Source organism: Coffea eugenioides, chromosome 8 (assembly GCF_003713205.1).
Source record: "Coffea eugenioides isolate CCC68of chromosome 8, Ceug_1.0, whole genome shotgun sequence".
Lineage (NCBI taxonomy): Eukaryota > Viridiplantae > Streptophyta > Magnoliopsida > Gentianales > Rubiaceae > Coffea > Coffea eugenioides.
In genome coordinates, this window is record NC_040042.1 from 10,381,906 (window position 1) to 10,453,994 (window position 72,089).

General features: G+C 37.1%; 3 protein-coding genes across 3 annotated transcripts; all 3 read right to left on the reverse strand.

Moving 5' to 3' along the window:
* Positions 1-11,160: 11,160 nt before the first annotated feature.
* LOC113780222 (LRR receptor-like serine/threonine-protein kinase GSO1) lies at positions 11,161-12,728 on the reverse strand. The gene is made up of 4 exons (XM_027326035.1): positions 12,623-12,728; positions 11,876-12,013; positions 11,563-11,810; positions 11,161-11,436 (listed from the first exon to the last, which is right to left on the reverse strand). The coding sequence occupies exons 1-4, from the start codon at positions 12,726-12,728 to the stop codon at positions 11,161-11,163; spliced, it is 768 nt and encodes a 255-aa protein (XP_027181836.1).
* Positions 12,729-28,694: 15,966 nt separating this feature from the next.
* LOC113780223 (disease resistance protein RPM1-like) lies at positions 28,695-29,168 on the reverse strand. The gene has a single exon (XM_027326036.1). The coding sequence runs from the start codon at positions 29,166-29,168 to the stop codon at positions 28,695-28,697; it is 474 nt and encodes a 157-aa protein (XP_027181837.1).
* Positions 29,169-65,715: 36,547 nt separating this feature from the next.
* On the reverse strand, positions 65,716-66,498 carry LOC113780225. The gene has a single exon (XM_027326037.1). It carries the CDS (start codon positions 66,496-66,498, stop codon positions 65,716-65,718), a length of 783 nt encoding a protein of 260 aa, XP_027181838.1.
* Between the last annotated feature and the right edge of the window lie 5,591 nt (positions 66,499-72,089).

The following is a 72,089-nucleotide window of genomic DNA, read 5'->3' on the forward strand; positions in this document are numbered from 1 at the left end:
AAAATTAGCCTTTGTCCCCTGTTTGGTATTTGAATTTTTTGTCAAGTTTGTCTGCTACAAGTTTTTTGAAAACTTTAACTACAGTAATCTCAAAAAAATTCTCAAAATTTTTAAACTATACACTTCAAAATATTCAAAAATTTACACACTTCAAAAATTTTTTAAAAAACTTCTACAGTAAGTTACAGTAAAATTTTAGATAAACATCCAAAAATTCACTTGCCAAACGGGGTTGTAAGTTCTAGCCTACTAGTCCAAGTCGGATTCCTAAGGTTACATCGGCGGTGGTTTTAGTTGTCCAGATTCAAGTTTGTTTCCTGGATGAAGTATCAATATTAGGAAGTTTGTAACTCTATATAATTGAAGCTTTACCTGGTGCAATATAGCCAAATATTGCTAGAGACATTGGTGTATGCAGTGTTCTCCCCACCAGTCAATTTCAAAAATTTTAAAAATTGACAGGTTGTCGAGCCTGTGTAATAATAATTACCTACTCAAGAAAAATATAGATTTTGTATATAGCGGTGAGCAGGGTCGAATCCACAGAGACTGGAGATAATTCGTTTCTTCCAGAGTCCGAAGTATGGGGGGTTTTTTGGAGAATATAAAATAACTAATTAACTAATTAATGAAACAACTAATAGAAATAAACAGGAATTAATCAATAACCAATACGACTCTAGTCAAAGGTGCAATTTTTCAGACACGGTCCATTCAACTGATCATCGATGCAAAGATAGTTCAATTACTCATTAATAGATTGGTTATAGTTGTCATACACGCGATAAACAACCAGCCTTTCCTTACTTTTTTTATAGTCAAGGTACGAGCACTAACTATTTCCCTAATCAAGAAATAACCCTAAGTACGACCATAGGATTTAATTTCTCGATTGCAATAAGAATTAGAAAAACCCAACTCTAACTAACAAACACGCTACGAGGGTTCGTTTAAGTTAGATCATACGTTTCCCTAACATGAAACCAATCACGCTAGTCGCCACTGGTATTAATCAATTGAAAAATTACCGATTCAATCAATTAATCTGGCAGTAGATTATTAGGTTAATTCGAATATCACGCCCTTGACATTCAAATAACATAACAAGCATAAGAAGTTAAATCAGAAAACGTACAAATATCAATAAATAAAAGAAATAAGTAATATAATTCGATCTCACAAATACTTGGAACCGAGTCCTGAAATTGACTTTCGACTAGAAAACAGAGATTTAGCTACACATCCTCAAGGGAGATCTGCAGGAATCCATCGCTAACCATTGGTTTTTCTCTAAAGACTAACTAAAGAAGAGACCAGTGGCTGTCTCTTTTTTTTTTGTTCCCTCCAAGATAGTAATCATGCGAGATTCCGACCTTTTTTCTCTCTTTGTTACCTAACTGAAGTCTACTATTTCGGCCGTCCATTGGCCAACCAAAAATAGAATTCTAATTGCAAAAGGAAACTTCTCCAACTAATGTTAATTGTTCCCTAATAAGACATCTAATAAAAAGTGGTAGTTTTCTAATTTTCATCCAATACTCCACGTAGATTCCATCTTGAATTGAAAAACTCTTGAAAAATCACCTCTTTTATTACTTTTTGCTCCACCTTTCTACAATTGACATAAAATACCAAATATAAGTAGAATCAATCAATTAATATAATATTTGGTAATATAAACGAGGGAAACAATCATAAAATTAATGATAAAAATGTAATGTATCAATTTCCCCCACACCTAAACCATACTTGTCCTCAAGCAAGAGAAACAACAAATCAAGCAATCAAGTTCAAAAAATGGTTATTATTCAAATCTTCTATTGCCAAGATATAATTAAAACATATGTTAAGTATTAGTGACAATTTTCAAGAAATATCTCTCCAGTTAGGTTTCAAGATCAAGGACTCTTTCAATTTATGACTAACTAATCTAAGAATATAAAATATTCAACCAGCATCCATAAACAAATGGTTCGACTATTAAGTAAAATTTGAACATTAAAATTCATGGATCAGCAGGCTAACAATTCATTCAAACAGTTTCACATTTTTCACCATTAATACATTTTTTTTTAAAATATCCTCAAACTTCATTGATTTTTTTTTCAAGGGGAATGTTTAGTCTTTAGCCATTTAAGCGTTTTGACGTGAACTCCGACATTGGCCAAATAAAGGAGTCAGATTACTCAGTCATCATCGCTTAAAAATCACATACTCATAACTATCGTCGTTTTTTGACGTGAAAATCGACACTTGTGGTGAAAACCTCCAGTTACTAGACAACGATACTAGCTTGGTATAGCTAAATACTATTCATAAATAAGTACCAAATTAAAATTAACAATACAAAAATCTGCTTTATTTCTTAAATATGGAGAACTAAGATTAATAGTTGAACCAATTTGCATAAAAAAAATGCTAGACAAATATTATGTTATTTTGAATACCAATTGTGTTATTTTGAATTTTTGGTGTTATTTGGCTGTGAATAAGAGTTGACTGTACTCCACTAGTATTTACTACCGAGTAACCGGGGATCTTCACCAAAAGTATCGATTCTCGTGTCAAAAAGTAGTAATTGCTATGAGTGCGTGGTCACGTGGCGATAGGAGCTGAGTAACCGGGCTCTTTCATCTGACAAATGTCGGAGTTCACGTCAAAAGGCTCTGATGGCCAGAGACTAAGTCTTGTGTTACTATTTAAAAAAAATAGAAAAAGAGAAAAATATGGAAAAAAAAGTGAAGTTGTGTTAATGTATAATAAAAGTCAGCTTGCCGATTTATGGATTTAATGTTGAGATTTTGGTTAATAGTTGGACCATTTGCTGATAAATGTTGTGCGTCATTCCTTTTTCTTAGATTAGTTTACCTTAAATTGGAGGAGTTTGTGGTTTAAGAGCTAAACGGGGTGATGTTTCTTAGATCTTGGTCACTGATGCTTGATATATGTGTTTATTGGTATCTTGGCAATTTGGTAGATGGAGCAATAGCTATTGTCAAATATTGGTGTTTGTTTACTGTTCTTATGCTTGAGAACAAGCATGGTTTAGGTGTGGGGGGAATTGATAAATTACAATTTTATCATTTATTTTATTATTAATTTCCCCTATTACCTGACCCGATGTGGATTAATTGCTGGATTCTACTCATTTTTAGTATTGTGCATTTATTTCAGGGAGTAGAACGAAAATATGATAACAAGTGCCAATTTGACAGAAAAGGGATCCAAATAATAGATCTCATCCCAGGGACATTTTTGAAAAAGAAGACATTGTTCCCAATTTGGTAACTACTGCAAAGGAAGGACGGAGAGGGCTTCTTTTTCCTGGTGTGGGCCGCCGCACAAGAGCATAGGCGGAAGTATTAGATAACAATCAGAGATTGCAGAGGATGAGCACTATCTTCTTGTTCTTATTTAGTTTTTCGTCTTTTAGCGTAGCTTGGGGGGACTTGACTTCCCTTTTAGCTTTTAGTAATATCTTTTCCTCCTATGCCAGAGGAAGAAAAAACAATGAATTGCCTCCTGTAGCTTTCTTTCCCTATTGAATAGAACGAGTTGAATTCGCTCAATTTTCCAATTGATGGCCGCAGCTTTTGCTTCAATTTCCTGTGGGTTTTGTTCATCAAATATGAACTAATTTTTCTACTCTAGTCAAGAGACAACGGAGGCTCTGGGTCGCCTAAAAATTGTGAGATTGATTTAATTTAATCTTTTTTTTAATTTATTGGTATTCGCATATTCCTTGATTGCTATGCTTATGGTTATTTAATTAATTGATTGTTTTGGATCCGGATAATTAGTTAATTTAGTAATCTATTGTCAATTAGGGCATTTAAATCCGTAATTGTTTAATTGCCTTGAAATAGTGACAACTGGCACGATTAGATTTGTATCTGGAGGATACGCGGACTAATATGAAATAACCCTGGTAGTGCGTTATTTGGTTACAATAGGACTCTTCTAATACGTAAAGCAATTGGGGAATTAAATCTTATTGGCGTACCTAGGATTATTTCTCAATTAGAGCAGTGATTAAAGGGCGTACCTTAATCACCGACACAGTAAGGAGGGGTTGACTGCTATCGCTTGTTTGGTAGTTATAACATATTTATTGATAAATAATTGGAATTGCCTTTGTTTCGATGATCAATTAGGTGCACCATTGCTGAAGTTATTTCTTGGTTAGATATTTAATTATCACCCATTTGATTTTAGTAATTTGTTATTTAACTTTTAGTAGCTTCTTAAATTTTATTTGAATTTCTTAGATTGTCATCCCTGATATAAAAACACCCCCCTTGTCACTGTGAATTTGAAAAGAACCAATTACTCCCAGTTCCTGTGGATTCGACCTTACTCACCGCTATCTACAGAAATTACTTCCAGTTTGAGCAGATTTTTATTATTTCACAGGCTGACAACCTGTCAATTTTTGGCGCCGTTGCCGGGGACTGGTGCCAGATTAATTTGTTTCTTTTTTAGTTCATCTTGTTTTTATTTTTTAATTATTTTTCTCTTTTTTTTAAATAGTTTATGGCTGCTAACATTCTGTATTTTGATGATAGACTGGACTTTATTCCTGAATGGGGTTATGAGACTCGTGTTTTTCCTAATGATCAATGGACTGTTGCAAATTGTGGAATTTATTTTGCCTCAAGTTATTCAACCGACACATACCCTGCATTTCAAGATGGCCTAAGTGTGTCAATCGATAATTTTGGAGATTTTTCACCTCAATATCAAACGTGGTATGATTCTTACTCAAACAGGTATGATCAAAGATGGTGGGATAATTTCAATTTTAATTATGCGATCAAACCAATGGGTTCTCAACAGTAAGAGTCTCAACAACTATCATCCATATCAGGTATGTCTATTCAGGAAATGATTGAATTATTCGCTACTAATACATATCGATTTCATCAGGAGACACAAGCGAGCATTAGTGACCTGGCGGATCAAGTGCAACTATTGACATCTAGGATAACGCGATTAGCTTCTCACCTTGAAGAATTGCCCTCACAAATCAATATCAACCTTGAAGAAGATGAGAGTGTAATTATCCGGCCAAATGACATGGAACTGCAAGAGTTTCAAGAAAACGGATCTAAAGATGTAGTTGAAAAGGATGCTGAAGTGCAAGAAATGAGACCCCAGTATCAACTCGTCCAAGTGAACAATCTCCAAATGCGGTGACATCTCCTCCATTCCTTAATCAATATTCTCCTGACTCTTATTCTTCAATTCCTGTTAATGAAATTGATTTTATTTCACCAGAAAATCTTGAATTTCATAACAGGAATAAATTAAGAGTGGCGATGACAAGATATCTTGAACCAATAAATGCATGTGAGGGAGGAGTAAATGGAGAATTCAAATTATCACTGACTTGTTTGGCGCCATTTAGTAGTCCATGGAAGACTGTAGCTCGTGTGCTCAAGAATTACTCTATTTACGAGGGCTATCAGGACTATATAGAGGATGAAGTATTGAAATGAGCCACAAAATTTTATCCTCCATGAACAAAACATGATAATGTCTAGCCAAAGACATTAAAGAAAGGCACTCATTGGGAGGCAACCCAATTTCTTTTGGTTGTTTGTTCGATTTTGTTTTGATAGTTTAAATATGTTTTCCTTGAGTTTGACTAATTTTTGGTTTCAATTATCGTTTTTGATTATTCATAGGTATCTTTTTGGCATGACGCGCCCGCGTCATGTCATATAGAAAGCTCACGGTCAGAAGGGTTCTTGCCCTTTTGACGCGCCCACGTCACGTTCGCGGGAAAGGTAAGTATTCAAAAAATTCAAGAACGGTTATCGAATTTTTTATTAACCTCTAATTTTGAATTTTGAAAATAAATTTTATTCATATAGGAAAAAAAAATTTGTTATTATTAAGAAAAAAAGCAAAAATTAAAAAAAAAACAAAAAAATTTTTCTTTTTCCTTTTTCCGTTTGAACCGTGGCTTAGGCTTTCAATTTCAAACTTTAATTTAAAAAAAAATAGTTTTTCTTTTTCTTTCTTTTCTTTCTGGTTCTTTCTTCCTCTTTTCTTTCTTTCTTCTCCCCTGTTCTCCTCTATGTCGACCGAGGCTTCTTCGCACGCTACCATCTCCGCCATCTTGCTCGTCAGCCGCCATCCCTCTTCCCCACGCACTCTCACTCCATCTCCACCATCACAACTCGCCGTCTCTCTCTTTTCGCGACTGCTGCAGCCATCCGTCCCTGTCAAGCGCGCCGTTGTTGCGCGCCTCGCGGCCATCTTCCTCACAGCGCCAATGGCTTCACCAGTTCTCCGGTGCCATCACGCAAACCAGCTCGCCCACCAGCTGCAGCAACCTAGCTCGTCGCAGCACCCTCTCTTCCGCCAGCGCACGCCAACTCTCGCGCGTTCTCCCTTGTCCTCGCTCCCCCAAGACCGCGCGCTGCCGCCTTTGGCTTGACCCTGCCGCCGCTCTCGCGGCCGTCTAATTTTCCTTCGCAATCGACCACAGGTCACGGCCGCATCTCTCCTCACTCGCTCTCTCCTACCGACTATTTCAGCATGCCGTCTGCCAGCAAGCACCTCCACCCACAATCTCTCTACCCTCCAGCCACGCAACTCACACTCCACCTCTCACACACCTCCACCAGCAGCTCCGCTCCTGTCACCACCTGTCCATCTTTGACAGGTGGAGGTATTCAAATTTCTCCCTCGTTAATCTTTTTCTGGGTCTCAGATTGCTGGATTTTGTTACCGTTTTCTTGGGTTCCTTGGTGCATAATAGCAGAAGGTGACTAGTTTGTTTTTCACTTGTGCTTTGTTTAGGGCTTCTATAGCATTTTTGGGTTGGTCGTTGCAGTTGCATTTGGCAGTTCATTTGTTTGGGAGTATTTGGGGGTGATTTGAGAGTTGATTGTCAATTGATTCTCATTTTGATTTCTTCTAATTTTCAGTACTGATCGGTGTGTTTGGATTTATCAAGTTATTTGGGTTGATTGTTTGAATAGTTTCCTACTTGTGCGTGCACCAGTGGTACTGGTTGTGGTATTATGCCTAACATTTGTTATTTCTATTTGGTTGGCCTCCTGATTGAAAAGGAAAAACTTGTGATTGTGTGGTTATTGTCAAATTTCTAAATTACTATTGCTGGAACTGTCGATTTTGAGTTGAGATATTCACTGTCCAATTGGAGATTTTGTTGAGATTTTGGGTGGACAGTGTTTGCATTTGTTGGTTGAATTGAATTAAGATGTCTCAGTACTTGGGTGCATACCTCCGCCACATCGGTTTTCCTCCATCGTTCCCGCCTACCCCTTCGCCACTCGAGAGGGAAGTTTCATCGTTCTCTTCACTTTAATTACTTTATTTCCTCCATTGAGGACAATGTAGGATTTAGGTGTGGGGGGGAGCAGTTATGGTGCTAGTGTTTTTAGTTTTGAGTTTTTGGATTTTTTTCTTTCTTTTTAGTTGTTATTTGTCCATCTTTCGTTCATTTTATTTTTTTTTCTTTCTAGTTTGTTATTTGTCCATCTTTCGTTCATTTTCTCTTTTTTCTTTTTAGTGATTAGCTCGTATGTGATGCCAAGTTTGATGTTGGATTGTTGCCTCTATTTCTGCTATTGCCAAGTTTTAGTAATGGAAGTGTATCAAGTGGATGTGGTTGAATCTAAGAATATCTCTGTGGTGAATATCGACACTGTGTGACTTTTGTAATTTTTGGTTAACTTTCCTAGGCATAGAGAATGATTATTGGCATTTTCATGTGAATTGGTCCGGTTATTAATCTTAGTTCTCCATGTTTGAAAATGAGGCTAGCTGATGCAAATTTTCTTTTGATTTTTGTGTTATTTTGAATTTTTGGTATTGTTTGGCTGTGAATAAGAGTTGACTGTACTCCACTAGTATTTACTACCGAGTAATCGGGGATCTTCACCAAAAGTGTCGATTCTCGTATCAAAAAGTAGTAATTGCTATGAGTGCGTGGTCACGTGGCGATAGGAGTTGAGTAACCAGGCTCTTTCATCTAACAAATGTCGGAGTTCGCGTCAAAAGGCTCTGATGGCCAGAGACTAAGTCTTGTGTTACTATTGAAAAAAAAAACAGAAAAAGAGAGAAATATGGAAAAAAAAGTGAAGTTGTGTTAATGTATAATAAAAGTCAGCTTGCCGATTTATGGATTTAATGTTGAGATTTTGGTTAATAGTTAGACCATTTGCTGATAAATGTTGTGCGTCATTCCTTTTTCTTAGATTAGTTTACCTTAAATTGGAGGAGTTTGTGGTTTAAGAGCTAACCGGGATGATGTTTCTTAGATCTTGGTCACTGATGCTTGATATATGTGTTTATTGGTATCTTGGCAATTTGGTAGATGGAGCAATAGCTATTGTCAAATATTGGTGTTTGTTTACTGTTCTTATGCTTGAGAACAAGCATGGTTTAGGTGTGGGGGGAATTGATAAATTACAATTTTATCATTTATTTTATTATTAATTTCCCCTATTACCTGACCCGATGTGGATTAATTGCTGGATTCTACTCATTTTTAGTATTGTGCATTTATTTCAGGGAGTAGAACGAAAATATGATAACAAGTGCCAATTTGACAGAAAAGGGATCCAAATAATAGATCTCATCCCAGGGACATTTTTGAAAAAGAAGACATTGTTCCCAATTTGGTAACTACTGCAAAGGAAGGACGGAGAGGGCTTCTTTTTCCTGGTGTGGGCCGCCGCACAAGAGCATAGGCGGAAGTATTAGATAACAATCAGAGATTGCAGAGGATGAGCACTATCTTCTTGTTCTTATTTAGTTTTTCGTCTTTTAGCGTAGCTTGGGGGGACTTGACTTCCCTTTTAGCTTTTAGTAATATCTTTTCCTCCTATGCCAGAGGAAGAAAAAACAATGAATTGCCTCCTGTAGCTTTCTTTCCCTATTGAATAGAACGAGTTGAATTCGCTCAATTTTCCAATTGATGGCCGCAGCTTTTGCTTCAATTTCCTGTGGGTTTTGTTCATCAAATATGAACTAATTTTTCTACTCTAGTCAAGAGACAACGGAGGCTCTGGGTCGCCTAAAAATTGTGAGATTGATTTAATTTAATCTTTTTTTTAATTTATTGGTATTCGCATATTCCTTGATTGCTATGCTTATGGTTATTTAATTAATTGATTGTTTTGGATCCGGATAATTAGTTAATTTAGTAATCTATTGTCAATTAGGGCATTTAAATCCGTAATTGTTTAATTGCCTTGAAATAGTGACAACTGGCACGATTAGATTTGTGTCAGGAGGATACGTGGGTTAATCTGAAATAACCCTGGTAGTGCGTTATTTGGTTACAATAGGACTCTTCTAATACGTAAGGCAATTGGGGAATTAAATCTTATGGGCGTACCTGGGATTATTTCTCAATTAGAGCAGTGATTAACGGACGTACCTTAATCACCGACATAGTAAGGAGGGGTTGACTGCCATCACTTGTTTGGTAGTTATAACCTATTTATTGATAAATAATTGGAATTGCCTTTGTTTCGATGATCAATTAGGTGCACCAGTGCTGAAGTTATTTCTTGGTTAGATCTTTAATTATCACCCATTTGATTTTAGTAATTTGTTATTTAACTTTTAGTAGTTTCTTAGATTTTATTTGAATTTCTTAGATTGTCACCCTGATATAAAAACACCCCCCTTGTCACTGTGAATTTGAAAAGAACCAATTACTCCCAGTCCCTGTGGATTCGACCATGCTCACCGCTATCTACAGAAATTACTTCCAGTTTGAGCAGATTTTTATTATTGCACAGGCTGACAACCTATCACCCATTTGGCGTGAGCACGTCATAACGATAAGAAGCCTGCTAACCATCAACAACGAAAAATTAAGCCACCAAATATGAAAAGTCTAAGAGAAACATATTGAAACACATAATAAATGATAAAATAAAAAAATTAACAAACAACTAAAAAAATGGATTGAGTTGCCTCCCAATAAGCGTCTTTCTTTAATGTCTTTGGCTAGACATTGTCATGTTTATTCACGGAGGATAAAATCATGTAGCTCGTTTCAGTGTTTCATCTTTTATGTTATCCTGATATATCTCGTAAATAGAGTAATCATTGAGCACATGAGGTACAGTCTTCCATGGATTAGTAGATGGCGTCAAACAAACAAGTAATGATTTTAATTCTTCACTCACTCCTCTATCATGAGCATTTTCTGGTTCAAGATATTTTGCCATCGTAACTCTTAACTTATTCCTGTCATGAAACTCAAAATCTTCTAGTATAATAAAGTCAATCTCGCTAACAGGAATTAAAGAACAAAAGTCAGGAGAATATTGATTAAGGAATGGAGGAGATGTCACCGCATTTAGAGATTATTCACTGGATGCATTCACTTGAATAATTTGATATTGGGGTCCCATTTCTTCCACTTCAACTTCCTTTTCAATAGCATCTTTAGATCCGTTTTCTTGAGACTCTTGCAGTTCCATGTCACATGTTCGGATAATTACACTTTTATCTTCTTTAAGGTCGATGTTGGTCTGTGAAGCCAATTCTTCATAAATTGGAGAAATCAATTTGCTCATTATAGATGCCAATTCACGCCTTCCATCTTTCATCCTTTTAATTATCCTTTGTGTGTGCTGTTGAAATGATATGTGTTAGTAGCTAGTAATTCAATCATTTCTTCAAGAGACATACCTGATATGGATGATGGTTGTTGAGACTCTTGCTGTTGAAAACGTATTGGCCTTTGTTTATAATTAAGATTGGAATTATCCACCATCCTTGATCATACCCGTTTGAATAAGGGTCATACCACAATTGATATTGAGGTGAAAAATCTCCCAAAGTATTAATTGGAGCATGTAGGCCATCTTGAAATGCGGGGTATATGTCGGTTGAATGATCTGAGGCAAAATAACTTCCACAATTTGCAACAGCCAATTGATCATTAGAAAAAACATGAGTGTCATAACTCCTTCTAGAAATAAAATCCAGTCTATCATAAAAATACGGAAAGTTAGCAGCCATAAACTATATAAAAAAATAAGAGAAAAAAAAGAAAGAAAACAAGATGAACTAAAAATGAAACAAATTAATCAGGCACCAGCCTCCCATGCTTTCATCATAACCATTGGTTGCTTGTTGGAGTTCATAATACAAAATCCTTCATTTTGCTGTCAAGGAGAACAAATTAGTTCCATTAGGAACCTTCTCTTTGTTTACGTACCGAACAAACAAAAATGCCAAGGCTACACCAGCAATTATTGCCGAAGCTCCAAACACTATCAATTTAGTTTGAAGCACTTTCTTTGTCCTTGATCTGTGAATTGAAGAAGTTTGGCTTGCTGGAACATGAAACCTAGATGATCCACATAAAGCATCATTGGAGATAAAAGATTCACTAGTGAAATTCTTGAAAGGGCCGTTAGATGGAATTTGCCCCTGTAAATAATTGAAAGAGACATTGAAGTAGCTGAGAGATTGAGGTGTTCACGATAGGTCCAAATATTTCAAACTTAGCATGTTACTGATTGACTCAGGAATGGTACCTTCAAAGTTGTTATATGCCAAAGAAAGATGATTCAAGTTTTCTAAATCTCCAATTCTGCTGGGAATGTTATTTTTGAACTGATTCATCGAAAAATCTATCCATGTTGCAACCTTCAATAGTCCAATCTCTGAAGGTAGAGAGCCAGTCAAGAAATTCGATGACAGAATAAATCCCAAGAGATCTTTGAGGCTCCACAAACTGTCAGGCACATGAGAAGCTATTCTGTTGGAAGCTAGATAAAGATACCTGAGAGAAGTAAGATTACCTAAACATGCAGGAATTGATTTCCAATCAGATGTAATAAATTCAAGTACTATAAGCTACACAAACTATCAGGCAAGGGATTCTCTTGTAGACCTAGCACACTCAAATTGCTTAGATTGCCAACAGTTTTTGGAATTCTTTCCTTCATTTTACAGCCACCTGCATAAATCTCTTCTATAGAAGAAGAAAGGTTTCCTATAGAAACTGGAAGAACACCAGTTAACGGGTTATTAGCCACTGAAAATTCTCTCAGGTATCTACATTCTATTAAGGCAGTGACCAAACTTAACTCCACAAATGAAGATTCACTTGTTAAATTGTTATCAAACAGCACTAAGTATTCAAGAAATTGTAGGTTGCCAAAGACTGTATAAATTGGATGAGTGAGTCTGTTTCGAGCAAACTCTACATGAGTGAGTTTAGAGGAGTTTTAGATTGAGTCAAGCACAACAGTCAACTGAGGTTATTAGAGCTGAGGTAAAGTTCTTCTAAATTAGGCAGACCTAAACCCATATTGGATGGAAGATTACCTGAAGACTGTTGGAAACAAGTGAAAACACTCCTAAAGTTGAGATGTTGAAGATCCAGGTTGGTATGGAACATTTTAAACTGTTAAATCTTAGGTTCAACACCTCCAATGTTTGTAGGTTTCCAACCTCATAGGGGATTACACCTGCCAAATTAAAATAGATAGAACACCTGAAATGGAATGTTTCCCAATCCTGAAGAAACACTTCATTTGCAAACGGAAGCATGTTTATTTGATCAAGAAAGTTTCAGTTGTTTCATGATTGCTATTCTCAAGTGCCATACCTATTAAATTGTTTACACCAAGGTATAGTTCTTTAAGTGCAGTCAAATTTCCAATATCTCTTGGTATAGAGCCTTCAATCTTGTTATTCTCTAGACTAAACAACATTAGCTTTAAAATACCACCAAGCTTTTGCGTAACTATACCTGCCAAGTTCAAGATAAAGCAACGATATATATGTTGGACCAGAATAATCAACTCTTCGTAACAATAAAAGATGTTGGACTGTGAGATTGGCTTCATTAATTTTTTAACTTGACAAGAGAAGGAGCAAATAGAAATACATAGGAGTTCAAATTGTTACCATCTTCGTTAGCAAAGCAAAACTTATTAATATTTCTCTTGAAGTAGTAAGTAAATTGTCACACCTGTTAAGTTGTTATGCCCAAGGTAGGGCTCTGAAACTGAGTCAAATTCGAGATTTCTCTTGGGATAGATCCTATGATCTGGTTATAATCCATGGCTAATAGCTTCAGGTTATAAAGATTACCAATCTCTTGAGGGATTGTACCTGCCAAATAAAACATTAGTCTTGAGTTGATGCACGAAATTGGAATATGCAATTTAGAAGCCAATTATGAGTCAGAGTCTTCCGTAAGAAGAATTTATCAGGATTTAGTACTAAACAGTTTATTGACTTCTAACAACTTCAATTTATTCTCCATAACTAGACTGAGGCAGAGAAGATCTATCTGGGCGGATTATATGTTTTCTAAGTATATAGGGGAGCAGCATCCGCTGCAAGCAGTAGTAGCCAGACCAACAGGGACATGGAAGCGCCTAATCGGTATACGGGAGCTGGCTGAGGCTAATATTTCGTGGAGCCTAGGTCCGGGTATGGTTGACTTTTGGCTGGACACTTGGTGTGAGCTGGGACCTCTTCATTCATTGGTGGCGGCAGATAGTGCCCACCCTCATTTCTTAGTGGCAGAGTTTTTGGGACGAGAGGGGTGGAACAGGGATCGCCTCCTGCAATGGATACTGGAGCACCTCGTGGAGATGATAGTAGACGTCCCGTTTGACCTGGAGGGACAAGATCAAATCATGTGGTCATTATCATCATCGGCAGGGTTCTTGCTAAGTTCGGCTTGGGAGCGATGTCGGAAGCGCCGAGGTGGATCCTCGATGCAAGGGATGGTTTGGAATAGAGGCGTCCTGCTGAAGATGTCTATGTTCGCATGGCGTCTGTTAAGGCACTACGTACCAGTGGACTCGGTGCTCCGTCGGAGAGGGGTGCCTTTGGTGTCCAGATGCTCCTGTTGTCTCGAAGAAGCGGAATCGGTACTCCATCTCTTTATCAATGGCCCTGTGGCAAGGGAGGTTTGGGGTTACTTTGGGAACAGGTTTGGAGTCGGTCGCCAGCCAATTGAGGGGCTGGAGATTCTGTGGAAGAAATGGGCTGTGTCACTCCCACGCCTGCCGGTACATCATATCAGATGTATCCTCCCGATACGGATATGGTGGTTCATCTGGAAGGGTCGAAACAAGGCGAGATTCGAAGGACAGGCATTCTCAGCGGAGAGGGTTAGGTAGGAGGTGGTCAACTTCATACAAGATTTAGGAAGGGCGGGGAAGCTGATGAAGGAGCAGTTCTATGGTGACATGGAGGACGATTGGGCACGTTTGGCTCGTTCGGCCACCAGTCAACGGCGGGCGATAGCGGTTGCATGGACCAAACCCCCAGCTTATCAGTACAAATTGAACACAGATGCCAGTGTGGTCAATGGCAGGGCGAATGGAGGAGGAGTATTGCGAGACTCAGATGGTAGGCTCATCTTCGCGTTCTACAAGGAGTTTGGGGAGAAGGGGGTCCTGGAGGCCGAGGCAATGGCAGTACAGGAGGGGTTGCGGGAGTGTGTGGCAAGGGGGGTTCAGGCGGTGTTGGTGGAGGTGGAATCGGCAGTTCTTGTATCTCTTGTTAACTCGTCGGCTCTGGGAGGATGGGCGCATTGCAATCTGCTGTGACGGATTCGCCGTCTACTGCGGCAGGTGGCTGGGTCATTTATGCACATTTTCAAGGAAGCAAACATGGTGGCAGATAGGTTAGCGGCTCTGCAAGGATATCCGAATATGGTTTTTGAGTCTGTTCAGCAGCTGCCGAGGGAGGTTCGCGGGTGCCTGGTCATGGAAGCTAGGGAATTCCCGTCCCTTAGATTAGTACCCGGTTATAGCAACTGAGGCAATAACATATTTTTCTGACCTATTCACGCGTTCTTTAGAGTCATCTTCCGATTTGCGGTACCTAATTCCATCCATAATCTCGGAAGAGGACAATGAAAAATTGGAAGAGGTTCCTTCGATTGAAGAAGTCTATCGAGTCGTGAGATCAATGGATGGGGACAGTGCTACTGGCCCAGATGGTTTCACAGGCAAATTTTTTACATTTGCCTGGGAAGTTGTCGCCCAAGATGTATATAATGCAATACTCAGTTTTTTCTGTGGGGCAGAGTTGCCTCGATTCATCACATCTACCTCCATTGTGTTAATTCCGAAGATGCCAAATCCTCAGGATTTTTCTCAATATAGGCCCATCAGTCTGTGTAACTTCTTCAACAAATTATTATCCAGGATCTTAGCTGATAGAATTGCTTATGTTCTGTCCAAAATTATTTCACCCCAGCAGACAGGCTTTGTGAAGGGGCGCAATATAACAGATAACTTTCTGCTAGCTCAGGAGATAGTTTCGGGTATTGGGAAAAAGAATAGAGGAGGCAATGTGGTAATGAAGCTTGACATGTCTAAGGCTTATGACCGGGTGGCATGGGATCATATTATTGATGTTCTCAGGAGGTTTGGCTTCGGAGAAATATTTATTGATTTAGTATGGCGATTGATCTCTAATGTCTGGTTTTCGGTCATTTTAAATGGGGCATCTCATGGTTTTTTTAAATCTACGAGAAGCCTTCGTCAGGGTGATCCTTTATCGCCTGCTTTATTTATTATAGGGGCTGAGGTGTTATCTAGAGGACTGAATAACCTTGCCATGCAATCGGGTTTTGTGGGATTCAAAGTCCCGTATGCATGCCCTACTATAACTCATTTGGCGTTTGCGGATGATGTTCTCATATTTGCAAACGGATCCTCTTATTCTCTAAAGGTTATCATGCAGGTGCTAGAGGCTTATCAAAGGTGTTCGGGTCAGCTAATAAATGTGCTAAAAACTTGTTACCTGGTTCATCCATCTTTACCACCGGCAAGACGAAGGGTGATTGAACGTATCACCAAGTTTACCTGGCAACCATTTCCAATTCGGTATTTGGGTTGCCCCCTTTACTTTGGGAGATGCAAATCATCATATTTTGGAGAAGCGTGTCAGTCTATTCTAGGGAGAATTATATCATGGAAATCAAGGATGCTTTCCTTTGGAGGTAAGATAGTTCTAATCAAACATGTCTTGGCATCGATGCCAGTACATCTGATGTCGGCTGCGGTTATCCCGAGTAAGGTATTTAGAACTATTGAAAAGGCTTTCTCGACCTTCATATGGAGCTCTTCACCCGAGGAGTCGAAATTTCACTGGATACGTTGGTCCCATATGTGCTATCCGATAGATGAGGGAGGAGTTGGATTTCGGAAGCTACAAGACATCTATACAGCTTTCTCATTCAAACTTTGGTGGAATTTTAGAAAGGGTTTGTCATTGTGGGCTGAATTTATGAAAGCAAAATACTGTAGACACCTTCATCCTTGTCAGGTAGAAATCAAGGCAATTGACTCCGCACTCTGGCGCAGGATGGTCAATGTGAGTCGACAAGTGGAATTCTCTATGCTATGGATTGCAAAAGACGGCGCTTGTCATTTTTGGTACGACAATTGGTTGGGGGGTGGTGCTTTGTTCCACCAAGCGACCGTTGTCCCACATTTGTCTTTTGCTAATTTCATCATCAATGGACACTGGGATGTGAATTTGTTATATCAGATAATGCCGAGGGAAATGGTGCCCTCTATTTTAAAGCACCCGATTCCAGAAGAAGGGGGTGAATCTGAAGTCATTTGGACGCTCACAACATCTGGAAACTTCTCTATAGCTTCGGCATTTCGGGATATTAGGCAGGCCCGCAACAAGTCTATGGTCTTTAATACAATTTGGCATTCTCAGCTCCCTTTCAAAGTTTCATTCTTCATGTTACGATTGTTGCTGGGGAGACTGCCGGTTCCAGATCGGTTATGTAAACTTGGTTTACATTTACCCTCAAAGTGTTTTTGCTGTGCTTCGGCATCTGAGGAATCAATTGAACATTTATTTTCTAATGGCCATATAGCGTCGACAGTTTGGCACTATTTTGGAGCTTCATGTGGTTTGTCCTTTCCAGGGTCATCTTTGAGGCCCCGTATAGTGGGTTGGTGGCTCAGCTCATATGATTCTGAAATACAACGATTTATTGGGCACATTCTACCCAGCATTGTCTGTTGGCAGATTTGGAAAGCAAGGAATAAAGCAATGTTTGAGGATGTTCAGATGAGGCCGCTTGCCATTTGTCGTGCCATTTTCTCGGAAATCCAGACCATGGTGGGAATTCATTTCAAACAAGTGTTCAGAGTACAGTCATTTCATCATTTGTATGATTGGTCGTATTCTTCTCATACTGAGGTTACATACAAACTTGTTCGTTGGGAAGCAAAGGAATCCGATCGGTTCATATTAAATACGGATGGCTGTTCTAAGGGCAATCCAGGAGTGAGTGGAGGCGGTGGGGTTCTTCGGGATTCAAATGGCATACCTTTGATTGGCTTTTCGGCATATCTTGGGGAAACTACAAGTCTATGTGCAGAGGTTCGGGCACTCCTTATTGGTCTTCAAACTTGTGTACATAGGGGTTTTCAAAATCTCTATGTTCAATCGGATTCTTTATTATTAGTTGGAATTCTTCAGAATCGCATTCAATGCCCCTGGAAGATTCGACGAGAGATTAGGCAGATTTGGCAGTTGGTGAAAGATCCTGATCATTTTTCGCATTGCTATAGGGAAGCTAACAAAGTTGCTGATGCGCTGTCCAATGTGGGCGTATTTCATCCAGAGCATCAAGTCAAGCTTTACGAGGCCTTTAATTCGTTCCCAACTATGGCTCGTGGGGCCATTCGACTTGATAGATTAGGAATGCCTTCAATTCGGAAAAGTAAGCGTATGAAGGGCTGAGAACAAAGGACTACTGGAGCTAATATGCGGTTGAATGAGACATGGAGGTTTTGTGTTTGATTTATTACCTTTTCAGTCGATTGCTGTACTTCGAATTGGTCTTTCTCAGTGTGTATCTCTTGATCTTGGAATAAATAAAATGATATTTTTATCTAAAAAAACAAAAAAATTTATTCTCCATAACTTCAGTTATTTTGCTACAAAGTGCATAGAGTGTTTATTCTCCATAATAGCTTTAGATTATCCATATAGTGAATTTAATCATCAATTTAACCTTTTGTTTTCTCATTAATTGTTTATAATCTTTTGTCTTCTTATTAATTGTGATTTTCTTCTAAACCAATATGTTTATAAAATATAGTTAGCTTTAATTATCACGCATAAGTGACAGGTTGTCGAACCTATACAATAATAAATACCTACTAGAGAAAAATACAATTTTTGTATATAGCGGTGAGCAAGGTCGAATCCACAAGGACTAGGGATAATTCGTTTCTTCTAGAGTTCAAAGCATGGGGGATTTGTGGAAAATATAAAATAATTAATTAACCAAATAATAAAACAACTAACGGAAATTCATAGGAATTAATCAATAATAAGTACGACTCTAGCCAAAGGTGCAACTTTTCAGACACGGTCCATTCAACTAATCATCGATGCAATGATAATTCAATTACTAATTAATAGATTGATTATAGTTGTCATACACGCGATAAACAACCAACCTTTTCTTACTTTTTCGATAGTCAAGGTACGACCGTTGACTAGTTTCCTAACTGAGAAATAATTCTAGACACGACCGTAAGATTCAATTCCTCAATTGCATTAAACCCAACCCTAACCAACAAACGCGCTATGAGAGTTTCTTTAAATTAGATCATACGTTTCCCTAACATGGGACCAATCACGCTAGTCACTATTGGTATTAACCAATCAATCAATTACATATTTAACCGATTTGACAATAGATTATTGGATTAATTCGAATATCGGGCCCTTGACATTCAAATAACAAAATAATCATAAAAAAATTAAACCAGAAAACGTATGAATACCAATAAATAAAAAGAAAATAAATAAAATTTCTATCTCGCAGATGTTTGGAACCACATCTTCGAGTTGGCCTTCAACTAGAAAATGGAAATTTAGCTACGCATCCTCAAGAGAAATCCGCAGGACTCCCTTGATAACAATTGTGTATGGTTTTCTCCCTAAAACTTCCGAAGATCAAGTCCCCAAAATTTCGAAAATAAGTGACGGCCCTCTAATACTTCAAAGAATTCCCCTCGCGAGATTGTTGCTGCCAAACTCTTAATCACGTGGGAATCCGGCTTTTCTTTATTCTTTGTTTCCTACTTAATGTCAACTATTAATAATAAAAATGTTTCCCAAAATATAAAAAAGAAACTACTAAAGATAATATTCCAAGTTTCCCAATCCAATACTAAGACTAATAATGAAAATTAAAGTCTTCAAAATCTTCCTCCAAAAACTATCTTGAATTTGACTCGAACTTGGAAATTGGCCCCAAACGTGCCACTATCAAATTAACTAAAAAATTGCCACTTTTAATCACGTTTTGCTCCATTTCCTACAATTAGCACCATTAACCAAATATAAGTATAATCCATCAATTAAAACAATATTTGGTAAAATAAAAGAGGAAAATAATCATAAAATTAATGAAAAAAATGTAACCTATCAATAAGAATATAATAATTGAAGATAATTTTAACACGTACAATAATTGGAGATGAAGAAAATGATTGGCGAATATAATTGTAAGTGGGCAATTCTTAATTTTAATTACCAATAATAGAAGAATTTTTTATTTAATTTCAGTGTAAAAATGTTTTTAAGAAACAGTGATGCACATTGTAGGTTTATTAGCACAAAGTAATTATACTACTCAATGATGAATGATCTCATATCATACGCAATGTGAATTGAAACATTGGCAAATTTCGGAAGGAAGAAACAGATTGAGAGATACCTATCACGTAACATGAGTCACATAATAAACTTGGTGCACATCTAATATTCGCTATATTTACTAGACAAACCATTGTTAATGTAGGTTATACAAGCAGAAGTGAGGACAAACCAAATTGGGTTTACGTATTATCTCTGACCAAAATTTAAAAGTTATTATTTGTAGTTTTTAATGAAATGGTAGTTATTAATACAATTATTGAGAAAAATAATAAGAGAAGTAAAGGATAAGAGTTTATTTTTTTTAAGGTTCATACACAACTGCTCTATTTATAGAGTTCAAAACAACTCTACTAACTATCTCACTAATTCCATTAACTATCCTACTAACTCCACTAACTTCACTAACTCCACTAGCTACTCCACTAACTCCACTAATTCCATTAACTAGGTAGAACAAAATAAACAAATATGATCAACTAAAACATAATTAAATATATTTCTAATAATTCTTCCAATAAACTGAAAGTTTTTCGAACATTCAGTTTAATAGGACTTATCAACTGCACAAACTCCAAGCAGTTTCCTTAGTTTTTGCAACGTGGATAACTTCAATGGATTGGTCATTATGTCAGCAATTTGATTTTCACTTTTGCAGTGGAGAAAATCAATTATTCTATCTCTTGTGAACTCCCTTAGAAAGTGAAATGTCACATCTATGTGCTTGGTTCTTCCATGTAGAATTGGATTTTTAATGAGTTTGATGGTAGAACTATTATCACAGTAAATTGTAATAACTCCTTCTTGCTGAAAATACAATTCTTCAAGAATATTCCTTAGCCAAATTGCTTGACAGGCACAGGCCGTTGCAGTTACGTACTCTGCTTCAGTTGTTGACAAAGTAATAATTGGTTTTTTTTTTAACACCATGAAATAGTTGTTGAACCCATTATGAATATATAGCCAGACATACTTTTTCTATCATTAGAATCGTCTGCATAGTCAATGTTAGTAAAACCAAATAAATCTAATTTTTCACCATTCTTGTAGAATAACCCATATTCAATGGTTCCCTACAAGTATCGAAGAATACTCTTGACCACTAGAAGATGTGTCTCCCTTGAACTTTCCATGTATCTACTAATATGACATAAAGCTTGCATAATATTAGGTCTAGTGGCTGTCAAATATATTAAGTTTCCCACAATTTGCTTGTAAAGGGTGCTATCAATTCTCTTTCCTTCAGGTTCTTTGATGAGTTTTAAACCTACTTCAATTGGTATACTAACAGAATTACAATTTTTCATTTGAAACCTGTTCAGAATTTCTTGCACATACTTCCTTTGAGAGACAAAAATTCCAATAGCAGATTGCACCACTTCAATGGCCAAAAAATAATGCATCTTTTCAAGATTAGACATATTAAATTCAGCCATCATAGATTTTTTAAATTTCTCATACATGGCACTATCATTTCTAGTAAAAATAAGGTTGTCAACATATAAGCAAACAATGAGCATTTTATCTCGATTTCCAATCTTTATAAAAAGTATATGCTCGTATGGATATTTTTTAAATCCCTCCTTAGAAAAATAAGCATCTATACGACTATACCAAACACGTGGGGTTTGTTTTAACCCGTATAATGCCATTTTGAGTTTGTATACCTTATGTTCACTTTCAACCTTCACATAACCAGGGGACTGATAAATAAATACTTTTTCTTTTAGATCACCATGTAAAAATGCTGATTTCACATCCAACTGGAAGATAGGTCATGAATGTTGTGCTGCTAATGCAATCACTATTCTGATCATGTCACGCCTTACGATTGGAGCAAAGACTTCTCCATAATCCACCCTAAACTCTTGCTTATAGCCTTTAACTACTAAACGTGTATTGTACTTGTCAACTTCTCCATTCTCCTTTAATTTCATCTTGTACATCCACTTGACACCTATTGATTTTTGTCCTTCTGAAAGATCGGTTAACTCCTATGTATTATTTCGTTCAATAGTTGCAATTTCTTCATCTATTGCCTTCTGCCACTTTAAATCTTTGATAGCATCTTCAAAACCTGTAGGTTCACAATCGAAAAATAGAACAAAGTATACAAATGGGTCCTCAGATTGATCAATTCCAGTTACCTCATAATCGATCATCCATGTGGGTCTTTTTCTAATACGTTGAGGCCGTCCTTCATCTTCTGCTACTGTTTGGAAACTTGGTACATCATCTAGACCATTTGGTAGAATTTGCTCTATCAACTGCTACTTGTTCTCTTTATCAATTCCATCAAAATCAACAAGTATTTGTTGTTTAATAACATTACTACTCCATAGACAAAAATTTCCTTCATCAAAAATGATATCCCGGCTGATGACAATTTACTTAGTGATAGGATTATAAAACTTATAGACTATTGATTGATTACTGACACCAAGAAAAATGCATTTCTCTCCCTTATTATTTAGTTTTGTCCTCTTTTGGTCTGGAATATGAGCATACTTAATGCATCCAAAAATTCTCCACTGTTGGTTTTCATCCGTTTCATGCTTCTTCAGGTGTCATATTTTTAACAACAAGTGTGGAAATTCTGTTCAGTATATGAATGCTCCCGTTGATAGCTTTAGGCCAAAAACTTTTTGGAACACCATTTCTTGTCAAAATGGTCCTTACCATGTTCAATATTGTGCGATTCTTCCTCTCTGAAACACCATTCTGTTGTGGCATATAGGCTGCTTAAGTTGCTTCTGAATTCCATACTCCCCACAAAAATTTATAAATTGTGAATTATATTCTTTACCACGATCACTGTGAAAAAATTTTATGGACTTTCCTGGTGATAAGAATATATTTTACATATTTTTAGTGTTCTTTATTAATTAGTTTTGGTGTGTTTTATTTAATTTTATAGCTAATAAACTGAGTTTCTAGTGAAAATATGCATTTTATGGTTTAAGTGGTAAAAATTGCATTTCTGTGGATTTTTACGGTAAAAATTTCATATATTGTAGGTTTAATAATTCAATCATCAAATGGAGTGCATTGAGAAGATATTTGGATGATTGATGATAGATTAAAGTGATAAAAATAGAATATGAAGTGTGAAAGAATAAATGCAATTAAAGTCACAAGAATGCAAGAAAAGTCAGCCTTGGCAGCTGTTGGTATTTTGGATATATCTTGAGCTACAAACATTGGATTGGGATGATTCTTATACCAATTCGAAGCTAAGAGACGTATCTATATTTGGTATGAAGATATTAGAGTCCAATTTAGCCGTTTTCTCAGTCAAAAGGTCGAAATACCAAAGTTCAACACTGCTGTCCAAAGTTGAAAACAGAGCTCTAACCAAGTTTTGGTATTTTGGTCATATCTCAGTTTACAAAGCTCTGATTTGGATGATTCTTGAAGCATTGGACAGCTATTTCAAAGGAATACAACTTATATGTTTTGTACAAGAGCCAATTTAGCCGTCATCATAGAGAAAATAGCAGTTGAAGTAGCCCGATACTGGTTAGAAATAGCTGCTCTCCACTGGTACAACCTGTTTTCTCCTTCAATAATTTACAGCTATGGATGAACGTATGACAACCAATTAGTAGCTGTAAAAGGGATGTTTCAGCCTCATTTCCTGATTTCATTCATCTATATATAGCCATGGACTTGCAAGATTCAAAATAACTTGGGAAGGCTAGAGAGAAACTCACCAGAAATGTAGCTTTCACTAGTTTTTCTTAGTTCATTAGTTAGGGTAGTGTTTCCTTCTTGTATTTATAGCTAAACTTAGATGAAGTTAAGGATGAAGATGGAGAGCATGGAGTTCAAGTGACATGGGTGACATTTCTCCTATCACTTTATTTCTTGTATTGTATCTTATGTTTAGTTATAATACAAGTATGGATCTTTCTTTTATTTTCTTCATGTTTAGTTAAAGTTTATGCCTAGAGTTATGGTTGAACTTACTATATCTTGTTAATGATTTTTACTTGGTTATTTGATGATATTATTTTGAGCAAGTTATTTATCACTTTTACTTTTCTAATCATGATTAACCGGCCATTAATTGTGATTATCTAAAGGTGTTAAGTTTGCAATGAGAATTGAAATTTAACACTAGTTCAAGGAAGTGATAAACCTAGGGAGTACACTCGCGAGAGTAGAGATACACCTATGTGGCTTAAGTGACTGTTTCATGTAATTTCATAGAATGAATGAACTTGTAGTTAATTCATAACCACGAGAGTAGGTATGGTTTAGCTACAAGTATAGCTGATTCACTACGAGAGTAGGTTTCACATACATTAGGAAATTACGTCATAACTAGTCAAGATAATAGCATTCATTTAACCGGTAATTTTATTTGCAAGAGTAGTAAGGAATTCCATTTCTCTAGGAGCATTCTAGTGTTAATTTTCATTACTTTTATATTTATGGTAGTCTAGATAATAAAGGAGTTTGAAAAACACCGGTAATTGCAATATTTCCTGTGGGATCGACCCTTAATACCCTATACTCGCTCATAATTCGTATACTTGCGATAAATCGCGTGTGGGGTATTTAGAAATTTATAAATGTAAAACTTGATTGGGATGAGCTTAATTATATATGTATATCTCGCGCACGTCACCTGGTTTTTTTTTGACAGAAGTCATGAAATTTTTGAGAGTTGAAAATGTTTTAGATTTTTTTTGCAAAAAAAGACCTAATTTTTTTTACTATAATCATCAATAAATATCATAAAATAACATTTTTCACCATTAGATAGCGGATTTATGGGTCCGCATAAATCGGAGTGAATCAGTTCTAATACGTTCTTTGCTCTCCACGATTTTCCTTTAGGAAAGTTATTCTGATGTTGTTTGCTAACGACATACTCTTCACAAACTTCTGAAAGAATTATAATTTGGGGTAGACAACTATCATATTTTTCTGCTGCAAAGTCTTTAATCCACCAAAGTTTATGTGTCCATAGCGAAAATGTTATAACCATGCCACATCTTCTGATTTGCTGAGAAACATGAATGAGTCAAGTTCTGCAAATAGAGTGGCAATATACGATTTGCTGTCATCTTAATTTGAGCAATTAAGCCCAACTTTGCATCTCAAACCCGATATACTCCATTTTTGATAGAAATCTCGTACTCTTTTCTAGCAACTAACCCACACTAAACAAATTTGTCTTTAAGTCTAGAACAAAAAGAACATCAGTGATAGTGTGAGTAGAATGTTCTTTAGTTTGGATAGTTACCTTTCCTTTTCCCATAACGAAAATTGTAGAGTTATTACCAAATTTGACAGTATTACGAAATGACTCGTCCAACCCAGAAAATGTCTTTTTATCTCCACACATATAGTTGCTGCAACCGGTGTCTAAATACCACATGTCTTGTTGAGTTTCTTCACTCATGTGATACACCATTAAAAGAGACATTTCTTCTTCTTTTTCTGCAAAGTTAGATATTTCTCCATTTTGTCTATTCAAATTAGTTTGACATTCTAACTGATAATGGCCATGCCTATGACATTTGTAACATTCAACATTAGACTTGTTTGCTAACTTTTGCCTTTGAATTGTTGATTGATGGCCTTCTCGCCCTCTTCTTCTTCCTTGAAATTGATTTTCTTGATGCTGGTATTGTTGTTGTTGATTGCCACGATCATTGCTTCCTCTATCTTTGCCTCTGCCTTAGTCTCCTCTCTATGTTGAGTGATTTTCTGTTGATTCCTTCAATGCTTGTTCCTCTTTCTCTTGCTGGTTAATTTTTGCTCATGAACCAATAAAGAGTTCTGCAACTCATCAATTGAAAGTGCATCAATATATTTCGATTCCTCTATAAAGCATACAACAAAATTAAATTTTGCTGTCATCGATTAAAGGATTTTCTCGATAATGGTAACGTCCTCCAAATTCTCTCCATGGATCGTCTTCTTGTTAGCGATTGTCATCATTCTTGCCAAATAATCTGTGACTGACTTGCTTGACTTCATGCATAAAGTCTCAAATTCGGTCCAAAGAGCTTGAAACTGCACCCGCTTTGTCTTCACATTTCCTTGATATTTCTTTTTCATGGAGTTCCAAATCTGTTTAAAGGTATCTTTGCTAAGAATTGTCTCCAAAGTGGCTCGATCAATAGTTTGAAAAAGGTAATTCTTGGATTTAAGATCTTTCATTTTCAATGCTTTCAACTCTATTTTCTGCACCTCTGACAATACTACTCCGACTTTTGACTCTGCTACTCCATATTCGATAACTTGCCAATACTCCTTGATTTTCAAGAAGTTCTCGATTAGTATGCTCCAATGATCATAGTGACCATTAAAGCGAGAAATTGCTAGTTGCACAAAGTTATCGATGACTATCATTATTTACCAACACAATTCTCACAATTCACTTTTGTTTTCACTCACGAACCTAACTCTGATGCCACTGTTACAATTATTGAGAAAAATAATAAGAGAAGCTAAGGACGAGAGTTTCTTTTTTCTTTTTAAGATTCATACACAACTGCTCTATTTATAGTGTTCAAAACAACTCCCCTAACTATAGAAATATATTCAATTATTTTTAACAGATATTATCAATACATTTCTAACCTGCCTACCTCTTGATTATTTGCTAAATCAATTAAAAAAACAAGAAACAAAAAAAAGGGTAATATACAGTACATCAAGTCGTTAACAACATCACGCAATATACAATAAATAAGGTAAGACACCGAAAAAAAAAGGAGAGCCAATGTTGTCCACATTCCACAACAGGGAGGGCAAGCAAACCAGAGAAAGGGAAGCCACCGTTGCTGTTGCTACTGCTACTGCTGCTTGCTAGGAAAGATTACATGTTTTCTTCTTCTCATCCCACGGGCTGCGGCGTCTCCATATCCTATCATCTGTATAGTAACCAATGAGAATTTCAGGAATATGTGCGATTCTTGTGTAATCTTCACTTTCTTCCCTCTGATTCTCAAATAGCTTCTCTCTCAATTGAGAACTCATCTCATACAAATTCAGCCGTTGAAGCTGGATCAAATGCTAAATACCCATAGGCAACTGCTCTAGCAATGGAATTTGTTGCAGGAATAGTTTTTGGAGGCGAGGCAATGCACCTTCCTCCACTCTCATCCATCTCAACCCTTCCATTCTCTTTAAGTGCAACCGCTTTAACTTTAGAAAGCCTCCAGTCTTGAAGCACAACCCTTCTCCCTGGTAAGATCCACAGAAGTTAATTTCACCCAAATTGGGCAAGTGTTGGAGGGATTCAAGTGGATCCTCCTTACCCCTTAACCTGCTCCAATTCAAATCTATTCTTACCAAGCCGTGAAGATGAGCTACCCATTGTGGCATCTTTTCTAAGCGGCCACACAAAATCAGCATACGAAGAGATTGAAGAAACGAACAAGAAGAAGAAGAAGAAAGAGAAGGATGATAATGATTTAGATCGATTATCTCATGATCATCACCATTTCCAATTGATTCAATGCTTAGTCTATGAAGACTGGCAAGGTTGGCAAGGGAGGAGCAGAGCACTTTTCCATTTTCTCTTCTGAACTCTGTAATAAATAACTCTCTTAATTGGGTCAACTTTCCTATCTCTTTAACTATTATAGATCCACTGCTTGCATCTATACGGTTTAATATTTCTAGGGCAAGAAGCCCTCCAATATTCGATGGAGCTTTAAATCCGTGACCTCCGTAGTCATCATCTGAAGAATCAACTGGTTGATATACTCTGAGAAATCGAAGTTTTTGCAGCTTTTGGATTTCCATGGGTAATTCCCTAACTCCAGTGTTTCCCAAATTCAGATACTCCAAATGTTGAAGTTTCCCAATGGCTTTCGGGACTTTCTCTACTCTTGTACCATATAGGTTCAGATGCCTGAGATGAAACATCTTGAAAATCTCATTTGGTATTTCCTCTTGGTTCTCTTGACCTGTCAAATCCAAAACCTTTAACAACTTGCTACTCCTTAAAACATCAGATAACAATGGTTTGGATATTAGTGGGTTCGTGGATCCAACTGTAATGAACGATCGAAGATGGTCAAAGCAATCATTGTGTCTTTGTTGGTGGTGCTGTTGTTGATGGTGCTGGGTGTTGTTACTTCTACTACTATGGAGTACTAGACGGCATACCTTCTCAGACGGCCACATCATTGGTTGTCCAGTAGTAAATGTGACAATGTTTTGTTCCCTTGACTTGAGAAGAATAACTTCTCTCAATAGTTCATGGATTCGTCAAGTGCCAAATATTCCTTCGTAAAACACACCAGTCACTTGAATGAGTTCACTGAGATCACCCAAGGCTACATCTTCAATAATCATTCCTTCTCTCCATTCTACAAACCTTTCAGCAATCCACAAATTAATTAGTCTATAGCATTTTATTTCATAATCCTCTGGGTAGATACTTGTGTACAACCATGGTTCAAAGTCGCGGTCGCGGTCGCGGCCTGGACCGTTCCACATCGATCTCGGTATATCGGTCGCGATCTCGACGAGACGCGAATTTTTGAAATATTTAATATTCTAAAAATTGTAAAAAATATGATAAACAAAAATAATTAAAAAATTAGTAAAAATAATAAAAATTCGAGTTGATCCGGAATGAGTCGGAGTGATTCGGTGTGACTCGGCCGTTTCAACCCTTCACGGTGATATCTCGGCGAGTCAAGTATTTCGGAATCGTTTCGTCTCGATATCGTATCGGGAGGGCCCGAGACGGTGATAACTCGGCCGAATCGTCTCGGACTCGACCTAGACTTTGAACCATGTGTACAACGGACATGCCTTGAGATGCCAAGGCAAATCACTGTAACTAAGGGAGAGTATCTTTTTAACGCTGTCCAGCTCACCAGTGCCTTCTAATTCACCCTTAAGACTGCATCGAACCATCTCCCATTCCTCTGTTCTGTTTACATCTTTCGAAGCCAAAAGCCCACTGATTGCAAGAATCGCAAGGGGCAAACCCTCACATTTATCCAATACACCTTTGGTAACATCCATCAAATGGCTAGGGCATTAAAGATCTTGTTGCAAAACAGGGTCCATGAATCCCCAATAGATAGTGGCTCCATTCTGTAGACAAGACCCCGAGATTCAATGTAAGAGGCAGAGGCTACATCAGCTTTTCGAGTTGTTAGCATGACACGGTTGCCGTGGCTACTCTCAGGCAGTGCAAATTTGATGGTATTCCAAAATTCCACGTCCCATACATCATCAAAAAAAATTGCATACCTTCCAGCTTGTTGAAAAAAATCTTTGACAAATTTTTTCAGCTCAGTAGTAGTCATAGATTCGATCGATTGTGGGACTAGTTTCTTCCCTTCCTCGTGTAACTGCCGAATCAAGTCTTTCAAGAGGTACTGAAAGTCACATGTTTGAGAGACAGTTACCCAAGTACGAACTGGGAAATGCTTTCTGACTTCAGGATCCTCATGGACTCTTTTCACTAGAGTAGTTTTGCCAAGTCCTCCCATACCAACCACTGAAACAACTTTTAGTTGCTGATCATCCCCTTCGAGGAGTTGAGAAATGTGACAGCCCCACCTTCCCCTAAGACGAACCAAAGAGGATAGCGGACTGCCTGCCCAACTCTCGCCAGGACTAATGGTGTAGTTAAACACGATCTAAACCGTTTCGGGAAAATAAAAGCGCGCTCAAACTATACAAAATTGCAAAATAGCAATACAAAATCAAAACCGCCAATGAATAGCGGGTGCCATGTCATATAACTCGGAAAAATATTTTCTATACATGAACAGGGTTAAACGGTGTTATACACATACGTTTGTAATTTACAGAACAAAAGGAAGATAAATAAAGTCACATATCAATAACAATGGTAAAAGGATACGGACGGCTCTCAAGAATCCCTTTCCTCGCTCGCCATACTTGATCGTATCTCATCGACCCTCCATCAATGTACAAAGTGTAACCAAACGTAGACTCCACTTTACTTCCATTCTTTCCACCCAACATACCCCTACCGGGCCCAAACTCCAAATAGTGGAAAAATTGGCAATACTCGAGAATACCGAAATCGAGAGTCTCATACTACAAGATTCCATATAACAGTCCCTATGGCTCGTCAATTTTCACGACCAAACCCTTGCCGGCTCGATTCAATTGACTACCAATGGGGTTGAACTCAGTGATAATAATAATGTTCGTTGGATACTCGTCCAACCGACACCCATTCCAATATATTCATATACCATTCAAGTAACACCATAAACAGTCATATGTAAGACATAAAGGGTGAGAGTGATCAAGTACACCCTCGCTTGAACAATTTCAACGGTGCAAATAAGCATTCAAGGCATCAATTTCAGATGTAACAAAGCCACATAGTAACAAGCAAGTGAGTGGTACACTCTCCAAGCAAGCAAATGAAATTTCATACACTTCCGCCCAAAGAGCGTCTTGAATCACCGTCACGCTCTAAAACATTCAAACAAGCACAATGAGACTCGAATATGAGTCATAAACCGAATCCACATGCTACTAGAGTACAAACAAATGGAACGTATAAGTGCAAAATCAAACAAGGACATGTGCGGAAACAAAGTTTAGATTGGAAAACAAAAGGCAGATTTGCTGTTGCTTAGCGGAATTAACACAACTGAAGCTACCCTTGTCGGATTGAGGTGTAATTTACACCGTTTTGAAGCTAAGAGAAAGGGCTACAATGTTGAAGAAGGCCACTCAGTCCAGTTTGCAATGTATCTAGGTCAAATTTACCAAAACAACCCCAAATTTTCCAGTTCGCAGTTTACTGTGAAATTCAACTAGCAGTCCTGATTCATTCAATCATATCTCAGCACATACAACTCCAATTCAAGTGATTCCAAAGCCATCTGAAAGCTAAGATACCAGGCTATAATTCTTAGGAAGACATCGACAACCAAATCAGTAGTATTCCCGGTCAAACTAACCAATTACAGAAGCTGATTATCAGTTTCGGACAGAAACAAGGCAGCAGGGGTATTCCGGTCTTTTCATAGGGTACGTTGCTCCGATTGGGTTGAAATTTTGCAGGCAACTATAAACATCATTCTCTAAAACTTTCATATTTTAATTTAAGGCTAATTCGGCCTCTAACTAGGTCTAACAGTACCGGGCAGAACAGGAAAAAATTGAAACCCTAATCTGGAATTTTTCGCACAAAGTGGAAATTTTCCGCAATTCACTACAATTTGCGCACTATAGCTTCATTCTAGACTATCCCAAGCCATCATCCATGGCCACACACTATCAAACATATAAAAATAGAAAAATCAAGAATAAATATAAAATTCACCAAGTTCAACTAAAAGTCATGAAATACCACCTCAAACCATTTCTTTAACTCAAACAAGCCACAAATTTAACATTATCAAGAACAAAAGAGAGGTTCCTTAGCTACTCACCTTGCAACTCAAGAGAAGAAGCAACTAAGCACCACTTTCTTCCAAACCACTTCCAACAACAACCTCACAAACACTAAACTAAGGGTTTTTATGGAGGAAAACCAAGTTTAATCGGTTGCTTTGCTAGATTGAGGAAGATTGAAGCAAAAAAGTTGAGAGCTTTTCCTTTCTTTTTCACTTGAAGATGGCCGGCCAAGAAGATTCAAATAAAGGGTAATTTTGGTCAATTTTTGTTTAATTGGTAAAGTGATGAATAGTGGTCGAAAGCAAGATCAACTCACCAAGTGACACTTAGCACTCTAATTAATGAATGGCTATCCTTTTGTCTCTCCAACTCTCATCCATTGGGTAACCTCCAATTATCTCTTAACACCTGCTAAAATAATCCCGGTATACAAAACTTAACCTAACTGACCGAATTTTACCGAACTTTTCGCACTAGCGGGTCCCACGTCCGGTATATGCTCTTAATTTCTCAAAAACTAACCAATACTAGAAAAATCATTTAAAAACTATTTTTACTAATAAAAATTATCTAGAAAAATTTTCCTAATAAAGAAAATGCAGAAAAGCATGCAATTAAATAGAATAAAACCTAGAAAATAAGAAAATTTACGGGGTCTCACACCCTCTCCCCCTTAAAAGAATTTCGCCCTCGAAATTTCTCACCTTGACTCACGAAAAGTTCAGGGTATTTCTTTTGCATTTCTTCTTCCACCTCCCAAGTAGCTTCCTCCATCCCATGATTCCTCCACAGTATCTTAACCAACGGAATCTGCTTGTTTCTCAGCTCTTTAACTTTCCGGTCAAGCAATTGTATAGGTTTCTCTTCGTAAGTGTGTGATTCATCTATTTCGATTTCCTCTGGCTGTAAGATATGGGATGGGTCGGGATAGTACTTCTTAAGCATTGAGACGTGGAAGACGTCGTGAATTCGAGAGAGACTGGACGGTAGTTCCATGCGATACGCTACTTTACCAACCCTTTGGAGAATCTTAAAAGGTCCAACGAACCTCGGTTGGAGCTTTTTTCCTCTACCCGCTGTGATGCTCCGTAACGGTGTGACCTTGAGGAAAACATGGTCTCCCACTTCAAACTCCAAGTCTTTTCTTCGATTATCCGCGTGGCTCTTTTGTCGGCTTTGAACTGTTTGAAGTCGTTGCCGTATTAACTTAACATTTTATCGAGTCTTCTCCATCCATGGAATAGTCGCTGGATCTAGCGCCTTCCTCTCGCCAACTTCGTTCCAATAGATCGGTGACCGGCATTTTCGTCCATATAGTACCTCGTATGGAGCCATTTGGATCGACGAATGGTAGCTGTTATTGTACGCAAACTCCACTAAGGTCATGTGTTGACCCCAGTTACCCCCAAAATCCAGAATACAGGTCCTTAACATGTCCTCAAGGGTTTGGATTGTTCGCTCCGATTGTCCATCCGTCTACGGGTGATAGGTGGTGCTTAAGTTGACTTTCGTCCCCAAAGTCTCTTGGAATTTCTGCCAGAACCTAGATACGAAGCGGGGATCTCTGTCTGAAATGATACTCACAGGAACGCCGTGTAGCCTTACGATCTCGTCCATGTACACCTGAGCCAATTTCTCCATGGAGTATTTCATGTTTACCGGTAAGAAATAAGCCGATTTGATTAATCGATCGACAATCACCCAAACGGCATCGTGTCCTCGTTGCATTCGCGGCAAACCTGAAACGAAATCCATTGTAATGTTTTCCACTTCCACTCGGGTATCTCAAGGGGTTGTAACAAGCCCGATGGTTTTTGATGTTCCGCCTTAACTTGCTGGCAAACGAGACATTTTTGCACGTACAGAGCGATTTCCTTTTTCATATTGTCCCACCAATGGGCTCCTTTTTAGTCCTGATACATTCTTGCTACTACCCGGATGGATTGTATTACTTGGATCGATGAGTTTCCTCTAAGATCTCCGTTTTTAACGCTTCATCTTTAGCACCACCACTCGGTTTCGGTATTTTAGAATACCCTCAGGACTAAAGTTGAAGTCGGTTGTTTTCCCTTTTTCTACCTTCTTTCCCCACTACCGCACCATTAAATCTTCCTTTTGCGCTTCTTTAAGGCGTTCCAGTAGGGTGGAGGTTACCTTAATATTACCAAAAATCACCTTATGACTCCCAAGGCAGGGTTTCCACTCACAAACGGATTCTAACAAATCCCACTCTTTAATCATTAACCCTGCTACTTGAGCCTTAAGACTTAAGGCATCGGCTACCACGTTCGCCTTTCCCGGATGGTAGTTGATTGTGCAGTCGTAATCCTCCAGGAATTCCATCCACCGTCGCTGCCTCATGTTCAATTCTTTCTGCGAGAAGAGGTACCAAAGGCTCTTGTGATCTGAGTAAACCTCGAAGGTCCCCCCATAAAGGTAGTGTCTCCATTTCTTCAGAGCAAAAACAACCGCAGCTAACTCAAGATCGTGGATTGGGTAGTTCTGCTCGTGGGGTTTCAATTTTCCAGAGGCAAAAGATATCACATTCTGGTTCTGCATCAGCACACACCCCAGACCTTCCTGCAACGCGTAGGTATAGATGGTAAACCCGTCTACTCCGTTGGGCAAGACTAGAACTGGCGCCATAGTTAATCTTTTTTTTAGCTCCTGAAAACTCATTTTGCATTTGGCATCCCACACAAACCGACCATACTTCTTTGTCAAGTCGGTTAAAGGACCGGCTAGTTTGGAAAAGTCTTTAATGAAACGTCGGTAATACCCAGCCAATCCTAGAAAGCTGTGAATCTCTGTGGGGTTTTCTGGCCTCTTCCAATTGGTCACAGCCTTTACTTTCGCCGGGTCAACCGAGATGCCTTCTTGGGAAATTACGTGCCCTAAGAAAGAGATTTTCTCCAACCAAAATTCACACTTACTGAACTTGGCGTACAACTGATGCTACCTTAGGGTCTGCAAAACAACTCTCAAATGCTGCTCATGCTCCTCACGTGTCTTGGAGTAAACCAGAATGTCATCGATAAAGACTACGACAAATCGATCCAAGTAGGACTTGAAAACCCTATGCATTAAATCCATGAAGGCGGCAGGGGCATTGGTTAATCCAAAGGGCATCACTGCGAACTCGTAATGCCCATATCTCGAATTGAAAGCGATTTTCGGGGTATCCTCCTTCCTGATTAACAACTGGTAATACCCTTGGCGAATGTCCAGTTTTGAGAAGATCACTGCTCCTTGTAACTGGTCGAACAACTCATCAATGTGGGGCAGTGGATACTTATTTTTAACCGTGACATTGTTCAGGCCCCGATAGTCGATACACATCCTCAAACTTCCGTCCTTTTTCATTACAAACAGCACAGGGGCTCCCCAAGGAGATCCACTCTCTTGAATGAACCCCCGCTCCAAAAGGTCTTGTAACTGCAACTTCAACTCCTTAAGTTCAGCAGGGGCCATCCGATACGGGATTTTTGAGATAGGCGAGGATCCCGGTAACAAGTCGATTTTGAATTCTATCTCTCTTTCTGGAGGTAGGGCTACCAACTCATCAGGGAATACATCCGGATATTCCCGTACTATATGCACATCCTCTACCTTCAATTTGTCAGTGGGGGTATTGATTAGAAAGGCTAAGAATCCTTGCGCCCCTCTACTTAGCAGTTTTCTAGCTCGAATACCCGAAATCAAAGCAGATGAGGCTAACCTACCCCTTATGTCCAACCTTAAGGTTGTCTCACCAGGAATGCGGAATTCTACCACTTTCTTTTTACAATCCAGTTGGGTATTATACTTGGCTAGCCAATCCATACCCAAGATCACGTCATAACCCTTAATAGACAGGCTTATCAAATCCCCCAACAATCTCCTCTCTCCTACCCAAACCACGCAATTCTTATAAACCGTACTAGTAACCAAATGCTGATCCCCTGTAGGTGTACTAACTTCTAGGTCGTAAGGTAAACTAGCAGGTTTTATGTCAATGCCACACATGAAATTAGGGTTAACAAAGGAATGGGTGGCACCAGGATCTACTAAAACCTTTGCAAAGCAGTGGAATATAAGGATCGTACCTTCTACGGCCTCAGAGGAATCTAGAACTTGTTGGGGCTCTAACGAGTACACTCGAGCCGGCACCTTGGGTTTCGTCCTGTCTCCCTTAGCTAGTCCAGCGTTGGTCCTCGACGGTTGTTGGCTTTCCCTTCCATCTTGTTTTAGAACCGGGCAAATGGCCAGTTGGTGATCTGCACTCCCGCAACGTAAACATTTCCCTTTTTTCCTCCAACAATTATTTTTCGTGTGATTTGTCTTCCCACAATACCCACAAGGACCGCGAGATACTGAAGCTGAGCCCCCCTGGACATTTCTTCTTTGGCCTCGCCCAGCTTGGCCATCTCTAGACGGAGCCCCTCTGCCTTCTCCCGACTGTCGTCCACCACCGGTTCCCCGTCCGTACTTGGGAGGGGCACCCTTCTCTCCCTGCCCGGAACTGCTCCCAGAAAAACCTCGCTTCTTTGCCTGAAAATTCCTTACTTAAACCCTAGCGCTTTCTACCCGTTGGGCTTTCTCCACGGCCTCGCTAAAAGCATTAATCTGGGCCACCACGAGATCCTTCTGAATTTCTACGTTCAAACCCTGGATAAAACGCCTTATTCGCCGCTGCTCGGTCATGATCAGCTTGGGGACAAATTTGGATAGGCGGGTGAACTGACTCTCATATTCCGCTATAGACTGTTCCCTTTGGCGAAGTCGAATAAACTCATCTTCCTTCCATTTCTGGACTAGAGGAGGGAAGAATTTAGCGTTGAACTCTCGCATGAAATTCACCCATGTCCAGGGCGTTTGCTCCCGTTCCCACTTCTGCCGTATGACGTTCCACCAGGAAAGGGCTGGCCATTCTAGTTGAAAGACGGCAAAGGTCACCTGCTTCTCTTCGGTGTAGTGCAAGACAGCAAAAATATCCACCATTTTCTCTAGCCACCTTTCGACTATATCTGGATCGGGCTCTCCAATGAACTTTGGTGGGGCAAACTTTTGGAATCTCTCAAGAGCTCTGTCTTCGCTCTCCACGTGGTTGCCAGGGTTTCCAGGGTTAGAATTAGGGTTTTGACCCTATTGCTGCACCACTTGGACTAGTAAATTAGTCATTTGCTGCATGGCAGCAGCTATTTGGACGTTAGGGTCAACCCTAGGTTCAGGGTTTGGTCCGGACGAGGTTTCCCCAGCGCCCACTTCCGACGTGGGTTGCCTGCTCTCACGCCCATGTCCCCGTCCACTACGTGTCCCCTCCATGCAGTCTAGTCAACTAGGTAAACGTAACTATAGCATAAAAAAAATGATACTGGTAAATAACCCAAAAGCTTTTCACAATCTCACATATATACATAATACAAAACAATATCAAACAGTCACACAGTAACAGTCAGTCAAGTATAACAAAGACAGTCCACAAGGGAAAGACATCATCAAAAGGAATATATACGTCACTAGTCCAAAAGTACAAAAAATGGCTAGCTAACGTTCTTTCCCAGGTCTACCATTCCCTATCCATCCTATACACAACAGTCAAAACTATCCAAAACCCTAAGAATAATGGCTCAGTCCGTCGTAGGGCTAGAGGACCCACCCGATGGGGTGGATTCACCTCCATCCTCACCCTCCGCACACAAAGTCTCGTCACTCTCCTACTCGAGCAAATCATCGCAAAGGTTCAAGATCGACTCGGCTCGAACCCTAACTTTCCTAACTCTCTTAGTTATATGCTCACGTGCCTCTCCAAGTTGGGCGCAAAGGTCGTCCACCCTATCTTGACCTTCGATCACGTCGTACTCTAGTTCCTTGATTCGCTCGGCTTGTTTCTCGTTAGCTGCTCTTAGTTGGTTCACTTCGGCCTCAAGCCTAGCGTTATCCTTCGCCAACTCCTTTCGTTCCTCTACCACGGCCAACACTACGGTGTTAGGGTGGGCGTAAGTATGACGGCACTCACAACGTCGGAAGTGGTTAGCCGGACTCCAACGTGCGACGGCCCCTCTTGGCCGAATCTGGTACTTAATCGTCGGGAGCACTCCACGGGGTCGCTCACCAGTAGGGCTACCACTAGACCCACTATGCCCGTCCATCCTACACCAAAAAGTAAATAACCATAAATAATCTTAAGGGACACAATCAAAGTAATCCTCAAGTTGAGCAGTTCTAACACGCCCAGGCCAATTCAAACCTAGGTTCTGATACCACCTGTGACAGCCCCACCTTCCCCTAAGGCGAACCAAAGAGGTTAGCGGACTGTCTGTCCAACTCTCGCCAGGACTAACGGTGCAGTTAAACACGATCTAAACCGTTCCGGGAAAATAAAAGCGCGCTCAAACTATACAAAATTGTAAAATAGCAACACACAATCAAAACTGCCAATGAATAGCGGGTGCCATGTCACATAACTCGGAAAAATATTTTCGATACATGAACAGGGTTAAACGGTGTTATACACATACGTTTGTAATTTACAGAACAAAAGGAAGATAAATAAAGTCACATATCAATAACAATGGTAAAAGGATACGGACGACTTTCAAGAGCCATTTTCCTCGCTCGCCATACTTGATCGTATCTCATTGACCCTCCGTCAATGTACAAAGTGTAACTAAACGTGGACTCCACTTTACTTCCATTCCTTCCACCCAACATACCCCTACCGGACCCGAACTCCAAACAGTGAAAAAATTGGCAATACTCGAGTATACCGGAATCGATAGTCTCATACTACAATTGTCGCGCCCCACTTTTGAATTATGAATGTGGTGATGTGTGGTGTGTAATGTGTGAACGTGTGCAACATGAAAAGTAAAAGGCCATGGGACTTAGAATGCGACGATTTGGCCAAGTGAAGTAGTTCAAAAAGGGTTTTTTGTATCAAAAATGGAGTCGCCACTTGGTATAGAGTTAGGGTGTACCAAGTCACCCAAAAATGATTTTTGTTTTTGAATAAAAAAGTAAATAAACCCTTTTTGAGAACTTTTGGGTCTACGTAACCAAAAGAGGGATCGGGGGTCACATTTGACGAAGGGGAAGGCAAGGATAAAAATCCAAGGCACCCCTTCGACCTAACCAAGGCTAGTTGCGTGACTTAACCCTACCTTTCCTAGTTTTCTACCCAAAGTATGTATTGCAAATTGGATTTGACTAATGAATGAGAAATGCAATCCTAAATCTAAGAAATGTTTCTTATGAGGCTTTTGGTCCCATTCACACGAGTCGTGACGGCCAATAAGGAAAGTCCTCATAGAAAATCATGAATGATGCAAATGAGGACTCAAATGAGAGTGTAAGTGTGCAAGGTGTAGAAAAGTGCATGTGTGCAATTTGAGAAAAAGTGTTTGTGTGCAAATGGATGAAAATATAAGTGTTAGTGTGCAAATGGATGAAAATATAAATATATAGGTATAAATGGGTGCAAAGTGTGAGGTAGAAAGTAAAGAAGGAAAAGAAGTGTGTGAATATGGCATGTGAATTACAATATATAATTAGTGAGGAAAATAATGAGAAAATGATATGAAAGTGCATGATCCTAGAGGGATGCATCAGGTCGAGTACGGGAATGACCTCTAATTTCGTGATCTCAATTTTCCCTTTGATTAGAAGGGAGAACTAGCGTGCTAAGGCTATTTTGAAGCCACACTCGCTCGTTTCCCTTACCCAAGGGGTTTCTCAGGCAAATGGACCCTATAACTAGCATGAAATGCAAAGGCCTAAAATGAAAGGGAAAAGGTTAGAGGGACATGCCAAATGCCATAAAAACTAAAAAAATGCATGAAATGTAGTGAACATGCAAACATGTACTAACGAGGGGAAATCCCTAAGGGTCTAGCGTTGGACTAGCCCATTCTATGAATTCCGACTAGCGTTGGACTAGTGGAAACGTACATTCATTCATCACATTCATTCAGGCTATGGAAAGCGAGTAGACATGCCAAACACTTATAAACACATATCACATAACATTTAGCATGCTCGACTAGATGCAAGGCCCTAACAAAGCAAATTAACACGTAGTAACTAAGCATGCAAGACACATAAGACAATTAAAGCCTTAACTATTACATTTGCTAGCTAGGCACATGACTTCGATAGGTCTTCATTGAATGCTCCTCCAAGCCCTATCTATTACAAGCCAAGAGGTGTACACATACCCCATTAAAAGAATAACTTAATGAAAAGCAAGAGTAAATGACATAAATAAAAGAAATTAAGGAAAGGCTAAGAAAGCAAAGTAGACATGTATTTCTCACGTAGCATGTTGGTTCACATAGGAGAGACACAAAAAGGGATAAAGAAAATATACCGCCCCCTTCGAGTGATGACCAAATGAAAGAAAAATGGCTTCAAAACAATAAAAAGGTCAAGGTACCTCAAATAGTAAAGTAACACAAAGTCACTAAATCTCCCCTAATTGCAATTTAAATGAAATCAAACAATACATAGTTTTCCAATAAAGGGATCCACCGAGGACCCAAATGCAAGCATTAATCAACCATTCAAAGCCAATGGGAACATCTTAGAAACTTTGAAATTCCAAGAGCAAGAAAAGGCCAAAGCCAAATTATTTCAGAAAATTCAAAAAGAAAGGCGAACACAAGCTCATTTGAACACAAAGTTCTTAAACTCTTGCCTTAAGTATCACCTTAGCAAAACATGGTAACCAAAGAAGTCAAGCAAGTAATTGAATTGAAACATTAATGTTACCAAAGATTCAATTATGAACACTAGCCAAGCATTCAAGCCTAAACAAACACTTTTAGGAACTTCCAGGGTTCAAGGGCAAAAGAAAAGGCAAATAATGATTCAAATGCAAATATCTTAGGACCTAATTGCAAGAACATGGAATGTAATTGGGCCATAGTGGAACAAGGGGAGACTTGGGGATCAAAGTGCAATTTTCAGAAATTAATTCATGCAGTTTTCATGCAAGCTACATGAAAATCAACATGAGAAACAACATTCTGCAGCAGAAATTTCTGCTGAAAGCTTTCGGCAACCCAGAAGACAACCGTGACTTTCATTTTCTCAACCTTAACACCATTTTGATCGAAAAATCTTCTAACCAAAACATTAAAGCATGAATCTAACAACCAAACAAGCAAGTAAATCAAATTCAAAGTGAGTTTCTGCAATATTTTCTCTCATGCTTGCTCAAACGAAACCCAACTCAAACTCACATCTTATTTTCCAAAAAATCAGATTTCAAGTTCACATACATAGCTTTAACTAAGCTGCAAACTATGTCATTACCATCGCCTCAACAGGTAGAAAACTTAGAAGGAAAAAACATGCAAGTTCTATGCAATAGCCATGAAACAAGTTTCTGCAATTACTTCACATACTCTAGCAACCGAAGACTGCTGCACTTTCTTCTCAAGCTCAAGCTTCTTAATCACAACCGTGATCAAATATTTTTCAGCATGGTGTTTAATCATAGCTCAAGTGTTTTAAGGACTCAAACGTAAACTTAACATCAAATCATTCCATTCCTTCTCCTTAAAACCAGATTTAACAAGCAATTTAAACGTAAGGGTCCCTTAAACAGCCATGGAAAAGAAAACAAAAAGACAAAAAGATGCAGCAGCTTTTTACTCCTTTTATCTTAGCTCAGCCATCTTTGCATGCAAACACTCAAATCAGTTCTACCAATTTGTCATTTACAGACCAAATACAAGGAATTTGCCCCCCAAACATGAATAAGAACCCAGAATTCGCAAAAACAAACTGGAAAATTCTTTTCTTCTTCACTCGGCTACACTGGAAAAATTCCAGCAGCTTTAGTCCATCTTTAAACCGAATTTCCTCGGCTGAAACACTAAATTATGTACCCAAAACTAACATGCAAGACTAATAAATGAAGTCATTATCAATTCCAGTTCAAAACAGGGTCGGTCACCAACAAAATGTATCCAAACTTCCAGAATTTGTTCAACTATTTACGGATGACATGCATGCAGCAGATTTTTTTTTTTGTTTCATTCAAATTTCTGGTTTACACACAGCTAATTAATCTCATGCAGGGCTTAATCATCCAGCATTTAGTTAGCTAAACACACAACCCAGTGAGAATCAAACACTTTCCAGCAAATCTCATTCTAAAATACCCATACAACTCCCAAAACAACTCCATCGGCTAAGCTGGAAAAGTGTTTAGCAGTCCAACAACTTCTAATAAAAAAAATTCCAGCCATGCAATCAGATTCCTGGCCATAAGGTTCACATGCAACACCAAATAAAAAGGTTATCTATCAAATTGGATCCTCAATTAAGCTCAGATTATCACATGGAGTCAGAATTAAAATTACATGTCCCAAATTAGTTCATCGGCAGAGACATTTAGCCAAAACAGAATTTCTGCATGCTTCATAACATCATCCGAATGCACAATTTAACATGCATGGTCTTAATCATCACAATTTCATTCGGCTAAGTACACTTAGGTGCTCAGATTGTCCTAGAAAAACAGAAATACAGCTGCGTTCTCTCATCAGTTTCTCGGCAGCAACACTTAGCCAAAACAGAAATTTCCTAATGGCTTGATTTCTATCCACCGACTGTACAAGCCTCACATGCAACTCGCATATAGTTTCCTCCACTAGTAATCAACCTAAAAAGTCCAGAAATTACCTCACAGCAAGCTAAGCTCTTGCACAGAAAGTCTGAAAATTTTTCTTCCTCTCGGCTCTCACGCACGGCTGAAATACAGGTTTACTTGGGCTGTGGCAGATGATGGAACTGGTGGTGGTTGCGGCTGGGAAACTTGATTGCAGCTGGTAGAAATGGAAGTGCAGAATGGTGAAACTTGCTCACGGTTTCTCCCTGGCTTCACTCTAGCTTTCGGACAGAACCAGGAAATTTTGCAGCCGCGGTTTCTCCTCTTGCTCTCACCCTCTCTCGGACAGCTCAAGGCCGCAACTCACTCCACCCTTTCTCTGGTTTCCTCTCGTCCTCATGGCTTGCTGATTGCAGCTCACTCTCTCTCTCTCCCTGTCGATGATCACGAGGCAGATGGAAAATCTTGTTGTGGTTTTGGGATGTATTGATGCCGAGGAAAAAAAATGGAATTGGTGGTGCCAGGTCGTGGTGATATAAACCGGCACTAAGGATAGAAAATACTAGAATGTGAAGTGGAAATGGATTCGGCAGAAATAGAATTGTGATTTTTTTTGATTTTTTGATTTTTTGATTTTTTGATTTTTTGATTTTTTGATTTTAATTAAAACAAAATTAATAATAATAAAAAGAAATAACAAAACAATTAACATTGGATAAAGAATAAATAAACTAGAAACAACAAAATGCAAATTCCATTTTCCTTTTTTTTCATTTTCATTTTTAAATAATGAAACTAAATCTAAAACAACTAAAACATATTTTTTGAACGCTTTTCTTTTTTCCTTTGAGAAATTCTACGCTAAAATGGCTAAAATAACTAAAACTAAAAGTAAATAAAACTAATTGTGACAAATAAAAATAGAACAAATAAAAAACGAATAGTAAATAAATAAATAATAAAACACCAAAAATTTGGTGTCTACAACAATATTCCATATAACAGTCCCCATGGCTAGTCAATTTTCATGACCAAGCCCTTGCCGGCTCGAGTCAATTGACCACCAATGGGGTTGAGTTCAGTGATAACAGTAATGGCCGTTGAATACTCGTCCAACCGACACCCATTCCAATATATTCATATACCATTCAAGTAACAACGTAAACAGTCATATGTAAGACATAAAGGGTGAGAGTGATCAAGTACACCCTCGCTTGAACCAATTTCAACGGTGCAAATAAGCATTCGAGGCATCAATTTCAGATGTAACAAAGCCACATAGTAACAAGCAAGTGAGTGATACACTCTCAAAGCAAGCAAATGAAATTTCATACACTTTCGCCCAAAGAGCGTCTTGAATCACCGTCACGCCCTAAAACATTCAAACAAGCACAATGAGACTTGAATATGAGTCATAAACCGAATCTACAAGCTACTAGAGTACAAACAAATGGAACGTATAAGTGCAAAATCAAACTAGGACATGTGCGGAAACGAAGTTTAGATTGGAAAACAAAAGACAGATTTGCTGTTGCGTAGCGGAATTAACACAACTGAAGCTACCCTTGTCGGATTGAGGTGTAATTTACACCGTTTCGAAGTTAAGAGAAAGGGCTACAATGTTGAAGAAGGCCACTCAGTCCAGTTTGTAATGTATCTAGGTCAAATTTACCAAAACAACCCCAGATTTTCCAGTTCGCAGTTTACTGTGAAATTCAACTAGCAGTCCTGATTCATTCAATCATATCTCAGCATATACGACTCCAATTTAAGTGATTTCAAAGCCATCTGAAAACTAAGATACCAGGCTATAATTCTTAAGAAGACATTGACAACCAAATCAGTAGTATTCCAGATCAAACTAACCAATTACAGAAGCTGATTATCAGTTTCGGACAGAAACAGGGCAGCAGGGGTATTCCGGTCTTTTTATAGGCTACGTTGCTCCGATTGGGCTGAAATTTTGCAGGCAACTATAAAACATCATTCTATACAACTTTTATGTTTTAACCTAAGCTAATTCGGCCTCTAACTAGGTCTAACAGTACCGGGCAGAACAGGGAAAAATTGAAACCCTAATCTGGAATTTTCCGCACAAAGTGTAAATTTTCCGCAATTCACTACAATTTACGCACTATAGCTTCATTCTAAACTATCCCAATCCATCATCCATTGCCACACACTATCAAACATATAAAAACAGAAAAATCAAGAATAAATTTAAAATTCACGAAGCTCAACTAAAAGTCATGAAATACCACCTCAAACCATCTCTTTAACTCATACAAGCCACAAATTTAACATTATCAAGAACAAAAGAGAGGTTCCTTAACTACTCACTTTGCAACTCAAGAGAAGAAGCAACTAAGCACCACTTTCTTCCAAACCACTTCCAACAACAACCTCACAAACACTAAACTAAGGGTTTTTATGGAGGAAAACCAAGTTTAATCGGTTGCTTTGCTAGATTGAGGAAGATTGAAGCAAAAAAGTTGAGAGCTTTTCCTTTCTTTTCACTTGAAGATGACCGGCCAAGAAGCTTGAAATGAAGGGTAATTTTGGTCAATTTTTGTTTAATTGGTAAAGTGATGAATAGTGGTCAAAAGCAAGATCAACTCACTAAGTAACACTTGGCACTCTAATTAATGCATGGCTATCCTTTTGTCTCTCCAACTCTCATCCATTGGGTAACCTCCAATTATCTCTTAACACCTGCTAAAATAATCCAGGTATACAAAACTTAACCTAACTGGCCGAATTTTACCGAACTTTTCGTACTAACGGGTCCCACGTCCGGTATACGCTTTTAATTTCTCAAAAACTAACCGATACTAGAAAAATCATTTAAAAACTATATTTACTCATAAAAATTATCTAGAAAAGTTTTTCTAATAAAGAAAATGCAGAAAAGCATGCAATTAAATAGAATAAAACCTAGAAAATAAGAAAATTTACGGGGTCTCACAAGAAATTAGATGTTTTTTGGGCTTGTCAATGCCAACTAATTCAGTTTTTTCCACAAGCAGTGCATCATCTCTGCTATAGCGCCATGTTGTGTTGTTCACAGCAGAAAGTGAGTTGGATGGTTGGGCAGAGATACCATATTCGGATTGGTATCTTTGATGACCTTCAGAAATACTTTTGATTCTTGACTTCATACTTTGCATTTCGCTAGCAACTCGATGACGAGCTCCCAAATTCTTTATGGAGCTGAAAATTCTCCGAACAGAGCCGTTGAATCCTGTTGCGCGATGCCGAGCAAATCGAGCTACAAATTCATCAAGAATGTCTTCAGTGTCATAAGCAGCCTCTCGCACTTGCTTGATCCATTCTTGGAGCCTGGGTTGAGCGTCTTCTTCTTTTGCTTCTGCCTCTCTCAGGAAAGCTCTCATGTGCCCCAACTCATCCATGATGAACTGAACCTCTTGCCGAAGCCCTCCCAGTAGTCGTCCCTCCTCACGCAGAAAAGTTGAGAGTTGACGCAGAACAAAAGAGAGAACTGTTTTTGCCATTTTCAGTCTTTCTTTCTAACTTAAGAATTTGGGGGAAGGCGGCTTCTGGTTTATAGGACAGTCCACTTGTAGTATCTTGAAAGGAAGAAGGAAAAGTAGATTCATAAGCTGGTGAAATTTGATGCTATATGGTGCAGTATTTATCAAAAAGAAAAACCATGTCAAAAAGAAAAAGAAAGAATTAACCAATTAGAAGAAACTAAAGCAAGAAACATGATTGTGAAGGACGAAGCTGCCTTACCTGCCACAATACAAAATCATGGAAGCTATTAAGAAGATAGTAGTATATGAATTCAATAGAGAGGCCGGCCCTGGTATTTGTTTACTAGATACTACTATTGGAGATTGAAAGAGTAGAAGGCAAAGTAATAGTACAAGTGGGAGAAGAGAAAAGAAGGCGTGGCCGCATGGTTTATGGTGGTGAATTTTAGCAGGGTTTTCTTCTTTCTTTTTAATTTCTTTTCTTTTTTTGGGACGGGGGACTAGTAATGAAAAAGGGCAAGAGAAGGTCTAGAACAGAAGCGGGAGAGAGAGAGAGAGAGAGAGAGAGAGAGAATCTTTTTGCCAGCGGGGACAGTGTCCTCGATTTGTAGGGGAGAGAGAAAGAGAGATGTTTGTAAGGGAAATAGGGCAAGAACCGTTCCTGAAGGTTCACGGCCACGATGTGGCCTCAGAAATTTGTGTGGCTCAGATTACAGCATGTAACTCGATTTTCATGCCATGTGTAGGGCCCACAAAAATTTGTTCTAAAGTTACTCCGTGTGTAAAGAAAGTTACGTGACGTGCAAAAAATGTTACGCGTTGTTGGAAAATGCACAAACCACCACAAACGGTTGCACCTGCAACCGTTTGTGCCCCTTGTCCGTTTGTAAGAGAAGCAGCAGTAGATTGTGTGTGAGAGAGAGAGAGTTTTGTGAATGTATATGGTAGATTGGTAGTAGCAGTAGCGTAGCAGTAAATAGTAGCATGGATTGATTAGTAGTATGAGTTTGGAGAGGGTAAAAATCCAAAGAAAATTGAAGAGTCAAACTAGTGATTGAGAGTATAGTCAGCAGTAGTCAACAGTAGCAGTGCACTTTTTGGGTTGTGTTGCACTACTATTACTGGTATAGTACTCTAATTCTTGTTTCAGCTTTCAAGAATAGATAGAAGTCTATAAGTAAGAGACAGAGAGGACTGACTTTGTGGTGGTGGTGCTGCTGCTGCTGCTGCTGCCGCTGCTGCTGTACCCATATCCATTGGTACCAATTGGCTGCCACCACTTATCACTAGCCTTTTGCTTTCCACCATTTTACCCCTTTTACCTCCTGCTAATCAATCCTCATTACACTTTCTATACCGTACGCTATGCTACTTACTTACAGTTACAGCCCTGCCCATAAATATATAAAGAAAAGACTTTGAAAGCTTTCCATTAAAGAAAGTTGCCAATTTTTTAGTGTACTGCCAGCCTTTGAAGAAGAAGAAGAAGAAGAAGAGCAGCAACAACAACAACTACTACTACTTGTGGAGTGGAATGCTGACAAAATTCTACAACAACTGGGGATTTGTCTCACTTTGCAGCCCATCATCGTCCGGAACCATTTATCCATTGTTACTGCTTACGTAACTTACAACAACTACTCTTTGCCATCAATTCCCCTTTCTCCCTCCCCAAAATGTGTGTGGCAGTGGCACAGTGAGCAAGTATACTACGTACCTTTGACAAATTAGCAATATCATTCATCATAAAGTTCAAAATGTGTTAAAACTCATGGGAAAAAATTCACTTTTCGTCTTTAAATTTTGAATTAGGGACACATTTCGTCCCTAAATATTTAGATGCACTACATTTAGTACATGAATTAATTATTTTAGGCTACATTTAATCCAAAAATGATAAAATATTCAATTTGGATGGAAAAGACTGTTGTGGCAGTTGATTTTGACTGAGAAATTATTTTTACTTAACGATCACGTGACAAACACATGATTTTCTCCATCCAAATTAAGCAATTTATCGTTTTTAGACTATATGTGGCAAAAAATAATTAATTCATGTATTAAATGTGGTGCGTCTAAAAGTTTGAGGACAAAATATATCCGTAACTCAAAATTTAGAAACGAAAAGTGGATTGTTCCCTAAAACTCATAATCAAACATAACATAACCGTGTTTATATTAGTATTCTAAAGCAATTATTACCCCCCTTTTTGTTTTTTTAATTCAAGACTCCATGATTGTTTGCACAGTGAGGTCCGTGGGTTCTTGCAGGACTGAACTGAAGAGAAGGCCCCAAAGGCAGAGGTCAAAACGGCTCCGCCGCCCTCCCTCCCTTTTTCCAAAATAATAAGTAGTAATAATAATATTATGCATTTTGCATTTTAAGAGGGGTTTTTACTAGAATTCAGGTGCTACAAAAAAAAAAAAAAAACAAATGCTTGTGCATGTCTCATAAAGCAGTACGACCCAAAATTAACGTTTTATTTTCCAAAGCCATGCATGATCCCAGCAAACTGTGACCCCCACTTCTTGCCTTTTCTTTTCTTTTTTTTCCACCTTTTTGTTGTTGGGGTTTTTTTTTTTTTTTTTTTGAGGCGGTTGGGGTGTGTAGGGTGGCAATTGGGGAGGTGTCCACGGAGGGTATTTTTCTCCCGTTAAAGAAGAAAACCCTGCTAAAATTCACCACCATAACCCATGCGGCCATGCCTTCTTTTCTCCTCTCCCGCTTGTACTATTACTTTGCCTTCTACTCTCAATCTCTGATAGTAGTATCTAGTAAACAAATACCAGGGCCGGCCTCTTTATTGAATTCATATACTACTATCTTCAGGACCTTCTTTAGCCCTTTCAACTATGGGTCCTTTGGTCGGATAAAGATGAAGGAGCATCTTTCAACTGTGGGTTCTTTACAAGCAGAAGGAATAAAGTCAATTTAAAACGCGGACGAAGAAATAAAACCTTCCGCTGGAACTAATTTCTGCTGACCAATTATTTCTATGACCTTCACTTTGCCAATTAATTTAATGTCTCATTTATATCATTTTGCAGCTATCTTTTTTAACTGCATAGGGAAAATTTAAGTTTCTTTTTTAACTCAATCAAATACCAATTAATGTCATAAAGACACATTCAAACTTAAGATTTACGCAAAAAAAAAAAAGAATTATCGGTGTCCCACTTCCTAAATGTGATGAATACGTGGATTCCTTAAAATTGTCATCAGAATCTTATGAATTAATATTTGGATACATAAAAGAATGCTGTAAACAAAAAAAAAATCAACAATATGAATTAAATTGTGAAACCATTTTAATCATTAAAAGAGACTTTGTGATTAAGATAATCTATTGAAATATCCAAATTGATCATGCATTTTCAAATAAATAATCTGTTTTGTTTCTTGATTTAACTAGATTTATGATTTTTTTTTTAACTTTAAGCGCTGCTCCTTCTCTTATTTTAGAGTTCCAGTTGCCATATTTATACAACTATCAACTTCCTTGAACGCAAGTTCATATAGTTAAATAGCAGGGGGTTAGTTTTCATTGTTGTTAAATGTTTTATTCGGATAAGTCATCCCAAAATAAGAAACTCTCTTCCGAATCAAAACTTTTTTTTCGAATGGAAAACTAATTTCTTTGTTTAGGGTTAAAAAGTTCTTTGACAACAGTTTGCCTGCATGAAAAATGAAATTTAGACTGGATGAGTATTTATAAGCCCATGTCTAGTATTCAGGAAGATTATGATCACAAAAGATCTAAACCCTTGTCCAGACTCCAAGCAAAGATATCAAAAGTTTGGCATTTTTCTCTACACTAGTATAGGGGTACGTGTGTTGCACATTGCAATTATTTATTTTGGTGATATTCGTGCCAAACATATTCCTAAAGTGTGGTATCTCAAAGCAATCAATTAATGAAGGGAATCCATTGAGTATCACTTGAATTTTTTAGTCTCATTACTTGTGTATCAACTATTATTTGATAATCCAATATATCTTTTGATTGGGAATTGAAAAATAAAAAGTCTTGTAAGTCTAAAAGCTGACCTAATATGTCTAATAAATTTTTATTTGACCTAAAACTATATTAGTTTGGAAACTAACTTTATTTTTCAATTATTGTAAATGATTTCAGAGGACTAATTTTTGTAAACTTTAATCCTAATTATACAATGACATTTGTATCTCTGTATCCACATTAAAACATACAAAAAAACTATGTGAATACATTTTTTATGCTCAAATATATTATCTAGACATAGACTAATTCGAATATTGAAGTAGAGATGTTTTACTTTGTTAATCAATACTTGTCCAAGCATATTAATAGACACGAAAAATGATGCTACACGAGTATGTAAGCCCTCTTTTTCTCTTTCACTCTAGTATGCAGCTATATTATTTTCATTTTCTTCATTTTCTTTTAAAAAATAATTCTTAATTAAGAAAATTAGCGTTATCCTACTCATAACTTCATAAGTCAAAAGATCATGCAAAGTAAATTAAAGATCTAGAAACTACGCACAGGAATCGGATTATACGTCAGGAATTAAAATCCCACAACCTATAGTTAAAAAAATCTAGATGATGTGTCAAGGCATCTATATAGTTTAGATGATACTGCTTATGTAATTCAATTCGGCTTCTGTTAGCATAGAATAGTGCTGACAGATGTCGAGTTTATACAATAATAAATATCTATTCAAGAAAAAATATAATTTTTGTATGTAATCGTGAGTAGGGTCGAATTCACAGGGATTGGGAATAATTCGTTTCGTTTAGAGTTTAGAGTAAGGGGGATTTTTGGAAAATACAAAAATAACTAATTAACCAACTAATAAAATATCTAAAAGAAATAAATAGGAATTAAATCAATAACAAATACGACTCTAGTCAAAGGTACACCTTTTCAGATACGATTCACTCAACTGATCATCGATGCAAAGATAATTCAATTATTTATTAATAGATTAGTTATAACTATCAATAAGTTTTGATAGCCAATTTTTTCTTACTTTATCGATAGTCAAGGTACGACCGTTAACTATTCCCTTAACCAAGAAACAACCCTAAGTACGACCGTAGGATTTAATTCCTCAGTTGCATTAAGAATTAGAAAAACTCAACCCTAACTAACAAACACGCTACGAGAGTTCGTTTAAATTAGATCATACATTTGCCTAATATAGAACCAATCTCGCTAGTCGCTACTAGTATAAATCGATCAAACAATTACGAATTCAATCAATTAATCTGGCAATAGATTATTAGGTTAATTCAAATATCGGACCCATGATATTCAAATAACACAACAATCATAAGAACTTAAACCAGAAAACGTACGAATATTAATGAATAAAAGAAATAAGTAAACTAATTCAATCTCACAGATATTTAAGACCGCATCTTCAAGTTGACCTTCGACTAGAAAAAGAAATTAGTTCTTCATTGTTGAGAAAATTTCCAACGCGATGTTATGGAAAAGAGCCAAAGACATGCGACTTCTAAGAAGAGATATCCAATGACTACTAGTCTCTTACGACCGACCAAGAAAAGATAAGAAAACCTAATGACTATTTGACTAGTCTCTCTGGGTGAAAAGAAAAGAAATTACCCTATTGACTAGTCTCCTATTATTACTAAATTACTACTACTATTTCAAATCGAATTGTCCAACAAATTCCAACCTATCCGAAAACGAAAAACCAACAACAATCCTCTGGTAAAACATTGTGACCGCACTCTTGAGACTTTACTTCGTAGCTTGATATCGCACTTCAACTCCCTAGCTCTCGGATGTGCTGAATTTTGAATTTGAGGTGACCACGTTGATTAACATAAAAATTCAATGAAAATAACGTCTTTAATCCTTTTTTTGCTCCAAATCCCTACAACCAATGATAATTACCAAATATAAGTAGAATCCACCAATTAATGCAATATTTGGTAAAACAAAATAGGGAAATAATCATAAAATTAATGACAAAATTACATCCCATCAATTTCTCTCACACCTGAACCGTGCTTGTCCTCAAGCATGGGAACAACAAATCAAGCAATCAAATTGAAACAATGGCTATTGTTCAAATCTGTTATTGTCAGTATACAATTAAAACACATGTCAAGCATTAATAGGTGTCGAGCCTGTACAATAATAAATACCTACTTGAAAAAAATAAAATTTTTGTAAATAGCAGTGAGTAGGATCGTATCTACAGGGATTGAGGGAAATCTATTCCTTTCTAGAGTAAAATTACAAGAGGGGATTTTTGTGAATTTAAAAGTACCTAATTAATTACTAAATCTTGAGTACTAAATAAAAAAAATCAACAAATTACATAAATAACTAAAAATCAAATTAAAAACACAATAAGAGAGAATTAAATTAGAAGGAGACGCGATTCTAGCCAAAGGTGCAACTTCTTTGCCACGATTCATACAGCTGATCATTAATGTAAAAATAATTCAAATATTCACTGATAGATTGGCTATAGTCATCAACAAACTCTAACAACCAATTCTTCTTTACTTTTTCGACAGTCAAGATATGACCGTTGACTATTTCCCCAATCAAGGAACAATTCTAGATACGACCTTAGGATTTAATTCCTCAATCGCATTAAGAATTAGAAATATCCAACCCTAATTAACAAACATGCTACGAGAGTTTATTATATTAGATCATACATTTCCCTAACATGAGACCAATTACGCTAGTTGCTACTAATGCTAACCAATCAAACAATTATGGATTTAATCAATTAAATTGGCAGTAAATTATTAAGTTAATTCGAATATCAGGCCCTTGACATTCAAACAACAAAATAATCATGAGAAATTAAAGCAGAAAAATTATGAATAAAATGAGTAAATAAAATTAATTCGATCTTATAGATATCTGAAAACCGTGACTTCAAGTTGACCCTTAACTAGAAAAAGGGATTTAGCTCCGCGTCATGGAGAAAATTTCACACGACTTCATTGAATCTGATTGCATATGATTTTTCTCTAAAACTAATAAAAAGCAAGAAGAATTGAAAAAACAAGTGACGGCTCTCTTATGTTCCAAAGAATCACCCTTGCGAAATTGTTGCTGTCAAACTCTTAATCATGCGGGTCCGTCCTTTTTTTTCTCCCTTTGTTTCCTACTTAACATCAACTACTAATAATAAGACATGTTCCCCAAAGTAGAAAAAGGAATCTACTAAAGATAATATTTCAATTTTCCTAATCCAATACTAAAATTAATAATGAAAATTAAAGTTTTCAAAGTCTTCCTCCAAAAGCTGCCTTGAGTTCGACTTGGTAATCGGCCTCAAACGTTCCACCATCAAATTAACTAAAAAATTGCTCCCTTTTAATCATGTTTTGCTCATTTTCCTACAATTAACATCATCAACCAAATATAAGTAGAATCTATCAATTAAAACAATATTTGGCTAAAATAAGGAGAAAATAATCATAAATTTAATAGCAATTTTGCACCCTATCAAACATTAGTGGCAATTTTCAAAAAATATCTCTCCAGTTAGTTTTCAAGATCAAGAACTCTTCCAATTTATGGCTAACTAATCTACGAATATAAAATATTCAACCAGCATTTGTCAGCAAACAGTTCAACTATTAAGAAAAATTTCAACATTAAAACTCATAGATTAACAGGCTAATGTAACCATCCACAATTTCGTACATTTTTTTTCTTTTATTTTTTTTTTACTCTTTGCACAACCCTCCTTTTTTTTCAAGAAAAATGCTTAGTTTTTAGCCATTCAAACCTTTTGACGCAAATTCTGACATCTACCAAATTAAAGAATCCAGTTACTCAATTCTCATCGTTTAAAAATCACATACTCATAGCTATCACCGCTTTTTGATGCGAAGGTCGGCACTTGTGGTGAAAACCCTGATTACTAGGCAACGACATTAGCGGAGTATAGCCAAATACTATTCATAAATAAGTACTAAATGAAAATTAAAGACCATAAAAGCCCACTTCATTTTCTAAACATGGAGAACTAAGATTAACAGTTGAACCAATTTACACAAATAAATATTAGACAAACAATATTTAGAGAAGTTAACCAAAAAGCGCAAAAGTCACAAAATCTCAAATATTTACCAAAGAGACATTCTTAGATTTAATCATGTCATACTTAACACTTTAGAGTATAAAACCTTAACAATAGAAAATTTTGAGAATTTGACCATCATTTACCAAAAATAACCATTAATATGCACAAAGATAGGCAAAAAGTGGATAAAATTCGAAAAAAACTGAACAAAAAATTTTAACAAAAAATGCTTATATTTGCATTTTTCTAATATACTACTCCCCCACACCTAAATATTACATTGTTCCCAATGTAAGAAATAAAGAATCAAAAGATGAAATAAAAGGGGAAATGAAACTTTCCTGAACGTGGAGGAGGTAGCAAACGGCTACGAGTCAGGGGCAAAAAGCGGGTTGAATCCCATGTGATGAAAATAGGCAGCCAAATTCTTGTATTGTCTTGAAAATATAGAGTTCTTGCGGTGGAGAAGAGTAAAGGAAGAAAGAGAGAAGAAAGAAAGAAAAATAAAGGAAAGAAAGAAAGGAGAAAGAAAGAAAAAAGAAAAAGAGAAGAAAGAAAGGAAAAGAAAGAAAAAGAAAATGGAAAAAGAAAAGGAAAAGGAAAAGGAAAAAGAAAAATCTTTTTTTTTTACCCTTCTCATTGAAACAAGACGCGGGCACGTCAAAAAGTGGAAGAGTTTTCTGATCATAATTTTGGAAAATTTCTTTCTAGCACATGATTAGAAGGCAGGGGCACGTCATAAAGACTGGGAGTCTTCTGATCTTGCATCATGAAATTGTTTTTCCTAACGCGCGACTAGAAAGCTTGGGTACATCATAAGTGGAGAAGTCTTCTGACCATCATTTTTGTATGTCTCGAAGTGAAGCGTGCCCTACCAGCGTGGGCGTGTGATCTACCCCTGAAGTCTTTTCGAAAATTGTGATGGACACAACAATATTCAACATTCAATTCTGACTTGAGCACATCTTCTAGCGAACTATTTCCTGACACAAAGAAACAAAATCACTTAAATTGTACTTAAAAATTAAACAAGAAATATGAAATAACTAAAATTAAAAATAAAAAATTCATAGGTTGCCTCCCAAGCAGCGCTTTTCTTTAATGTTTTTGGCTAAATATTGTCATGTTTGTTCAAGGAGGATAAAATCGTGTAACTCAGTTCAGTATTTCATTCTCTATGTAATTCTGATAACCTTCATCAGTAGAATGATCCTTAAATACACGAGTTACTTCCATTGGCTAGTAGATGGCGCCAAACAGTTAAATAGTGACCTTAATTCTTTACTTATTCCTCCATCATGAGCATTTACCGATTCAAGATATTTAGCCATAGCAACTTCTAATTTATTCCTGCCATAAGACTCAAAAATTTCTGATACAACAAAATCAATTGCACTAATCGAAATTATAGAATAAGAGTCAGAGTAATGTTGGCTAGAGAATGGAGGAGGTGCCACCATATTTAGAAATTGTTCACTAGATTCATTCACTTGAACGATTAGAGATTGGGGTTTTATTTCTTCATTTTCAACTGCATCTTTAGATTCTTCTTCTTGAAACTCTTGCAGTTTCTCGTCACTTATCAGGGTAATTGCATTCTCATCTTTCTCAAGATTGATAATAGTCTATGAGGGTCATGCTTCACAAATTTGAGAAGCCAATCGTTTTATTCTAGATATCAATAGACATTTTTGATCCGTCAGGCCACAAATGCTCACTGCAGATGCAAACAGATGAATTTGATCCTCCATCTTTCTAATTCTTATTTGTGTCTCCTATTGAAAATGATATATCATTTTTTCAAAAGACACATCTGATGTAGATAATGGTTGTTGATGCATTCCATCCTTAATCCCTCTGCTTCTCATTTGTGTCTCCTATTCAAATCGTTATGTGTTAGCAATTAGTAATTCCATCATTTCTTCAAAAGACATACCTGACATGGATGATGGTTCTTGAAACTCTTGTTGTTGATATTGATGTTAAAAATCGTTTAGCTCTGTTGCATAATTAAAATTGGAGTTGTTCTACCATCCTTAATCATACCCTTTTGAATAAGGGTCATACCACGTTCGAGATTGGGGAGAAAAATCTACAAAATATTGATTGGGGCACTCAGGTCATTTTGAAATGCGGAACGTATGTCGGTTGAATGATCTGATATATAACAAATTTCACAAATTACAACAGCCAATTGATCATTAAAAAAACACGAGTCTCGTTACCCCTTCTAGAAATAAAATCCAGTCTATCACCAAAATACGGAATATTAGCAGCCATAAACTAGTAAAAAAATAAGAGAAAAATAAAAATAAAAATAAGATGAACTCAGAAAGAAACAAATTAATCAGGCACTAGTCCCCGACAACGCCGCCAAAAATTGATAGGTGTCGAGTCTGTATAATAATAAATACCTACTCAAGAAAAAATATAATTTTTATGTATAGCAGTGAATAGAGTTGAATCCACAGGGACTGGTGATAATTCGTTTCTTCTAAAGTTCAAAGTAAGGGGGATTTTTGAAAATTACAAAAATAACTAATTAACCAACTAATAAAATAACTAACGAAAATAAATAGGAATTAAATTAATAATAAATATGACTCTACTCTGTTGGGAAAGGGGTACCAGAACAGGTACAAAATATCAAAATTAGCTCAGGATAAATTTCTCTTTTCCCAAGTACCAGTTAAAACAGGAACAAATCAAATCACCAAGTAATAATGCCAGCAGTGATAATAAAATGCAAGAAAAAATAAAAGGTACAGGACACCAAGATTTTTACGTGAAAAACCCAAATTGAAAAAAATCACGGGATCTAGTCCAGTCAAAAAATCTCCACTATCACAATAATAGGAATACACAGGTCTATCCGAAATATTCGGACGACAATAATATCACCAATACCAACCAAGCCAATCTGCTACAAAATCACCCCTCCCCAAAAAATTACAACTGTTAAATAAGTGAGTTTGGAAAGGTGTTATCAAACGAACAGGAAATCCAAAATCTGAATCGGTAGATGAGTAGAGTTTGATGAGAGGATCCCGTGTGTAAAATTTCGTCTCAATCGGACTTCAAGTCACCTTCCAATTGAGGCTTCAAAGTCTTTCTCACTCTAGCTCTTTCTCTCTCTTCATTTTTCTCACTCAACCAGCAAAGAGATGGCGGCTCACTTTTCCTCGCATGAAGACCGAAGCTCTGATTTTTTCTTGCGGCTGCTGCTGCCTTTTATTTAAGCTTGAGAAGCCCTCAAGCTTTGCATAAGTGGGTTGGCCCACAAATGGGCTGGCCCACACCCAACAATCTTCCCCTCCAGCTCATTTGGGGGGTTCCACCAAACCTGCTTCTTGTCTGCAAAACAAGAGTTTCTCCTTAGGCAGTGTTTTGGTAAACATGTCAGCACCATTATCATATGTATGCACTTTGTCAAGTGTCAACAATTTGGAATCCAGTACTTCCCGAATCCAATGATATCTCACATCAATGTGTTTGGATCGAGAGTGAAATGTGGAGTTTTTACACAGATGAATAGCGCTCTGACTGTCGCAGTAAAGACTATACTTCTCTTGTTTCATACCCAACTCCTGAAGGAATTTTTGCAACCAAAGAGTCTCCTTACATGCTTCAGTAGTTGCAATATACTCTGCCTCCGTACTAGAAAAAGCGATACACTTCTGTAGCTTACTTTGCCATGACACTGCTCCCCCTGCAAAAATCATCAAGTACCCAGATGTGAACTTCCTATTATCAAGATCACCTGCCATATCTGCACCAGTGTATCCATCTAGTATAGTTTTACCATTGCCGAAACATAGACACAATTTAGGAGTTCCCTTGAGATACCTGAGGATCCATTTGACAGCATTCCAATGCTCCTTACCAGGATTAGAGAGGTACCGACTGACTACTCCAACTACGTGAGCAATATCTAGCCTGGTGCAAACCATAGCATACATCAAGCTACCAACGGCCGAAGCATAAGGAACCTTCTTCATGTCTTCTTTATCTGTCTCACTTGTAGGACATTGCTTGATATTCAATTTAAAGTGACCTGCAAGTGGAGTTGAGACTTCCTTAGCTTTGCTCATGTTAAACCTGTTGAGTACTTTCTCAATGTATTTTTCTTGAGATAACCAGAGCTTCCCATTTTGCCTGTCACGTGAGATTTTTATCCCCAATATCTGTCTAGCTGGACCCAAATCTTTCATTGCAAAGGATTTACTTAACTCCTTTTTCAACCTATCAATCTTCACAGTATCACGACCAACAATCAACATGTCATCAACATATAGTAAGAGAATAACAAAATCACCATCTGAAAAATTTTTCACATAAACACAGTGATCAGATGTAGTCCTGTGGTACCCATGGTCTGTCATAAAGGAGTCAAACTTCTTATACCACTGTCTCGGTGCCTATTTCAACCCATACAAACTCTTCTTGAGACGGCATACAAGATTTTTCTTACCACTTTCTTTGAACTCCTCCGATTGCTCCATGTAGATCTCCTCTTCTAAGTTGCCATGCAGGAAGGCTGTCTTCACATCAAGTTGTTCGATCTCCAAATTCAAACTGGCTGCAATATTAAGAACAACTCAAATTGATGACATTTTTACTATAGAAGAGAAGATTTCTTCAAAATCTACGCCCTTCTTTTGGCTAAATCCCTTCACAACCAATCTTGTTTTGTACTTTGGTTGTGAACTGTGCTCCTGAATTTTCAACCTGTAAACCCATTTGTTCTTCAGAGCTCTTTTACCCTTAGACAATTTCACTAAATCATAAGTATGATTCTCATGCAGGGACACTATTTCCTCTTGCATGGCTCGCAACCAATCTTCTTTATTCTCATGCTCTAAAGCCTCACAGTATGACTCAGGCTCTCCTCCATCTGTTAACAACACATATTCATGAGGATTATATTTGCTAGAAGATCTCCTCTCTCTGGTAGATCTTCTAAGTTCTTTTTGTGGTGACGGTAGTGGAGTAGGTGGCGTCTCATGCTTAGGTTCATCAGCAGTAGGATTATCACCATCATTAACATCCTCTCTTTGCTCTGTTTCAGCTCCCCCTTGATTAAAATCAACAGGTACTGGAATTGGATCTGGATCTGAATTTGAGTTAGCAGGAATGTCATCTGAAGATTTTGAGTTATCACCTTTATCAATGTCTTCAATGATTTGATCTTCAAAGAAGACAACATCTCTGCTTCTGATCACCTTCTTCTCAATAGGGTCATACAATCTATAACCAAAATCTTCATGTCCATAACTCAAGAAAATACACTGTTTTGATTTTACATCAAGTTTTGACCTTTCATCTTTGGGAATATGAACAAATGCCCGACAATCAAAAACTCTTAAATGCTTAAAGGACACATCTTTTCCTGTCCATACTCTCTCTGGGATATCACCATCTAGAGGAACTGATGGAGAGAGATTTATCAAATCAACTGCAGTCCTCATTGCCTCACCCCAAAAGGGTTTTGGCAGTTTAGCATTAGAGAGCATACATCTGATCCGCTCAGTGATGGATCTGTTCATCATCTCTGCTACTCATTCTCTTGAGGAGTTTTTGGCACAGTCTTCTCCAATCTGATCCCACGAGACTTGCAATAGATTTCAAATGGTCCTCTGTACTCATCACCATTTTCAGCACGTACACACTTTAACTGCTTACCAGTTTCTCTTTCAACTTTGATATGAAAGTCTTTAAATACATCAAAAACCTGATCTTTGGATTTCAAAGCAAAACACCAAACCTTTCTAGCAAAGTCATCAATAAAAGTTATAAAATAAACAGCACCACCAAGAGACTTATCTTTCATATACCAAACATCAGTGTGCACCAATTCTAAAGCATTCAATTTTCTAGATGGAGGAAAATTTTGAAATGCAACTCTGTGTTGTTTTCCATAAATGCAGTCAGCACAGGATTTAAGTGCATTACCTCTAACTTCAAGTAGGAGTTGTTTGCGAACAAGTGTGTGAATCCCTTTTTCACCCATGTGTCCAAGTCGCTTATGCCAAAGGTCAATTGAGAAATCACGAACTGCATTCACTTTTCCCTTTCTCAACTTGGCTTGCATCACGTAGAGGGTACTATGCTTCTTTCCTCTAACAATAACGAGATTTCCTTTGCTGAGTTTTCATTTGCCTCCACCTTGCAAGCTATGATAACCCTCATCGTCAAGTTTTCCTGTAAAAATAAGATTAAGGCGAATATCAGGGACATGTCGAGCATTTTTTAATACCAACTGGCACCCGGTATCAGTATCCAAATATAGTCTCCTATGCTAACAACTTTGCATGAGACCTCATTTCCCATTCTAACATATCCAAAATCTCCTTTGGTATAGGTTGAGAAGAAATGCCTGTGAGGAGTAACATGATAGGATGCACCCGAATCAACTACCCAATCACTGTCATAATTAATAATATTCACTTGACCATCATCACAGAATACAAACATATCATCATGAGCTGCCGCAACTGCTGTAGTCTCTTCATCACCTTTTTCCTTCGCCTTACCCTTTTTCTCAACTTGTTCCCGTTTTAGGATTCTATATTCCTTCATATAATGTTCATTCTTTTTACAATAATAGCTTGCAATATTTTTCCGCGACTCAGACCTGCCTTTGGATTTGTCATTCCTGTTGTGGGGTCCTCTACTTTTGCTTCTCCCTCTTCTTTCTTTCTTTTCTATCACTAGGGCTTGGGACTCATAGACAATTCCTTGTTCCTTCCTCCTGAACTCTTCATTCATCACGGCTAGGGGTGTTTCACGAATCGAACCGCTAGCGAGCCGATCGCGAGCGGCTCGAATACGAGCTCGAACTAATTAAGTTGATCTCGATCTTGAGTTCGAGCTCAAAAACATTAAACTCGCTCGCGAGCTCAATTATATATTTTTTTATTTTTTATTTTTTATTTTAATAGTAAAATTAAATATATATCCCTAATATTTTATTATTTGTTAAAAAAATTATTATTTTATTCATTTTAAAAATAAATATTTATTTTTAAAAAAAAAATAAAATAATAATAATTATTTTTTTATTTTTTAAGCTAGAGCTAGAGCTTGATATTTTGAGCTCGTCAAGCTCGAGTTCGAGTTCGAACTTCACAAAATTAAGTCGAGCTCGGCTCGATTAGCCAAAGTTCGACTCGAGTTCGGCTCGTTTGTACCCCTAATCACGGCCTCTTTTGCAATAGCCATGGTCAACACACCATTCAGAGTTGAATTACTGACGGAAACCACCATAGTTTTCCAACTATCCGGTAGTGAACTAAATAATAATAAAGCCTGCACTTCATCATCCAATTTCAAATTTAACGTAGTTGCCTGGTTCATCAACCCCTGAAAATTATTCAAGTGTTCAGTCATATCTTCCCCATCTTTATATCTCATCTGAGTAACCTGCTTCAGACAACTAGTTTTGTTCAAACCGGTCTTCCTTTCGTACATACTCTCAAGCTTTTTCCATAATACATCAGCTCTGGTGTCATTAGCAAAATATTGAAAAATATTTTGATCAATCCATTTTCTAATATTGCCAACAGTTTTCTGTGCATAACGACTCATTTTTCATCACTCATGTCACTTGGTTTGCCTTTATCCCCTAGAACAGGTTCAAACAAATCTTTACAATACAAGTAGTCTTCCATTCTAGGCTTCCAAATTGAATAATTAATGGCATTCAATTTTATCATGTAACCACTATCCGAATCATCCATTTTTAACCAGTACAAATGAGCAGCCTAACCTGACTGCTCTGATACCACTTGTTGGGAAATGGGTACCAGTACAGGTACAAAATATCAGATTTAGCCCAGAATAAATTTCTCTTTTCCCAAGTACCAGTTAAAACAGGAACAAATCAAATCACCAAATAATAATGCCAACAGTGATAATAAAATACAAGGAAAAATAAAAGGCACAGGACACCAAAATTTTTACGTGAAAAATCCAAATTGAGAAAAATCACGGAATCTAGTCCAGTCAAAAAATCTCCACTATTACAATAATAGGAATACACAGGTCTATCCGAAATATTCGAACGACAATAATATCACCAATACCAACCAAACCAATCTGCTACAAAATCATCCCCCAAAAATTACAACTGTCAAAGAAGTGAGTTTGGAAAGGTGTTACCAAACAAAGAGAAAATCCAAAATCTGAATCGGTAGATGAGTAGAGCTTGATGAGAGGATCCCGTGTGTAAAATTTCATCTCAATCGGACTTCAAGTCACCTTCCAATTGAGGCTTCAAAGTCTCTCTCACTCTAGCTCTTTCTCTCTCTTCATTTTTCTCACTCAACCAGCAAAGAGATGGCGGCTCACTTTTCCTTGCATGAAGACCGAAGCTCTGATTTTTTCTTGCGGCTGCTGCTACCTTTTATTCAAGCTTGAGAAGCCCTCAAGCTTTTACATAAGTGGGTTGGCCCACAAATGGGCTGGTCCACACCCAACATACTCAAAGGTACAACTTTTTAGATATCGATCACTGAACTGATCATCGATACAAAGATAATTCAATTACTCACTAATAGATTAGTTATAACCATCAATAAATTCTAACAACCAAATTTTTCTTACTTTATTGATAGTCAAGATACGATCGTTAACTATTCTCCTAACTAAGAAACAACCCTAGGTACGATCGTAGAATTTAATTTCTTAATTGGATTAAGAATTGAAAAAGTCCAACCCTAACCAACAAACAAGCTACGATGGTTTGCTTAAATTAGATCATACGTTTTCTTAATATGGAACTAATCACGCTAGTCGTCACTAGTATTAATCAATCAAATACTACGGATTCAATCAATTAATATGGCAATAGATTATTAGGTCAATCCAAATATTAGCCCCATGATATTCAAATAAAACAACAATCATAAGAAGTTAAATCAGAAAATGTACGAATACTAAGGAATAAAAGAAATAAATAAACTAATTCGATCTCACAGATGTTGAGACTACATCTTCAAGTTGACCTTCGACTAGAAAAGAAAATTAGTTCTTCATTGTTGAGAAAATTCCCAGCATGATATTATGGAAAAGAGCCAAAGACATGCGGCTCCTAAGAAGAGATATCCAATGGCTACTAGTCTCTTACGGCCGATCAAAAAAAGATAAGAAAACCTAATGACTACTTGACTAATCTCTCTGGCCAAAAAGAAAAGAAATTACCCTATTGACTAGTCTCCTATTACTACTAAATTACTACTACTATTTCAAATCGAATTGTCCAACAAATTCCAACCTATCCGAAAAGGAAAAGGCAACAACAATCCTCTCGTAAAACATTGTGACCCCACTCGTGACTTTAGTTCGCAGCTGGATATCGCACTTCAACTCCCTAGCTCTCAGACGTGCTAAGTTTTGAATTTGACGTGACCACGCTGATTAGTATAAAATTCAATGAAAATCATGTTTTTAATCCCCTTTTTTCTCCAAATCCCTACAACCAATGATAATTACCAAAAATTAGTAGAATCTACCAATTAACTCAATATTTGGTAAAATAAAATAGGAAAATAATCATAAAATTAATGACAAAATTGCAACCTATCAAGTGCTATTCTTAATGTTGAAAAAAATAAAAAAAAAAAAATTTCCAACGTCCAAGATGTTTGGCATCCTTTTGTATTGTTATTGAAAAGAAATGAGTTTCTTACCTTCATTTAATTTCAATTTTTGTCATTTTTTGATTTATTTCAACTTGCTACACTTCACACCTGTCACTTTCATGTAGATAACCATGAGCCATTTTCTTTTTCTTAAGAGTCATAATATATTTTCATATGGAAACTTATTTTTAACTACATTTTCTTTCCAATTCATGTTTAACTTCTCGGTTTATCATGCTAAAGTGTTTTTTCCTATACTTCATTAATTTTTTGAACCCATTCCTAAAATTTTGTTAGGAATTTATGTCAATAAATTGGTCTTGATAGTGTAAAACTTGAAAGTTAGTGGTATATGAGCTGCCTAAAAAAGAATTCAAAAGGCTTCCATATAACCTAGAGAAATATTACACATATACTGTTCTATTCGAGTAAGATTAATTTAGAAAGGTGCTTGGGAGGAAAAGGAAAACTCTACTTTTCTTTTCTTTCATAATTAATGTTCTGCATCCTTAAAATATAAAATAGGTATATGTATTTTTTGTTAGTTTTGTTATTATTTTTTATTAGTAGGAGAGGGATATCATTTAAGAAATATGAGTTGAGAAAGAGGAATTTGAATCCAGGATCTTCACTTCCAGGGATGCATATATATGCTGTCTTCTATTTTGAATGGAAAAAAAATGGAGAGCTTTCTTGATATTAAGGGAACTTGCTTTTCTATTCTTATTTAATTTCAAAAGATCATCCTCAAATAGTTTCCAAATTGAGCTCCTCTCAAAAGAAAATTTATTTCAATTAAATTTTAGGGCAAATGACCAGTTTCATCCTCAACATTTTATAAAAATATTCTTTTTGTCCCTCACTTTTAAAACGAAACAAATTCGTCCTTGACATTTGAAAATTGAAGCTATTACATCCCTGAAGTCAACTTTCAATCTGAATCCAACCACCTAACAACTTGATTACAAATTTTGGGAGTATAATTGGTAGATCATTTGGTTAATTGAACTTAATATTCACGTGAAATTTAATGAATCCAAAAAAAATAAAATAATATAACATAAACAAGAAGGATTAATCTTTCCTACATTGTCATTGGATATATTGACGGGTCTAGATATCTGCCACATCATTTGAATTTAAATTTAAATGCTAAAGTTTTTATGTATTGTATAAATCTAGACTCGCAAGTATTATACTAACAGTGCATGAAAAGATTTATCCAAAAAGAAACTCTACTATTCCAAGACAAAGAATGGCCTTTTATGTTATAATTTTTTAATTTTTTTCTTTTTGGGTTCAATAAATGTCATATGAATGTGATGGAATTGACCGAGTAATCTATCAATTCTATTCCAAAAAGTTATTATTAGGTTACTAGATGGTTCGATTCAGATTGAAAGCTGGATTAGGGATAAAATAATTTCAATTTTTAAATGTTAAGAATGAATTTGCTTTGTTTTGAAAGTGAAGGATGAAAAGAATATTTTTACGAAATATGAAGGATAGAACTAGTCATTTTCCCAAAATTTTAATTCTTTTGTCAACACAAATTCTATGGTTAAGACTCTAGGAATTAGAGGTCTTAGATTCAAATCTCCACGCCCCTCCCAACTTCTTAAACCTCAATCTTCTACTACTAGAAAAAAATTAAAAACATACATATTCTGTAACATCAAGGTTGATGCTTGTGTCAATAATATCCCTTTATTGACTTGGTGAAATCCAAAGTCAGACTTTAATTTTTATGATTACTGAGTATTTTTTGTATTCTTCAAGCCCTAGATTTAATGATAGAATTAATTAACCAATAAATTAATGGTACTCTATTTTTCTTCATCTCCTTTTTAGAAAATCTATCTTCTATTCTTATCTTGTGCTCAGTTAAGCACACAACTGATATATCAGTATTTGTGCATACTGCTGAGAATAAAGGTCAGATTTCTACACAACTAAAGGAAATTTATTTCAACTAAACTATATATTTCTGGATAAACCCTAAAACTTTTGGAAATTAATTCCTATTCCATAAAGAATTCTACTTCTAAACCAAGATCTCAAAGTCCAAATCACATAAAAAGCCCAATTATTATTAAGAGTGCATTCATGTTTGGAATATAATAGAGTCATTAAAATTTATGATGACAACATTGTAGGAAAAAAATTTTAATCACTAACCCAAATGTGGCTATTCTTTTTTTATTTCTGTTTTAGATTTAACTTTTTGAGGTTCCCTTCATGGCTTGCATTAAAGGGTGATTACTTTTGTTTCTTTGCCAAACGATATCACTTTCATATGTAGCTAAAAACTGTTACAAAGTTGGAGCAACTATTCCTACATCTTCTCTAGCTATTCTAACTAACCAGAGAGGGAAGGAATCTTCCACTTAATTTCACTAATCAAGTTTATGGCATACTTTGCCAACTTGTGACTAACATGGTTGCCTTCCCTTCTAATAAAGGAGAAGTACCACTCTCTAAACTCTTTCCTAATCACATAGATATCTTGCAGAATTGATCCTATTTTTGGATCATTGGTGTTTTCTAACATGATTTTCTCCACTGCCACTTTACAATCTGACTGAATTTCTACCTTTCTCTAGCCTTCTAACTTTGCTTTAAAAAGTGCATTCCTGATTGCATTTGTTTCTTCAATCAACGGTTCACTATTTCTTTGTTTAGGACCTACCCAAGCACTTATGATTCCTCCTTTAGCTCTTCTAGGAACAATTCCCCAGCTAGCCTTTCCTTTCCTTGTATCTACTGTTGCATCAGTATTGAGCTTGATTATGCCTTCTGGCGGTGGTAACCATTTGTTCTCACCTCTTGTGTTTCCCTCCTTTTCTTATTCTTCATCTACTTTCCCCCTCTGTACACTCTGACATTCAAACCATTCCTGCATTGCCCCATTAACTATCGAACCTAGACACTTTCTTTTCCTATTGAAATGTATCTGATTTCTTGACTTCCAAATCTGCCATAGGATATTTACTGTTAGTATAATATGATCCTTTCCTTCAACTCTATCCTTGGCTTCCAGGATGCTATTCCACCACAACCAAAACTTATTTCCAAACTCATGGATTTCATCCCATTTAATTGGAGCCGTTTTCCATATCATCTCAGCATGTCTGCAAAAGAAAAACATATGTTCAATTATCTCTTTACCTTCTCTACAACACATGCACTTATCATCTTCTTTTCCTATTCTACTCTTCAGCACCTTGTTCACTGGGATTATTCTATGTAAACATTTCCATACGACATGTTTGAGCTTCTGCTTCATATTTAGACTCCATAAAGACTTCCAGACTTTAGTGTTTTGCTCATTTCTACAACTGCTCGCTTCTTGCTGTATCCTTTCCATTTTTTCCTTTTGGATCTTCTTTGCAACCATATATCCAGTTTTAACAGTAGACACTCTTGTAGTTGAGTATGGCCACACTAGTTTGTCTTTTCCATTGCAGATACTGAGTGGGATACTGATGATACGCTTGCAATCTTCTTCACTAAACACTGCTTTTATCTTATCCACATTCCACTTTCCATTTTGTATTAATTCATACACCTTCTGCAGTTGACAATTTGGTGGCTTTGAAGTAAATACCTTCCCTTTTCCTCTATCCATTATCCATCTGTCCCTCCAAATATCGATAGTACATCCATCTCCCACCCTTTTTCTAGTGCCCCTTTCAAGCAAATCTCTGGCACTTATTGTGAGAACCCGTACTTTTCTTAATTGCTAATATTAATTACACGCTTTTTCACATTTTATTTATTCAAAAATTGTGAAAGTAATTTTTATGAGTAAATATAGTTTTTAGATGAGTTTTCTAGTATCGGTTAGATTTTTAGAAAATAAGAATGTATATCGGACGTGGGACCCACTAGTGCGGAAAGTTCTGTAAAATTCGGCCAACTAGGTTAAGATTTGGATATTGGGTTTAATTTATCGATTGTTATGAGATATTTAGAGGTTACCAAGTGGTTGGTGTGAGAGAGAGAAAAAGTTAGGCAAGTAATTAATGAAAATGACATGTGTCACTTAGAGATTCATTCCTACATTTGACTTACTAGTCATCCTTTTACCATTTATTAAATAAACCCAAAAATTGACCAAAAATCTTCCATTTTTTTTCCAAGCTTGTGGCCGAACCTCTCTACAAGGAAGAAAAGAAAACCTCTTCAATTTCTTGGTTCATTCTTACTCCAATCTACCAAATCAATCATTGAATTTTGTTTTTGCTCCATAGAAACACTTAAGGGAGTGATAGTGAGGTGTTTTGTGGAGTTGTTTGGAAGGCTAAAGTGATTAGTTGCTCTATCTCTTGTGTTGCTAAGGTAAGTTGAGAAGGACCCCTCTCCTCCCTCTAATGATGTTTAATCCATGATTAGTGGTAGTATAAAATGCAATTTTATGGTTTATATCTTGATTTTGGTTGAATTGGTGAAGTTTTGTAATTATTGGGGATTTTTTTGTTTTCATATGAATATGATTATGTGGTTATGTATGATTATTGGAAATGGTATTTAAGGAAGCTAGAAGGTGGAAAAAGTGGTAAATTGCAAGCAATTTCTGTTTTGGAAGAAAAACTGGAAAATTAGGGTTCTTGGAATTACATTCTGCCCGGTTTTGTACCTCATAGTTAGAGGCCGAATTGGCCTTGGGTTAAAACATGAAAGTTGTAGGGAATGATATTTTAGAGGTGTCTACAAAATTTCAGGTCAATTGGAGTAGCGTAGCTTGAGAAAGGATGGAATTACCCTTGCTGCCCTGGTTTTACCCGAATTTGATAGTTGCGTCTGTAATGGGTTATTTTGGTTGGGAATGCTTCCGAATTGGTTGTTGAGGTCTTCTGATGAAATGTAGCCCTGTTTCTTAGCTTTCAAATGGCTTTGAAATTTCTGGTTTTGGACTTGGGTAGGCTGATTTATGATGTTTGCACTAGAATGCGTTCTGTGAATCTGTTTTTGCGGTTCTGGTGTAGTAGATTGCATTTTTGACCTGGTTACACTCAAAACTGGGCTGAGTGACCTTCTGAAATATTGTAGCCCTATCTCTTAGCTTCGAAACGGTGGGTCTTGGACCTTCATCCGATAATCGTAGTGCCTTTGGTGCCATTACCGTAAAATGACGTCAAAAACTATTTTTTTCAGGGTTAAAGCTAGTTCCATTTCCGAATTTTTCTGGTTTCCTCTATTGCTTGTGTGTGCTTATGGAACCCTATTTTGGGAATATTTGGCATTGGTTTATGACTCGTTATCGAGTCTCATTGTACTTGTTTGCGTGTTTTAGGGCGTGACGGTGGTTCACGACGTTCCTTTGACGGAAGTGCATGAAATATCACTTTCGAGCTTGGTGAGTGTACTACTCACTTGTGTGTTACTATATGGCTTTGATACTTGAACTTGATGAGTTAAATGTTTATTGTACCATTGATATTGATTGAAGTGAGGGTGTACTTTATCTCTCTCACTTATTTCTCATGTTATTGGAATGTTACATGAAATGAAAGTACATGACTTGGTGTCGTTTGGACGAGTATCCAACGACCTTGATTGTTCTCATTGAGCTCAACCCCATTGGTAGTTGATTGAATCGAGCCGGCGAGGGCTTGGTCGTGACAATTAATGAGCCTTGGGGAAATGTTATATGGAATCTTGTAGTATGAGAGACTCTCGATTCCGGTATACTCGAGTAATACCACAATGCAAGTATTTGGAGTTCGGGCCCGGTAGGGGTATGTTGGGTGGAAGGAATGGAAGTAAAGTGGAGTCTACGGTTGGTTACTCTTAAACATTGACAGAGGGTCAATGAGCTTCGATCAAGAATGCAAACGAGGAAAAGGGCTCTTGAGAGCCGCCCGTATCCTTTTATCACCACCACTAATGTGTGCCTTTGTTTACTTTTGATGTATTGAAATGAAAAACTTGATGCTTATATGAACTTGGTTGCTTGAGTAGTATTATCTCACTGGGCAATTAGCTCACTCTATTCCTTTTGTTTTCCTTACAGGAAAATAAATACTTTTGGACTGCAATTGATAATTGGTTGCCGAAATGAGCTAGTTGGACATATCTTTTGTATAGCTCATTTATTGAAACCCTAAATGTACTTTTAGGGTCCATTTCCCTTTTGTTTTGGCAAACCATACTTGTATCCACTTTTGGATCACTTTGGTATGCCACTTTGGATTGTATCTGCTAAATTTCAACATGTAAATATTTGCTTGATGTTTGGTTGGGTTTTGACGTATCGGTTACTATTCATGACCGACTCCGGTTTCGTTTTTTGATTTTGACATTTTGACTTGGTTACGTGCGTTTGTATGTCCCGAAACTTATTAGATCGCTCTAAACTGAACGACTGAAGTCCCGGCGAGAACTGGCTGGCGGTCCGCCGAACCCTTTGGTTCGCCTTAGGGTGAGGTGGGGTTGTCACACTTATAATACTTCTCCATATCCATGAATCACTAGCTCTAATCTTCATCTCCCAAATTGATTGTCCCTTAAAGTATTTTCCCCTCAGCACCTTGCTCATAATCAAATTACGTTGAGTTAGTATTCTCCATAACTGTTTTGCGAACATTGCACTATTGAATTCCTGAAGATATCTCAAGCCTAGTCCCCCTTTACCTTTAATTTCTGTCATCCTTTTCCAATTCATCCAATGAATTCTCTTCTCCTTTTCCTTCTCCTTTTACCCCCACCAGAACTTTGCCATCTCTTTACTGATCTTCTCACATAATCCTTTAGGCAATTTGCAGCATGCCATTGCATACGTTAGCATAGCTGTGATAACTGACTTTAAAAGCACCTATTTGCCTGCTTGATTTAACTACCTTTCTTTCCACCCTTTCAGTTTATCTATCACCTTTTCCTTAATGTGGCAAAAGACCTGCTTTTTGGACCTACCAATTACCATTGGCAATCTGACGAGATTCTACCATGCACCAAATCCTAATAAAATCTAAACACCCTTTTTTCTACAAGTATACAGATCGTTTATCGAGTATAGAGATATTCAATGTCAATCCTACATAGAAGATTGTCAATTATCGATGATTTTGAATTCCTTTATTATTTAAACTACCACAAATTCAAGAGATTAAATCTACACTACACACATGAAATAAGAGTAATAAAAATAGCAATAGAAAACTCCTAAGGTTATGAAATTTCTTACTACTCTTCCAAGTGAAATTACCGGTTAATTGAATGTTATTAACTTGGTTAGTTATAGTGTAATTTCATAATTTCTGTGAAATCTACTCTCGTAGTGAATCAACTATACTTTTGGTTAAACCATACCTACTCTCATGGTTATGAAATTAACTACAAACTTATTTTTCTATGAATTGCATGGAACAAACTATGAAAACCACAAAAGTGTACCTCTACTCTCGTGAGTGTACTCCCTAGGTTTAGAACTTCGTTGAACTAGTGTCAAATCTCAATTCTCATTGCAAACTTAACACCTTAAAATTATCACAATTAATGGCCGATAAATCATGATTAGAAAAGCTAAAGTGATAATTAACTTATTCAAAATAATATCATCAAATAACCAAGTAAATATCACAAATAAAATATAGAAAATTCATCCATAACTCTAAGCATAAATTTTAGCAAAATATGATGAGAATGAAAGAAAAGACCATACTTATATTATAGTTAAACATGAATTCAAATAAAAAATTCAAAGTCATAGGAGAGAAATCATCCTTGTCACATGAGTTCCAAACTCTCCATCTTGCTTCTTAATTTTTCATCCAAATCTAGCTACAAATACAAGAAGAATAAACTACACTAACTATACTATACTAATGAACCAAGAAAAACTAGTGCAGACTACATTTGGTAGTGTTTCTAGCCTTCCAAAGTTATTAAACAAGCCAGGTGACGTGCGCAGGGTATACATACATATACAATAAGGTCATCTACAATCAAATTTTACATTTATAATTCCTAAATACCCCACATGCGATTTATCGCAAGTATACGAATCGTGAGCGAGTATAGGGTATTAAGGGTCGATCCCACAGGGAAGATTGCAATTACCGGTGTTTTTTGAACTCCTTTATTATCTAGACTACCATAAAAATATAAAAGTAATGAAAATTAGCACTAGAAAGCTCCTAGAGATATGGAATTCCTTACTACTCTTGCAAATGAGATTATCGGTTAAGTGAATGTTATTATCTTGGCTAGTTATGACGTAATTTCCTAATGTATGTGAAACCTACTCTCGCAGTGAATCAACTATACTTAGAGCTAAACCATACCTACTCTCATGGTTATGAATTAACTACAAGTTCATTCCTTTTATGAAATTAAATGAAACAAACCACTTAAGCCACATAGGTGCACCTCTACTCTCGTGAGTATACTCCCTAGGTTTATCATTTCCTTGAACTAGTGTTAAATTCCAATTCTCATTGCAAACTTAACACCTTTAGATAATCACAACTAATGGCTGGTTAATCGTGATTAGAAAAGTAAAAGTGACAAATAACTTGCTCAAAATAATATCATCAAATAACCAAGTTAATATCACAAACAAGATATAGCAAGTTCAACCATACTCTAGGCATAAACTTTAACTAAACATGTTAAAAACACAAATCCAAACTTGTATTATAGCTAAACATGAAATCTAATACAAGAGAGAAAGTAGTAGAAGAGATATCACCCTTGTCACATGAGCTCAACCTCTTCATCTTTGCTCCTCAATCTTCATCCAATTCTAACTACAAATACAAGAAGGATAAACTACTCTACCTATACTATACTAATTAACTAAGAAAAACTAGTGAAGACAACATTTTTTGTGAGTTTCTCTAGCCTTCCAAAGTTGTGAAAATGTTCTCTAAAGGCCTCTATTTATAGAGAATTCAAGTTCAAGATGAGTTGTTTCTAGTTGGCAAAATTGACTATTGAAACTCTCTTGAGTTGTTTCTCCAACTTTCCAGCCTTTTCTTGGTCAGATACAACCGGAATTGCTAGCTAGAATTGAGTTGGAAATGTTGTGTGAAAGCAAGGCAAGTTGATGAGCAAGTTGCAACCGAAATTGAGGATCCGAGGGCAAGATCCGAGCTCGTATCACTCAAAATGACCCTCGGATCTCATTTTTCTTCATTTTTACCTTCACTGTACATTGGGATCCGAGGCCTGAAACATATGGATCCGTGCTCAGATCCTATGGTCTCGGATCCACTT

Bases quoted from the DNA above. Each gene is read 5' to 3' on its own strand.
- LOC113780222 (XM_027326035.1), bottom strand. From the start codon at position 12,728: ATGTTGTTTAGTCTAGAGAATAACAAGATTGAAGGCTCTATACCAAGA. The intron at 12,014-12,622 runs GTATGGCACTTG...GTGTTCTTCCAG, and splicing joins TGGTGTAAACAATTTAATAG to TTTCTATAGGAAACCTTTCT. The intron at 11,437-11,562 runs GCATATAACAAC...AATTATTTACAG, and splicing joins ACTTGAATCATCTTTCTTTG to GGGCAAATTCCATCTAACGG.
- LOC113780223 (XM_027326036.1), bottom strand. From the start codon at position 29,168: ATGGGAGGACTTGGCAAAACTACTCTAGTGAAAAGAGTCCATGAGGAT.
- LOC113780225 (XM_027326037.1), bottom strand. From the start codon at position 66,498: ATGGATAGAGGAAAAGGGAAGGTATTTACTTCAAAGCCACCAAATTGT.